At 44.9% G+C, this 72,089-nt stretch overlaps 11 non-coding genes across 11 annotated transcripts; all 11 read right to left on the minus strand.

Annotated features, from left to right (window-relative positions):
• Positions 1 to 2,544: 2,544 nt before the first annotated feature.
• On the minus strand, positions 2,545 to 2,617 carry TRNAA-AGC (transfer RNA alanine (anticodon AGC)). The gene has a single exon. It is a non-coding gene; the product is annotated as a tRNA-Ala (tRNA).
• Positions 2,618 to 6,266: 3,649 nt separating this feature from the next.
• Positions 6,267 to 6,339, minus strand: TRNAA-AGC (transfer RNA alanine (anticodon AGC)). Its single transcript has one exon. It is a non-coding gene; the product is annotated as a tRNA-Ala (tRNA).
• Positions 6,340 to 19,660: 13,321 nt separating this feature from the next.
• TRNAA-UGC (transfer RNA alanine (anticodon UGC)) lies at positions 19,661 to 19,733 on the minus strand. The gene has a single exon. It is a non-coding gene; the product is annotated as a tRNA-Ala (tRNA).
• A 14,634-nt stretch (positions 19,734 to 34,367) lies between these two features.
• TRNAA-AGC (transfer RNA alanine (anticodon AGC)) lies at positions 34,368 to 34,440 on the minus strand. Its single transcript has one exon. It is a non-coding gene; the product is annotated as a tRNA-Ala (tRNA).
• Positions 34,441 to 37,142: 2,702 nt separating this feature from the next.
• On the minus strand, positions 37,143 to 37,215 carry TRNAA-AGC (transfer RNA alanine (anticodon AGC)). The gene has a single exon. It is a non-coding gene; the product is annotated as a tRNA-Ala (tRNA).
• A 2,700-nt stretch (positions 37,216 to 39,915) lies between these two features.
• Positions 39,916 to 39,988, minus strand: TRNAA-CGC (transfer RNA alanine (anticodon CGC)). Its single transcript has one exon. It is a non-coding gene; the product is annotated as a tRNA-Ala (tRNA).
• A 6,358-nt stretch (positions 39,989 to 46,346) lies between these two features.
• On the minus strand, positions 46,347 to 46,419 carry TRNAA-AGC (transfer RNA alanine (anticodon AGC)). The gene has a single exon. It is a non-coding gene; the product is annotated as a tRNA-Ala (tRNA).
• A 3,604-nt stretch (positions 46,420 to 50,023) lies between these two features.
• Positions 50,024 to 50,096, minus strand: TRNAA-AGC (transfer RNA alanine (anticodon AGC)). The gene has a single exon. It is a non-coding gene; the product is annotated as a tRNA-Ala (tRNA).
• Positions 50,097 to 52,803: 2,707 nt separating this feature from the next.
• TRNAA-AGC (transfer RNA alanine (anticodon AGC)) lies at positions 52,804 to 52,876 on the minus strand. The gene has a single exon. It is a non-coding gene; the product is annotated as a tRNA-Ala (tRNA).
• A 16,106-nt stretch (positions 52,877 to 68,982) lies between these two features.
• On the minus strand, positions 68,983 to 69,055 carry TRNAA-AGC (transfer RNA alanine (anticodon AGC)). The gene has a single exon. It is a non-coding gene; the product is annotated as a tRNA-Ala (tRNA).
• Positions 69,056 to 71,751: 2,696 nt separating this feature from the next.
• TRNAA-AGC (transfer RNA alanine (anticodon AGC)) lies at positions 71,752 to 71,824 on the minus strand. Its single transcript has one exon. It is a non-coding gene; the product is annotated as a tRNA-Ala (tRNA).
• Between the last annotated feature and the right edge of the window lie 265 nt (positions 71,825 to 72,089).

The following is a 72,089-nucleotide window of genomic DNA, read 5'->3' on the forward strand; positions in this document are numbered from 1 at the left end:
TACGTTATGGATCCGACCAACACGTTATGAAGACGACCAAAACTTAAAAAAAAAAAACTCAAAACTTCAGCGTACGCCAACGTTTTACGTGCGTTTTTATACGTTGCCATTCCTGGCTAAAACGTCAAGGTGTGAGTGGGCCTTAAGTAATGAAGACTCTGACAAGAGCATCCGCTTCAGGATCGCCGCCCGATGTTTCTCATGCGGCGAGTCCGGAGCGACCTTCGATTTCAACCACGAGTGTGGTTCTGCCTCGACCACTTCAACACTGACTTCGGCTGCAGGAGGTGCGGTCGGGACAAGGGGGGCCCAGAGGGAAGCTGTGGAGGTGGTGTTGCGAAGCTTCAGCAAACACACCCACGGCTACAGACGTGGTGAGCCACACCGACCTGTGGGCATGCCCTTTCAACAAACTGACCAAGGGTCATGGAGGCCGTTATGAATGCAGTAGTGGTGTCAATAATCCTCTTGATCGTGTCGGGGTGTGATGATCGTTCTCGTGATGGTTTCTGTCATGCTTTGAGAAGGCCAAGGTGATTGTACTCATGGTCTCGTCTTCAAGATGTTGGTTGTCATTGATCTCATGATATTTGTGATATCTTGATAATGATGGTATCATTCGTTGGTGTCAGAGAATTCATTGTTGTCAGACAGTGAGATTCGGACCTGCAGCGAAAACAAAGCGGTTTTTTTTTTAACGCAAATTGTTCGAAAAAAATTTCAGTGAGAATATTTTAATCTGCCATGGAGAACGAACTGCTCTTGTTTTGAAAGAATGGAATTATGACTGTTTTTATGTGACAGAGCAGGACCCACATGTTGAGGGAACCGATGGAGCAGAACAACACTCGTTGCGTGACAGAGCCGATGGGGCAGAGCAGGAATGGCAGGAAAACACCAAGAAGGAAAAGAAAGAGAGTCTGAGAGCGAAAGAAGAGAGGCAGGGATGAAGATCGCAATGGAGACTGGAACGGCAGAGTGGAAAGCCGAAGAGGATAAAAAGAAGGCTGAGAAGCAGAAAAGGGTGGCGGAAGGAACAAGATGAGGGTGGAGCAGATGATATTGGAAACACACAGCAACAGGTAGCATCCAGCAAAAGTCGGGAACGAGCCGGCAATTGTCACGGATGATGTGTTCCCTCTGGTCAATGGTGCGAAGGAGGAGCTCACCCAAATAACAGAGGGCTGAGTCAGGATTCTTCCTGTTGGAGATTACACATTTGGATGTGTGCGTTGTGAAATGGATTCCGCGATCCGACCAACTGAACCCGAAATTGAATTCTCTTCAGAATAGACAAGGTGCAAAGAGAATGATGAGTGTCACATATTGGGTACTGATGGGGAACTGCAACCACATTGGGAGCCAGAGAGGGTTCAGGAGGATTCGCAATTTGAATGTCATGGAACAAACCTCTCTTTGGAGAACTCAGAGGACTCGCACCATAGAGTTGGCATTGGTTGTGAATCCTGATGAGGGGGCCACACTGCCCATCCACGAGATTTTGCAGGAGCACAGGTTAAGGAAAATTGGAGTGCCAGGCCCAAAATCAAAGAGAGCAATTGCATGTGGAGCAGCAGGTGAATCGGTTGAAAGAATCACCTTGAATGGGTTTATGTGTAAGCAGGGGGACAACTTGTTTTTGGAATATTCAGTTGGAGTCCGAGCGTTTATGCTTCGCACCATTGATGTGGGTAACTGCCTTTAAACAGCAGATAATTGGTGTGTGCGTTGAAACCCCTTACATCCCCAAAATGATCGGGAGAAGAGAGAGTCGTCCCTCGTGCTGCTTTGCGGTGAGTCCCTTGGGACACCTTTGTCGACTGCCAGAGTGTGAAAATGTACCCAGACCCTGCCTGGGTTTTTAGCTCACCTGGACTTTATTCAGGTGAGCTTATGCGATTGATCACTGTCCGTCGCTGAGTGAGTAAATCAGTCAGTCGTCAGTCTATCTGTATCACTTCAGACATCATCGCCTGAACCAAACACACGATTTTTATGGAAGTTGGCCACAAACATCATGACCCATAATGTCCCAAAATGAATCCATCGCATCAAAATCTGCGATTACTGAAGGGTTCGATGGGGACGGGAGATCTTGTACCCCCCAAAAGAGGTATTTGCTCTCTTCTCCAAAACGACACAATTTTGATGAAACTTGATGACAGCCTTCATTACCCATGATGTACCAAAGTTTGTTCACAGCAGAAAAAAATCAGGGCCTTCGAGGCTCTGCGGCGGGTTTGAGCCACAACATTTCTTGAGCATCAGAGATAAAAACAACCAAAGATTAATTCATGCCAAATATGGGGGATTGAACCCACTACCCTCGCTTGAAGAGTCCCGTGTTTTTCGAAATGATGAAGCCAAGGAGATTTTATCTCTTTCTCTTATGACAGGTTTTAACAAGATGTCTATTGAATTTCATTTGGAAAACGTTAAGTTTCCACGTTGAAGAATTTAATTCATTTTGTCATGTTCACGTTTTCATCTTGATTCCAATTCAAAAACATTAATTACCTGGTGAGATGTGAGAACGTAAAATAATGGAGGATGCGGGCATCGATCCCGCTACCTCTCGCATGCTAAGCGAGCGCTCTACCATTTGAGCTAATCCCCCTGATGTGTCTGTTTGTTTTTCACACCATCTATGAAGGCAATCTTTATTATTGTGATTATTAATGCAAAGTTGTGCACGAAAATATTTTAAGTCAACTGTGTGTTGAATGATTGTTTGGCGGTGCACAATCTCAACCCGTGTGTTTGTGTAAAATTATCCTCATTTCACATTCTTTACATCACTCGAGCACAGATAATAGACTCTTCTGCACTCGTGTCGACTGTGAGGAAAGATTTCTTGCTCAATCTCAAAATTTAACCAGAATCAGAGTAAAATGCCCTCGCTGAGCAATGAAGACTCTGACAAGAGCATCCGCTTCCGGATCTCCGGCCAATGTTTCTCAGGCGGCGAGTCCGGAGCGACCTTCGATTTCAACCACAACGAGCGGTTCTGCCTCGACCACTTCGACACTGACTTCGGCTCCATGAGGTGCGGTCGGGACAAGGGGGGCCCTGAGGGAAGCTGTGGAGGTGGTGATGCGAAGCTTCAGCAAACACACCCAGGTCGACGGACGTGGTGAGACACACCGACCTGTGGGCATGCCCTTTCAACAAAGTGACCAGGGCTCATGGCATACCTGCCAACATTTTTGAAGGAAAAGCGGTAGGCTGGCGTCGCACGCGTCCCTCGGGGGATCCGGGGGCATGCAACCCCGGAAATTTTTCAAAAACATGAAGCAAAATGGTGCAATATCCTGCATTTTCAGACCATAGTTAGCTGAAATATTTCAACATATTTTTAGAGTGAAAAAGAGAAAACTTAACATGGTTAAGTTGTTACATGGAACTCATTGTTACATGTATGTTACATGGTACTCACTGATCTTTATTTTTCTAAGACATCATGATCATCAGTCACGTTTCCATAAATTACTGACTCTCCAAGCTCCACATGTACAGTATGCGCCCATATGTGGACACAAGAGTTTACATAAACTCACTGATACATCTTTATGAATGAAATGACTGGCCACTCTGATTTCATAACATATTTACAGTTTACCTTACGCGAAGACTTGATATACTTGAACTCTGTTGTCCAACTTGGTTTAAACTCGTTGACCCAGCGTGGGAGTGGTTTTTTCTTTTCTGGTGTTTGCATTGTTGTCGTGCACTGAAGCGATGAGTACTCTCTGTTAACTGCAGTCTTTGATCATGAATGGAAAATGGCGCGTTGTCTTGAAATGAATGCCCACTGTTTCCTGTCGTCCCATTTGATTGGTCATGCTTAGTTTGGAAGCAATAACCAATCGCTAACGAGATAAGAAATCAAGGTCAGGCACAAGTTTTGTCGAATGTCGAAGCAGCCGCGTGTAATACGATCTTGGCAGTGAGAAACGAACACAAAACTGAAAAAAAACAACTATTTATTTTTTTCCAATAATAATTTCCAAATGCGGTATGTCTGACTTATAAAATCGGTATGGGTTGGGAGCTATAGAAAATCAGTTTGGGTTGGGAGCTATAGAAAATCGGTAGGGTACCGCGCAAATCGGTAGGGTTGGCAGGTATGTCATGGAGGCCATCATGATCACAATCGTAGTGTTAATAATCCTCTTGATCGTGACGGGGTGTGATGATCGTTCTCGTGATGGTTTGTGTCATGCTTTGTGATGGCCAAGGTGATGGTACTCATGGTCTCGTGTTGAAGATGTTGGTTGTCATTGATCTCATGATATTTGTGATATCTTGATAATGATGGCCTCATTCGTTGGTGTCAGAGAATTCATTGTTGTCAGAGAGTGAGATTCCAACCTGCAGCGAAAACAAAGCAGTGTTTTTTTGACGGAAATTCTTCAAAAAAAATTTCAGTGAGAATATTTTAATCTGCCATGGAGAACGAACTGCTCTTGTATAGAAAGAATGGGAATTATGAATGTTTTAATGTGACAGAGCAGGACCCACAGGTTGAGGGAACCGATGGAGCAGAACAACACTCGTTGCGCGACAGAGCCGATGGGGCAGAGCAGGAATGGCAGGAAAACACCAAGAAGGAAAAGAAAGAGAGGATGAGAGGGAAAGAAGAGAGGCAGGGATGAAGATCGAAATAGAGACTGGAACGGCAGAGTGGAAAGTCGAAGAGGATAAAAAGAAGGCTGAGAAGCAGAAAAGGGTGGCGGAAGGAACAAGATGAGGGTGGAGCAGATGAAATTGGAAACACACAGCAACAGGTAGCATCCAGCAAATTTTGGGAACGGGCCGGCGATTGTCACGGTTGATGTGTTCCCTCTGCTCAATGGTGCAAAGGAGGAGCTCACCCAAATAACAGAGGGCTGGGTCAGGATTCTTCCTGTTGGAGGTTACACATTTGGATGTGTGCGTTGTGAAATGGATTCCGCGATCCGACCACCTGAACCCGAAATGGAATACTCTTCAGAATAGACACGGTGCAAAGAGAATGATGAGTGTGACATATTGGGTAATGACGGGTTACTGCAACCACAGTGGGAGTCAGAGAGGGTTCAGGAGGATTTGCAATAGGAATGACGTGGCACAAAAGACTCCCACAAGAACTCCGAAGACTCGCACCATGGAGTTGGCATTGGTTGGGAATCATGAGGAGGGGGCCACACTGGCCATCCACGAGATGTTGCAGGAGCACAGGTTGAGTAAAATTGGAGTGCCAGGCCCAAAATCAAAGAGAGCACTTGCATGTGGAGCAGCAGGTAAATCGGTTGAAAGAATCACCTTGAGTGGGTTTATGTGTAAGCAGGGGGACAACTTTGTTTTTGGAATATTCAGTTGGAATCCGAGTGCTTCTGCTTCGCACCATTGACGTGGGCAACTGACTTTAAACAGTAGATATTTCGTGTATGCATTAAGACCCCTTACAACCCAAAATGATTGGAAGAAGAGAGAGAGAGTCCTCCCTTCCTCTGCTTTGCGGTGAGACCGTTGGGACACCTTTGTCAACCCCCAGAGTCGCAACATGTACCCACACCCTCCCTGGGTTTTTAGCTCACCTGGACTTTATTCAGGTGAACTTATGTGATTCAGCACTGTCCGTCGGTGATTGAGTGAACCAGTCATTCGGTCAGTCAGTCTGTCATTATCACTTCAGACATCATCGCTTGAACCAAACACACGATTTTAATGAAAGTTGGCCACAACCATCATGACCCATAATGTACCAAAATGAATCGACCACATCAAAATGTACGCTCATTAAAGGGTTCTTTGAGGACGGCAGATGTTGTACCACCCCAAAATAGGTATTTGCTCTCTTCTCCAAAAGGAAACACACAATTTTGATGAAACTTGATGACAGCCTTCATTACCCATGATGCACCAAAGTTTGTTCACAGAAAAAAAAAATATCACGGTCTTCGGGGCTTTGCGGGGGTTCGAGCCCCAAAATTTCTCGAGCATCAGAGAAAAATAAACAACCAAAAATTAATTTACTCCATATGTGGGGATCAAACCCACGATCTGAGGATTAAGAGTCCCATGCTCTACAAATGAGGAAGCCAGCAAGATATTGCTTTGTTCTATTGTGACAGCTTTTCAAAAGATGTATATTGAATTTCATTGGGAAAACGAAAAGTTTACACGTTGAAGTATTTCATTCATTTTGTCATGTTCACACGTTTTCATCTTGATTCCATTTCAGAACGATTAATTCACTGGTGAAATGTGAGAACATAAAATGATGGAGGATGCGGGCATCGATCCCACTACCTCTCGCATGCTAAGCGAGCGCTCTACCATTTGAGCTAATCCCCCTGATGTGTCTGTATTGTTTTTCACACCATTGATGAAGGCAATCTTTATTATTCTGGTTATCAATGCAAAGTTGTGCACGAAAATATTTTTGGTCAATTGTGTGTCGAATGATTGTTTGGCGGTGCACAATCTTAACCCGTGTGTTTGTGTAAAATTATCCTCATTTCACATTCTTTACATCAGTCGAGCACAGACAATAGACTCTTCTGCACTTCTGTCCACTATGAGGAAAGATTCCTTGCTCAGTCTCAAAATTTAACCAGAATCACAGGAAAATACCCTCGCTGAGCAATGAAGACTCTGACAAGACCATCCGCTTCACGATCCCCTGACGATATTTCTCAGGTGGCTAGTCCGGAGCGACCTTCGATATCAACCAGAATGAGTGGGTCTGCCTCGACCACTTCGACACTGACTTCTGCTGCAGGAGGTGCGGTCGGGACAAGGGGGGCCCTGAGGGAAGCTGTGGAGGTGGTGGTGCGAATCTTCGGCAAACACAACCAGGGCGACGGACGTGGTGAGACACACCGACCTGTGGGCATGCCCTTTCAACAAAGTGACCAAGGGTCATGGAGGCTGTCATGATCACAATGTTAGTGTTCATCATCGTCTTGATCGTGACGGGGTGTGATGATCGTTCTCGTGATGGTTTGTGTCATGCTTTGTGATGGCCAAGGTGATGGTACTCATGGTCTCGTGTTGAAGATGTTGGTTGTCATTGATCTCATGATATTTGTGATATCTTGATAATGATGGCCTCATTCGTTGGTGTCAGACAATTCATTGTTGTCAGAGAGTGAGATTCCAACCTGCAGCGAAAACAAAGCAGTGTTTTTTTGACGCAAATTCTTCAAAAAAAAATTTCAGTGAGAATATTTTAATCTGCCATGGAGAACGGACTGCTCTTGTATAGAAAGAATGGGAATTATGACTGTTTTAATGTGACAGAGCAGTACCCACAGGTTGAGGGAACCGATGGCGCAGAACAACACTCGTTGCACGACAGAGCCGATGGGGCAGAGCAGGAATGGCAGGAAAACACCAAGAAGGAAAAGAAAGAGAGGATGAGAGGGAAAGAAGAGAGGCAGGGATGAAGATCGAAATAGAGACTGGAACGGCAGAGTCGAAAGCCGAAGAGGATAAAAAAGAAGGTTGAGAAGCAGAAATGGGTGGCGGAAGGAACAAGATGACTGTGGAGCACATGATATTGGAAACACACAGCAACAGGGAGCATCCAGCAAAAGTCGGGAACGAGCCGGCAATTGTCACGGATGATGTGTTCCCTCTGGTCAATGGTGCGAAGGAGGAGCTCACCCAAATAACAGAGGGCTGAGTCAGGATTCTTCCTGTTGGAGATTACACATTTGGATGTGTGCGTTGTGAAATGGATTCCGCGATCCGACCAACTGAACCCGAAATTGAATTCTCTTCAGAATAGACAAGGTGCAAAGAGAATGATGAATGTCACATATTGGGTACTGATGGGGAACTGCAACCACATTGGGAGCCAGAGAGGGTTCAGGAGGATTTGCAATTGGAATGTCATGGAACAAAACTCTCTTTCGAGAACTCAGAGGACTCGCACCATGGAGTTGGCATTGGTTGGGAATCCTGATGAGGGGGCCACACTGCCCATCCACGAGATTTTGCAGGAGCACATGTTGAGGAAAATTGGAGTGCCAGGCACAAAATCAAAGAGAGCAATTGCATGTGGAGCAGCAGGTGAATCGGTTGAAAGAATCACCTTGAATGGGTTTATGTGTAAGCAGGGGGACAACTTGTTTTTGGAATATTTAGTTGGAGTCCGAGCGTTTATGCTTCGCACCATTGACGTGGGTAACTGCCTTTAAACAGCAGATAATTGGTGTGTGCGTCGAAACTCCTTACATCCCCAAAATGATCGGGAGAAGAGAGAGAGTCGTCCCTCGTGCTGCAATGCGGTGAGTCCCTTGGGACACCTTTGTCGACTGCCAGAGTGTGAAAATGTACCCAGACCCTGCCTGGGTTTTTAGCTCACCTGGACTTTATTCAGGTGAGCTTATGCGATTGATCACTGTTCCTCGCTGAGTGAGTAAATCAGTCAGTCGTCAGTCTATCTGTATCACTTCAGACATCATCGCCTGAACCAAACACGATTTTTATGAAAGTTGGCCACAACCATCATGACCCGTAATGTACCAAAATGAATCGATCGCATCAAAATCTGCGATTATTAAAGGGTTCAATGGGGACGGGAGATGTTGTGCCACCCCAAAATAGGTATTTGCTCTCTTCTCCAAAACGACACGCACAATTTTGATGAAACATGACGACAGCCTTCATTACCCATGATGTGCCAAAGTTTGTTCTCAGCAGAAAAAAAAATCAGGGCCTTCGAGGCTCTGCGGGGGGTTTGAGCCACAACATTTCTCGAGCATCAGAGAAAAAAAAAAAAAAAATATTAATTCATGCCAAACATGGTGGATCGAACCCACTACCTCAGTTGAAGAGTCCCATGCTTTTCCAAATGAGGAAGCCAAGGAGATATCATCTCATTCTATTATGACAGGTTTTCACAAGATGTATATTGAATTTCATTTGGAAAACGTTAAGTTTACACGTTGAAGAATTTAATTCATTTTGTCCTGTTCACGTTTTCATCTTGATTCCAATTCAAAAACATTAATTACCTGGTGAGATGTGAGAACATAAAATAATGGAGAATGCGGGCATCGATCCCGCTACCTCTCGCATGCTAAGCAAGCGCTCTACCATTAGAGCTAATCCCCCTGATGTGTCTGTTTGTTTTTCACACGATCTATGAAGGTAATCTTTTTTATTATGATTATGAATACAAAGTTGTGCACGAAAATATTTTAAGTCAACTGTGTGTCGAATGATTGTTTGGCGGTGCACAATCTCAACCCGTGTGTTTGTGTAAAATTATCCTCATTTCACATTCTTTGCATCACTCGAGCACAGATAATAGACTCTTCTGCACTCGTGTCGACTGTGAGGAAAGATTTCTTGCTCAGTCTCAAAATTTCAGCAGAATCAGAGTAAAATACCCTCGCTGAGCAATGAAGACTCTGACAAGAGCATCCGCTTCAGGATCTCCGGCTGATGTTTCTCAGGCGGCAAGTCCGGAGCGACCTTCGATTTCAACCACAACGAGCGGTTCTGCCTCGAACACTTCGACACTGACTTCGGCTGCAGGAGGTGCGGTCGGGACAAGGGGGGCCCTGAGGGAAGCTGTGGAGGTGGTGATGCGAAGCTTCAGCAAACACACCCAGGGCGACGGACGTGGTGAGACACACCGACCTGTGGGCATGCCCTTTCAACGAAGTGACCAGGGCTCATGGCATACTTGCCAACATTTTTTGAAGGAAAAGAAGTAGGCTGGCGTCCGGGGCATGCACCCCCGGAAATTTTTCAAAAAAATGAAGCAAAATGGTGCAATATCCTGCATTCTGAGACCATAGTTAGCTGAAATATTTCAACATATTTTTAGAGTGAAAAAGAGAAAACTTAACATGGTTAAGTTGTTACATGGAACTCATTGTTACATGTATGTTACATGGTACTCACTGATCTTTATTTTTCTAAGACATCATGATCATCAGTCACGTTTCCATAAATTACTGACTCTCCAAGCTCCACATGTACAGTATGCGCCCATATGTGGACACAAGAGTTTACATTAACTCACTGATACATCTTTATGAATGAAATGACTGGCCACTCTGATTTCATAACATATTTACAGTTTACCTTACGCGAAGACTTGATATACTTGAAATCTGTTGTCCAACTTGGTTTAAACTCTTGACCCAGCGTGGGAGTGGTTTTTTCTTTTCTGGTGTTTGCATTGTTGTCGTGCACTGAAGCGATGAGTACTCTCTGTTAACTGCAGTCTTTGATCATGAATGGAAAATGGCGCGTTGTCTTGAAATGAATGCCCGCTGTTTCCTGTCGTCCCATTTGATTGGTCATGCTTAGTTTGGAAGCAATAACCAATCGCTAACGAGATAAGAAATCAAGGTCAGGCACGAGTTTTGTCGAATGTCGAAGCAGCCGCGTGTAATACGATCTTGGCAGTGAGAAACGAACGCAAAACTGAAAAAAAACAACTATTTATTTATTTCCAATAATAATTTCCAAATGCGGTATGTCTGACTTATAAAATCGGGATGCGTTGGGAGCGATAGAAAATCGGTAGGGTACCGCGCAAATCGGTAGGATTGGCAGGTATGTCATGGAGGCCGTCATGATCACAATCGTAGTGTTAATAATCCTCTTGATCGTGACGGGGTGTGATGATCGTTCTCGTGATGTTTTGTGTCATGCTTTGTGATGGTCAAGGTGATTGTACTCATCGTCTCGTGTTGAAGATGTTGGTTGTCATTGATCTCATGATATTTGTGATATCTTGATAATGATGGCATCATTCGTTGGTGTCAGAGAATTCATTGTTGTCAGAGAGTGAGATTCGGACCTGCAGCGAAAACAAAGCGGTTTATTTTTTCACGCAAATTGTTGGAAAAAAATTTCAGTGAGAATATTTTAATCTGCCATGGAGAACGGACTGCTCTTGTGGAGAAAGAATGGGAATTATTACTGTTTTAATGTGACAGAGCAGTACCCACAGGATGAGAGAACCGATGGAGCAGAACAACACTTGTGGTGTGACAGAGCCGAAGGGGCAGAGCAGGAATGGCAGGAAAACACCAAGAAGGAAAAGAAAGAGAGGCGGAGAGGGAAAGAAGAGAGGCAGGGATGAATATCGCAATGGAGACTGGAACGGCAGAGTGGAAAGCTGAAGAGGATCAAAAGAAGGCTGAGAAGTTGTTTCATTCTATTCTGAGAGCTTTTCAAAATATGTATATTGAATTTCATTGGGAAAACGAAAAGTTGACATGTTGAAGTATTTCATTCATTTTGTCATGTTCACACGTTTTCATCTTGATTCCATTTCAGAACGATGAATTCACTGGTGAGATGTGTGAAGATAAAATAATGGAGGATGCGGGTATCGATCCCACTACCTCTCGCATGCTGAGCGAGCGCTCTACCATTTGAGCTAATCCCCCTGATGTGTCTGTTTGGCTTTTCACACAATCTATGAAGGCAACCTTTATTATTATGATGATTAATGCAAAGTTGTGGACGAAAATATTTGAAGTCAACTGTGTGTCAATTGATTGTTTGGCGGTGCACAATCTTCACCCGTGTGTTTGTGTGAAATTATCCTTATTTTATATTCTTTACATCACTCGAGCACAGACAATAGGCTCTTCTGCACTCGTGTCGACTGTGAGGAAAGATTCCTTGCTCAGTCTTAAGATTTAACCAAAATCACAGAAAAATACCCTCGCGAAAGGCCCAGTCACACCTTGACGTTTTTGTCAGCTTATGCCGATTTTTGCAAAAATTTGTGTAAAACGCTGGTACACGTCAAATACGTTATGGGTACGTTTTGTATATGTTGAGACCCCGCAGAAAAACACTGCCATAAGTGGTAGTACGCTGGCTTTAAACGTTGAACTTTTGGGTTTTCCTCAAATTTTTTCATGCTTGAAATTTTACGACGTATGCCGGCGTATGACTCACGTTCTGCTGCGCTGGCCATAAGTTGTAGGCACGTTATGCAATCGTTAACACACGTTGAAACACGTTACTTGTAAGTTACTCATCAGTCGAAACATGTGGAGGTAATGGTTAGCTTACCCGAAACTTATTTCTAACCTATGAGTAACGTTTTGTGAGCACGCAACACGAACGTTGTTCACACTTTGCAACACGTTACTTGAAAGTACTACGACAACTACCACTACTACCACTACTACTACTACTACTACCAACATCGACATCACTAGATTCTCTCGAACTACTACTACGACTACTACTACTAATAACATCGACATCATTAAATTCTCTCGAACTACTTCTACTACCACTACTACTACCAACATCGACATGACTAAATTCTCTCGAACTACTACTACTACGACCATCGACATCACTAAATTGTCTCGAACTACTACTACTACCAACATCAGGTCAGGTCAGGTATGGGAGCATGTGCCAGAACAGCACGTCGCTGCGTTCACTTTCCGCCGGTACTCCAGGGGCCTCCGTCTGGCCATCCCCCAGGCAGATGCCAGGCCCATCCCCATCTCCTTGAGATGATGGTCAACCTGTTGCAACCATTAGGCACGTGGTCGACCCACTGGCCTCCTCCACTCATGAGACTCCCTCACTGAGAGAATCTGGTGAGCAGGATCAGAGTCAGGAAAATGAGCCACATGTCCATACAGCCGCAACTGACGCTCACGGACTATGCAGGTAACAAATCTCATCCGAGTCTCTCTCAGCAACCGCTCGTTGGACACAAAATCCGACCAGCGATAGCCAAGGATTCTCCGAAGAGACCTGGTACCAAAGGAATTAAGTCTCCGTCTCAGATCCTTGGTCAGAGTCCAAGTCTCGCACCCATAGAGCAAGACTGGAAGTACCAAGGACCTGAAGACTCGGACTTTCGTCCTCCCGCACAGGTACCGGCAGCGCCACACCCCATGATCCAGTGAATTCATGACTCCCCAGGCCCGACCCAGACGTCTATTGACCTCTGACTCGCAGCCAGTAGAGACATGAATATCACTGCCAAGGTAAGTGAATCTCTCCACGACCTCAACATCCTCACCACAAACAGACACAGACAGGACAGCAGCATCCAAGATGTCACCGAAAGCCTGGATCTTAGTTTTGACCCAAGAAACCCGTAATCCCAACGGCTCCGACTCCTCATTCAGCACCTCGAGGGCCCCCAAGAGGATGTCTAAAGTCTCCGCAAAGATGACTGCATCATCTGCAAAGTCAAGGTCCGAGATCTTGACATTCCCAAATGACGCACCGCAACTTGATCTCTCCGACATCCTCCCTAGAATCCAGTCCATACAAGTGCTGAAAAGTGTGGGGGCAAGTACACATCCCTGACGAACTCCAGTAACAACTGGAAATAAGTCAGAGATGGTACCACCACACTTCACAGCACTCTCAGTACCAGAGTAGAGTTCAGACATCAGATCGATCAGTTTTGGTGGCACCCCACGAAGACCAAGAATCCTCCAGAGGACATCCCGATTCACTGAATCGAACGCTTTACAGAGATCAACATAGGCTGCAAGCAGCCCCTGCCGAAACTCTCGTCTGCGTTCGGTGAGGACACGAAGTGCAAGGATACGGTCAATCGTTGACCTCTTTGGTGTAAAGCCTGACTGCTCTGGACGCTGGTGCTCAAGCAGATGGTGGCGAACCCTATCGAGAATTATCCGAACAAAGACCTTGCCCGGCACTGAGAGCAGCGTCACCCCTCGGCAGTTGTTGCAGTCTTGGCGATCACCCTTCCCTTTCCAGAGAGGGACAACAAGGCCCCTCTTCCAGTCAGTTGGGATGATGCCTGTGTTCCAGGCAGAGCACAAAACTGCATGCAACGACACGAGTGCAGCATTTCCACCAGCCTTGAGAACTTCGGCATGGATGCCACAGATCCCTGGAGCTTTGCCCCGTTTCAACTGGTTCACCGCAGCCCGTGTTTCCACAAGCGTAGGTGGACCACAGTTGATTCGAGGGTCAGCAACAGGGATTGTAATACCCTTGACGTCCAACTCGACAGTTGGGGGATCAGCCTGGTACAACCGCTCAAAGTAACCGGCCCAGCGGGCCTTCACTTCAGACTCCTCTGTGAAGAGCCTACCACTCTCTGCTCGAACTGTAGTGCTCCGAGGGATGGGCTTGGATGAACGTAATGCGCGAATTCCCCTGTAAGCGGGACCAGAATCACCTGTTCACAGGTGATGCTCTACCCCCTCACAGATTCCTCGCACATAGGCCTCCTTGTCCACCCTCAGTGCACGTACAGTTTTACGCCTCAGCTCCCTGAACAGCTCAGCTCTGCCATTCAGCCTGGCCCTGCGACTCTGGTCAATGGTATCCAGTGTCCCTTGAGAGACAAAATTCTTCTTTGCCCTGCGGTGAGCTCCAAGGCATCCACCGGCAAAATCAAGGACGGTGGTCTTGAAGGCGCTCCACAACTCTTCAGGACCCCCCAAAGCACCCAGACCCCCCAAGTGTCCACTCAGCCTGTTCGCAAACTCCTCAGCTACTCTCTCATCCCTGAGCTTGGCAACATCCAGCCTCGGCTGGGATGGTACCATTCTCCAGGATTTAAGGTGCAGCTTTAGAGTTGCTACAACAAGCCTGTGGTCAGTATTGAGGAACTGAGCACTCCGGTAGACCCTGCAGTTCTGGATCATCCTCCAACAACCGTCAATGAGGACATGGTCAATCTCCTTTGCCACACCGCCAGCGTTGGAATACCAAGTCCAGAGATGAGCTTGTGGGCGCTGAAACCATGAACCAGCCACCCTAAGTCCATGACTTCTTGCAAAGTCAAGGAACTTAGTGCTATTCTAGTTCATAGTTCCTGACCCATGGGGACCAACACACACCTCATAACCATCCCTATCAGTTCCAGTTGATGCATTGAAATCCCCCAAGACTAGAAGTGTATCTCGTCTGGGGCACTGATCAACCACAGACTCGAGTGTGCCGTAGAATGCATCCTTCACGGTGAGATCACTCGCCTCAGTCGGAGCATAAACAGAGACCAGGGAAATGACACCTAAGGAGTGACGAATCCTTAATCTCATAATACGCTCGTTGACCGGTGTTACCTCAATTATCATTGGGGCCAGCTTATTGGACACAGCTACAGCAACTCCTTGGGTATGGTAACCATCAGAGCGACCAGACCAATAGTAGGTGTAACCACCCACCATTATCTCGCCGCAATCCGGTCTCCGAACCTCAGAGAGAGCTGCAATCCCGATGTCCAAACGCTTGAGCTCAGATGATAACAGAGACAGGTGATCATCCTCTCTTAGGGATAGGACATTCCAGACACCCACCCGAAGGGACCGCCTCAGGTTAACCCAAGGAGACCGCCGTCTGGTGGACGACACCTCAGCACCACTCCGACACACTCTCCCGCAATCTGACCCAGGGATGTTAGCCAGTGGTTTCCCTCCTATCAAAGATTGGGGGCCCCGAAGGCTTTGCCCCAATCCCGTCATCCGGTGAGCTGCCCTGCGAAGGGAAGCTGCACAGGAGGTACTCCTACGAAGTGGGTTTTCAGATTTTTTTGCGTTTTTGCGTTTTGCGGAATGAAGGGTTTTACGGTGGCCGGAGTGCAAATCCGGCCACCAACCTCCTAATAAGAAGTGACCCAACTGCAGGAGGACGTCCGCAGACACAGTTGGGCACGAGATATGGATGGCCGTTGGCTCACAAGGAGCTCCTCCACCCTTTGACAGGTTTTGTTTTTAATCCTGCTGGGTGTCCATATCCAAACACCCTCCTCACCAGAAAACCTGGTGGGGGAGACGGTTTAGTCGCCGACAACCCGACCATGGAACAGGTTAGTACAGGTTTACATGGTACCTGTAGCAGGTCACAGATCGAACCTGACCTGACATACGACATCGACCAACATCGACATCACTAAATTCTCTCGAACTACTACTACTACCAACATCGACATCACTATATTCTCTCAAACTACTCCCACTGCAACTAGTACTTCTACTACTACTGCTAACATCGACATCACTAAATTCTCTCGAACTACTACTACTACCTACATCGACATCACTAAATTCTCTCGAACTACTACTACTACCAACATGGACATCACTTAATTCTCTCGAACTACTACTACTGCTACTCGTACTACTACTACTACTACTGCTAAGATCAACATCACTAAATTCCCTCGAACTACTACTACTACTACTACTACTACTACTAATAACATCGACATCACTAAATTCTCTCGAAATACGACTACTACTACTACTTCTACTACTGCCACTGCCAGTGACATTGACATCTACTCAACGTGGAGTCAGGAACACTGGCGGGTTCCTCTTGTGAAGCCCATTTGTATATACCAATTCCCCTAAACGCTGCCAATACGCCAATATACGGTAGCTGTAAGTTAGAAACACCTTCAGTAAGTTCTGTGGTCATCCGGAAGACATCAATCAAATTCGTCTGCATCCGCCAATGTGCGTTTGAGATACGTCACACATAGGTTCAAAGCACGCTACTCAAAGGTTCAAAGCACACTACTAATATGTTCAAAGCACGTTACTCATAGGTTAAAAATTAAGTTTCAGGTATGCTAAACATTACCTCGACGTGTTTTGACTTATGAGTAACTTACAAGTAACGTGTGGCCGACGTGTGTAAACGATTGCAGAGCGTGCCGAGAACTTACGCCAGCGTATGCGGAACTTGTGAGCCATACGTCGAGTACGTCGTAAGATTTTCAGCATGCTTGAAATTTCATGACGTAGTAGACGCACCACGTAATATGACAGCGTACTTCATTGTTTTTCTTTGTGCTGCTAACGTATACTCAACTTACCCATCCCGTATTTGACGTATCCCAGCGTTTTAGACACATTTTTCATAGGTCGGCATACGCTGGCTAAATCGTCAAGGTGTGACTGCGATGTCGACACTTCCAATTTTCAGGCGGTTATGATTTAAATCGGCGAGTGGCAGGTTTTTAACAGAGAACGCCAAGACTTCGTCGGCGATACGTGCAGCACACTATGACGAAGTTAAACTAATCGTTGGGCATAGTTTGTGAACACCGACAACAGGCGAAGCATTCGTTGGTGTAAGTTATCTTTAACACAAAGAAACGTTCTGTGCCCGTTACTAATACGTTATGCATCCGACCAACACGTTATGAAGACGACCAAAACTTAAAAAAAAGTCAAAACTTCAGCGTACGCCAACGTTTTACGTGCGTTTTTATACGTTGCCATTCCTGGCTAAAATGTCAAGGTGTGACTGGGCCTTAAGTAATGAAGACTCTGACAAGAGCATCCGCTTCAGGATCGCCGCCCGATGTTTCTCAGGCGGCGAGTCCAGAGCGACCTTCGATTTCAACCACAACGAGTGTGGTTCTGCCTCGACCACTTCGACACTGACTTCGGCTGCAGGAGGTGCGGTCGGGACAAGGGGGGCCCTGAGGGAAGCTGTGGAGGTGGTGGTGCGAAGCTTCAGCAAACACACCCAGGGCGACGGACGTAGTGAGACGCACCAGCCTGCGGGCATGCCCTTTCAACAAACTGACCAAGGGTCATGGAGGCCGTTATGAATGCAGTGGTGGAGTCAATAATCCTCTTGATCGTGTCGGGGTGTGATGATCGTTCTCGTGATGGTTTCTGTCATGCTTTGAGAAGGCCAAGGTGATTGTACTCATGGTCTCGTCTTCAAGATGTTGGTTGTCATTGATCTCATGATATTTGTGATATCTCGATGATGATGGTATCATTCGTTGGTGTCAGAGAATTCATTGTTGTCAGAGAGTGAGATTCGGACCTGCAGCGAAAACAAAGCGGTTTAATTTTTTGACGCATAATTGTTGGAAAAAAATTTCAGTGAGAGAATTTTAAACCGCCATGGAGAATGAACTGCTCTTGTGGAGAAAGAATGGGAATTATTATTGTTTTAATGTGTCAGAGCAGGACCCACAGGATGAGAGAACCGAAGGAGCAGAACAACACTCGTGGCGTGACAGAGCCGAAGGGGCAGAGCAGGAATGGCAGGAAAACACCAAGAAGGAAAATAAAGAGAGGCTGAGAGGGAAAGAAGAGAGGCAGGGATGAAGATCGAAATAGAGACTGGAACGGCAGAGTGGAAAGCCGAAGAGGATAAAAAAGAAGGTTGAGAAGCAGAAAAGGGTGGCGGAAGGAATAAGATGAGTGTGGAGCAGATGATATTGGAAACACACAGCAACAGGTAGCATCCAGCAAAAGTCGGGAACGAGCCGGCAATTGTCACGGATGATGTGTTCCCTCTGGTCAATGGTGCGAAGGAGGAGCTCACCCAAATAACAGAGGGCTGAGTCAGGATTCTTCCTGTTGGAGATTACACATTTGGATGTGTGCGTTGTGAAATGGATTCCGCGATCCGACCAACTGAACCCGAAATTGAATTCTCTTCAGAATAGACAAGGTGCAAAGAGAATGATGAGTGTCACATATTGGGTACTGATGGGGAACTGCAACCACATTGGGAGCCAGAGAGGGTTCAGGAGGATTTGCAATTGGAATGTCATGGAACAAAACTCTTTCGAGAACTCAGCGGACTCACACCATGGAGTTGGCATTGGTTGGGAATCCTGATGAGGGGGCCACACTGCCCATCCACGAGATTTTGCAGGTGCACAGGTTGAGGAAAATTGGAGTGCCAGGCACAAAATCAAAGAGAGCACTTGCATGTGGAGCAGCAGGTGAATCGGTTGAAAGAATCACCTTGAATGGGTTTATGTGTAAGCAGGGGGACAACTTGTTTTTGGAATATTCAGTTGGAGTCCGAGCGTTTATGCTTCGCACCATTGACGTGGGTAACTGCCTTTAAACAGCAGATAATTGGTGTGTGCGTTGAAACCCCTTACATCCCCAAAATGATCAGGAGAAGAGAGAGTCGTCCCTCGTGCTGCTTTGCGGTGAGTCCTTTGGGACACCTTTGTCGACTGCCAGAGTGTGAAAATGTACCCAGACCCTCCCTGGGTTTTTAGCTCACCTGGACTTTATTCAGGTTATCTTATGCGATTGATCACTGTCCGTCGCTGAGTGAGCAAATCAGTCAGTCGTCAGTCTATCTGTATCACTTCAGACATCATCGCTTGAACCAAACACACGATTTTTATGAAAGTTGGCCACAAACATCATGACCCATAATGTCCCAAAATGAATCCATCGCATCAAAATCTGCGATTAGTAAAGGGTTCGATGGGGACGGGAGATCTTGTACACCCCAAAAGAGGTATTTGCTCTCTTCTCCAAAACGACACACACAATTTTGATGAAACTTGACGACAACCTTCATTACCCACGTTGTTCCAAAGTTTGTTCACAGCAGAAAAAAAATCAGGGTCTTAGGGGCTCTGCGGGGGGTTTGAGCCACAACATTTCTTGAGCATCAGAGAAAAAAACAACCAAAGATTAATTCATGCCAAACATGGGGGAATGAACCCACAACCCTCGGTTGAAGAGTCCCGTGTTTTTCCAAATGAGGAAGCGAAGGAGATTTTATCTCTTTCTCTTATGACAGGTTTTAACAAGATGTCTATTGAATTTCATTTGGAAAACGTTAAGTTTCCACGTTGAAGAATTTAATTCATTTTGTCATGTTCACGTTTTCATCTTGATTCCAATTCAAAAACATTAATTACCTGATGAGATGTGAGAACATAAAATAATGGAGGATGCGGGCATCGATCCCGCTACCTCTCGCATGCAAAGCGAGCGCTCTACCATTTGAGCTAATCCCCCTGATGTGTCTGTTTGTTTTTCACACGATCTATGAAGGCAATCTTTTTTATTATGATTTTTAATGCAAAGTTGTGCACGAAAATATTTTAAGTCAACTGTGTGTTGAATGATTGTTTGGCGGTGCACAATCTCAACCCGTGTGTTTGTGTAAAATTATCCTCATTTCACATTCTTTACATCACTCGAGCACAGACAATGGACTCTTCTGCACTCGTGTCGACTGTGAAGAAAGATTTCTTGCTCATTCTCCAAATTTAATTAGAATCAGAGTAAAATGCCCTCGCTGAGCAATGAAGACTCTGACAAGAGCATCCGCTTCAGGATCACCGGCCAATGTTTCTCAGGCGGCGAGTCCAGAGCGACCTTCCATTTGAACCACAACGAGCAGTTCTGCCTCGACCACTTCGACACTGACTTCGGCTGCAGGAGGTGCGGTCGGGACAACGGGGGCCCTGAGGGAAGCTGTGGAGGTGGCGGTGCGAAGCTTCAGCAAACACACCCAGGGCGACGGATGTGGTGAGACACACCGACCTCTGGGCATGCCCTTTCAACAAAGTGACCAGGGCTCATGGCATACCTGCCAACCTTTTTTGAAGGAAAAGAGGTAGGCTGGCGTCGCATGCGTCCCTCGGGGGTCCGGGGCATGCACCCCTGGAAATTTTTCAAAAACATGAAACAAAATAGTGCAATATCCTGCATTTTGAGACCATAGTTAGCTGAAATATTTCAACATATTTTTTGAGTGAAAAATAGAAAACTTAACATGGTTAAGTTGTTACATGGAACTCATTGTTACATGTATGTTACATGGAACTCACTGATCTTTATTTTTCGAAGACATCATGATCATCAGTCACGTTTCCATAAATTACTGACTCTCCAAGCTCCACATGTACAGTATGTGCCCATATGTGGACACAAGAGTTTACATAAACTCACTGATACATCTTTATGAATGAAATGACTGGCCACTCTGATTTCATAACATATTTACAGTTTACCTTACGCGAAGACTTGATATACTTGAACACTGTTGTCCAACTTGGCTTCAACTCGTTGACCCAGCGTGGGAGTGGTTTTTTCTTTTCTGGTGTTTGCATTGTTGTCATGCACTGAAGCGATGAGTACTCTCTGTTAACTGCATTCTTTGATCATGAATGGAAAATGGCGCGTTGTCTTGAAATGAATGCCCGCTGTTTCCTGTCGTCCCATTTGATTGGTCATGCTTAGTTTGGAAGCAATAACCAATCGCTAAAGAGATAAGAAATCAAGGTCAGGCACGAGTTTTGTCGAATGTCGAAGCAGCAGCGTGTAATACGATCTTGGCAGTGAGAAACGAACACAAAACTGAAAATAAACAACTATTTATTTATTTCCAATAATAATTTCCAAATGCGGTATATCTGACTTATAAAATCGGGATGCGTTGGGAGCTATAGAAAATCGGTAGGGTTGGCAGGTATGTCATGGAGGCCGTCATGATCACAATCGTAGTGTTAATAATCCTCTTGATCGTGACGGGGTGTGATGATCGTTCTCGTGATGGTTTCTGTCATGCTTTATGATGGCCAAGGTGATTGTACTCATGGTCTCGTGTTGAAGATGTTGGTTGTCATTGATCTCATGATATTTGTGATATATTGATAATGATGGCATCATTCGTTGGTATCAGAGAATTCATTGTTGTCAGAGAGTGAGATTCGGACCTGCAGCGAAAACAAATCGTTTTTGTTTTGACACAAATTGTTCAAAAAATATTTCGGTGAGAATATTTTAATCTGCCATGGAGAATGAACTGCTCTTGTGGAGAAATAATGGGAATGATGACTGTTGTAATGTGACAGAGCAGTACCCACAGGATGAGAGAACCGATGGAGCAGAACAACACTCGTGGCGTGACAGAGCCCATGGGGCAGAGCAGGAATGGCAGGACAACACCAAGAAGGAAAAGAAAGAGAGTCTGAGAGGGAAAGAAGAGAGGCAGGGATGAAGATCAAAATGGAGACTGGAGCGGCAGAGTGGAAAGCCGAAGAGGATGAAAAGAAGGCTGAGAAGCAGAAAAGGGTGGTGGAAGCAACAAGATGAGGGTGGAGCAAATGATATTGGAAACACACAGCAACAGGAAGCATCCAGCAAAAGTCAGGAACGAGCCGGCGATTGTCACAGTCGATGTGTTCCCTCGGCTCAATGGTGCGAAGGAGGAGCTCACCCAAATAACAGAGGGCTGGGTCAGGATTCTTCCTGTTGGAGGTTACACATTTGGATGTGTGCTTTCTGAAATGGATACTGCAATCTGACCATTTGAATCCCAAATGGAATACTCTTCAGAATAGACACCGTGCAAAGAGAATGAGTGTCACATATTGGGTACTGACGGGTCACAGCAACCACAGTGGGAATCAGAGAGGGTTCAGGAGGATTCGCAAAAGGAATGTCGTGGCACAAAAGCCTCCTTCAAGAACTCCGAGGACTCGCACCATGGAGTTGGCATTGGTTGGGAATCCTGCTGAGGAGGCCACACTTCCCATCCACGAGATTTTGCAGGAGCACAGGTTTTGGAAAATTGGAGTGCCATCTCAAAATCAAAGGGAGCACTTGCATGTGGAGCAGCAGGTAAATCGGTTGAAAAATCACCTTGAATGGTTTTATGTTTAAGCAGGGGGACAACTTTGTTTTGGGAATATTCAGCTGGAGTCCGAGCGATTCTGCTTCAGACCATTGACGTGGGCAACTGCCTTTAAACAGCAGATATTTGGTGTGTGCGTTGATACCACTCACATCCACAAAATGATTGGGAGAAGAGAGAGTCCTCCCTTCCTCTGCTTTGCGGTGAGTCCCTTGGGACAGCTTAGCAAATCCCCAGAGTCTCAACATGTACCCAGACCCTCCCTGGGTTTTTAGCCCACCTGGACTTTATTCAATGCTATGGAGCACTTTTCGCCGGTGAGTGAGTGAATCAGTCAGTCGGTCAGTCAGTCTGTCTGAATCACTTCAGACATCATCGCTTGAACATAACACGATTTTAATGAAAGTTGGTCACAACCATCATGACCCATAATGTCCGAAAAGGAATCGACCGCATCAAAATCTATGCTCATTCAAGGATTCGATGGGGACGGCAGATGTTGTACTACCCCAAAATAGGTATTTGCTCTCTTCTCCAAAACGACACGAACTATTTTGATGAAACTTGACGACAGCCTTCATTACCCATGATGTACCAAAGTTTGTTCACAGCAGAAAAAAAATCAGGGTCTTTGGGGCTCTGTGAGGGGATTGAGCCCCAAAATTTCTCGAGCATCAGAGACAAATAAACAACCAAAAATTAATTCACACCAAATTTGGGGGTCAAACCCACAACCTGAAGATTTCGAGTCCCATGCTTTTCCAATTGAAGTTGCCAGGAAGATATTGTTTCATTCTATTATGACAGCTTTTCAAAATATGTATATTGAATTTCATTCTGAAAAAGATAAGTTTACACGTTGAAGTATTTAATTCATTTTGTCATGTTCACACGTTTTGATCCAAATTCCATTTCATAACTCTGAATTCGCTGGTGAGATGTGAGAAAATAAAATAATGGAGGATGTGGGCATCGATCCCACTCCCTCTCACATGCAAAGCAATCGCTCTACCATTTGAGCTCATGCCCCTGATTTATGTGTTGGGCTTTTCACACCTTATATGAAGGCAATCTTTATTATTCTGGTTATTAATGCAAAGTTTGCACGAAAATATTTTTGGTCAACTGTGTGTCGATTGATTGTTTTGCGGTGCACAATCTTAACCCGTGTGTTTGTATAAAACTATCCTCATTTCACATTCTTTACATCACTCGAGCAGAGACAATAGGCTCTTCTGCACTCGTGTTGACTATGAGGAAAGATTTCTTGCTCAGTCTCAAAATTTAACCAGAATCACAGGAAAATACCCTCGCTGAGCAATGAAGACTGACAAGAGCATCCGCTTCATGATCTCCGGACAATATTTCTCAGGCGGCGAGTCCGGAGCGACCTTCGATTTCAACCACAACGAGTAGTTCTGCCTCGACCACTTCGACACTGACTTCGGCTGCAGGAGGTGCGGTCAGGACAAGGGAGGCCCTGAGGGAAGCTGTGGAGGTTGTGGTGCGAAGCTTCGGCAAACACACCCAGGGCTACGGACGTGGTGGGACACACCGACCTGAGGGCATGTCCTTTCAACAAACTGACCAAGGGTCATGGAGGCCATCATGATCACAGTAGTGGTGGCAATAATCCTTTTGATCGTGACGGGGTGTGATGATCGTTCTCGTGATGTTTTGTGTCATGCTTTGTGATGGTCAAGGTGATTGTACTCATGGTCTCGTGTTGAAGATGTTGGTTGTCATTGATCTCCTGATATTTGTGATATCTTGATAATGATGGCGTCATTCGTTGGTGTCAGAGAATTCATTGTTGTCAGAGAGTGAGATTCGGACCTGCAGCGAAAACGAAGCGGTTTATTTTTTCATGCAAATTGTTGGAAAAAAATTTCAGTGAGAATATTTTAATCTGCCATGGAGAACGGACTGCTCTTGTGGAGAAAGAATGGGAATTATTACTGTTTTAATGTGACAGAGCAGTACCCACAGGATGAGAGAACCGATGGAGCAGAACAGCACTTGTGGTGTGACAGAGCCGAAGGGGCAGAGCAGGAATGGCAGGAAAACACTAAGAAGGAAAAGAAAGAGAGGCAGAGAGGGAAAGAAGAGAGGCAGGGATGAATATCGCAATGGAGACTGGAACGGCAGAGTGGAAAGCTGAAGAGGATCAAAAAAGGCTGAGAAGCAGAAAAGGGTGGCGGAAGGAACAAGATGAGGGTGGAGCAGATGATGTTGGAAACACACAGCAACAGGTAGCATCCAGCAAAAGTCGGGAACGAGCCGGCGATTGTCACGGTCGATGTGTTCCCTCTGCTCAATGGTGCGAAGGAGGAGCTCACCCAAATAACAGAGGGCTGGGACAGGATTCTTCCTGTTAGAGGTTGCATGTTTGGATGTGTGTGTTGTGAAATGGATTCCGCAATCCGACCACCTGAACCCGAAATGGAATACTCTTCAGAATAGACATGGTGCAAAGAGAATGATGAGTGTCACATATTGGGTGTTGACGGGTTACTGCAATCACAGTGGGACTCAGAGAGGGTTCAGGAGGATTCGCAATTGGAATGTCGTGGCACAAAAGCCTCCTTCAAGAACTCCGAGGACTGGCACCATGGAGTTGGCATTGGTTGGGAATGCTGAGGAGGAGGCCACACTGCCCATCCATGAGATTTTGCAGGAGCACAAGTTCTGGAAAATTGGAGTGTCAGGCCCAAAATCAAAGAGAGCACTTGCATGTGGAGCAGCAGGTAAATCGCTTGAAAGAATCACCTTGAATGGGTTTATGTGTAAGCAGGGGGACAACTTTGTTTTTGGAATATTCACCTGGAGTCCAAGCACTGCTGCTTCACACCATTGACATGGGCAACTGCCTTTAAACAGCAGATATTTGGTGTGTGCGATGATACCACTCACATCCACAAAAAGATTGGGAGAAGAGAGAGTCCTCTCTTCCTCTGCTTTGCGGTGAGTCCCTTGGGACACCTTTGCAAGCCCCCAGAGTCGAAACATGTACCCAGACCCTCCCTGGGTTTTTACCCACCTGGACTTAATTCAGGTGAGCTGATGCGATGGAGCACTCTCTGTCGGTGAGTGAGTGAATCAGTCAGTTGGTCAGTCAGTGTGTCATTATCACTTCAGACATCATCGCTTGAACCAAACACACAATTTTAATGAAAGTTGGTCACAACCATCATGACCCATAATGTACCAAAATGAATCGACCACATCAGAATGTACTCTCATTAAAGGGTTCTATGAGGACGGCAGATGTTGTACCACCCCAAAATCGGTATTTGCTCTCTTCTCCAAAAGGAAACACCCAATTTTGATGAAACTTCATGACAGCCTTCATTACCCATGATGTACCAAAGTTTGTTCACAGCAGAAAAAAAATATCAGGGTCTTCGGGGCTTTGAGGGGTGTTCGAGCCCCAAAATTTCTCGAGCATCAGAGAAAAATAAACAACCAAAAATTAATTTACTCCATATGTGGGGGTCAAACCCACGATCTGAGGATTAAGAGTCCCATGCTCGACAAATGAGGAAGCCAGGAAGATATTGCTTTGTTCTATTGTGACAGCTTTTCAAAAGATGTACATTGAATTTCATTGGGAAAACGAAAAGTTTACATGTTGAAGTATTTCATTCAATTTGTCATGTTCACACGTTTTCATCTTGATTACATTTCAAAACGATGAATTCACTGGTGAAATGTGAGAACATAAAATAATGGAGGATGTGGGCATCGATCCAACGACCTCTCACATGCTCAGCGAGCGCTCTACCATTTGACCTCATCCCCCTGATGTGTCTGTATTGTTTTTCACACCATTGATGAAGGCAATCTTTATTATTCTGGTTATCAATGCAAAGTTGTGCACGAAAATATTTTTGGTCAACTGTGTGTTGAATGATTGTTTTGCAGTGCACAATCTTAACCCGTTTGTTTGTGTAAAATTATCCTCATTTCACATTCTTTACATCACTCGAGCACAAACAATAGGCTCTTCTGCACTCGTCTCGACTATGAGGAAAGATTTCTTGCTCAGTCTCAAAATTTAACCAGAATCACAGGAAACTACCCTCGCTGAGCTATGAAGACTCCAACAAGACCATCCGCTTCACGATCCCCGGACGATATTTCTCAGGCGGCGAGTCCGGAGCGACCTTCGATTTCAACAGCAACGAGTGGTTGTGCCTCGACCACTTCGACACTGACTTCTGCTGCAGGAGGTGCAGTCGGGACAAGGGGGGTCCTGAGGGAAGCTGTGGAGGTGGTGGTGCGAATCTTCGGTAAAAACGCACCCAGGGCTACGGACGTTGTGAGACACACCAACCTGGGGGCTTGCCCTTTCAACAAAGTGACCAAGGGTCATGGAGGCCATCATGATGACCATCTTAGTGTTAATATTCATCTTGATCGTGCCAGGGTGTGATGATCGTTCTCGTGATGGTTTGTGTCATGCTTTGTGATGGCCAAGGTGATTGTACTCATTGTCTTGTGTTGAAGATGTTGGTTGTCATTGATCTCATGATATTTGTGATATCTTGATAATGATGGCCTCATTCGTTGGTGTCAGAGAATTCATTGTTGTCAGAGAGTGAGATTCCGACCTGCAGCGAAAACAAAGCAGTGTTTTTTTTGACGCAAATTCTTCAAAAAAAATTTCAGTGAGAATATTTTAATCTGCCATGGAGAACGAACTGCTCTTGTGGAGAAAGAATGGGAATTATTATTGTTTTAATGTGTCAGAGCAGGACCCACAGGATGAGAGAACCGAAGGAGCAGAACAACACTCGTGGCGTGACAGAGCCAAAGGGGCAGAGCAGGAATGGCAGGAAAACACCAAGAAGGAAAATAAAGAGAGGCTGAGAGCGAAAGAAGAGAGGCAGGGATGAAGATCGAAATAGAGACTGGAACGGCAGAGTGGAAAGCCGAAGAGGATAAAAAAGAAGGTTGAGAAGCAGAAAAGGGTGATGGAAGGAACAAGATGAGGGTGGAGCACATGATATTGGAAACACACAGCAACAGGTAGCATCCAGCAAAAGTCGGGAACGAGCCGGCGATTGTCACGGATGATGTGTTCCCTCTGGTCAATGGTGCGAAGGAGGAGCTCACCCAAATAACAGAGGGCTGAGTCAGGATTCTTCCTGTTGGAGGTTACATGTTTGGATGTGTGCGTTGTGAAATGGATTCCGCGATCCGACCAACTGAACCCGAAATTGAATTCTCTTCAGAATAGACAAGGTGCAAAGAGAATGATGAGTGTCACATATTGGGTACTGATGGGGAACTGCAACCACATTGGGAGCCAGAGAGGGTTCAGGAGGATTTGCAATTGGAATGTCATGGAACAAAACTCTCTTTTGAGAACTCAGAGGACTCGCACCATGGAGTTGGCATTGGTTGGGAATCCTGATGAGGGGGCCACACTGCCCATCCACGAGATTTTGCAGGTGCACAGGTTGAGGAAAATTGTAGTGCCAGGCACAAAATCAAAGAGAGCACTTGCATGTGGAGCAGCAGGTGAATCGGTTGAAAGAGTCACCTTGAATGGGTTTATGTGTAAGCAGGGGGACAACTTGTTTTTGGAATATTCAGTTGGAGTCCGAGCGTTTATGCTTCGCACCATTGACGTGGGTAACTGCCTTTTAACAGCAGATAATTGGTGTGTGCGTTGAAACCCCTAACATCCCCAAAATGATCGGGAGAAGAGAGAGTCGTCCCTCGTGCTGCTTTGCGCTGAGTCCCTTGGGACACCTTTGTCGACTGCCAGAGTGTGAAAATGTACCCAGACCCTCCCTGGTTTTTAGCTCACCTGGACTTTATTCAGGTGAGCTTATGCGATTGATCACTGTCCGTCGCTGAGTGAGTAAATCAGTCAGTCTATCTGTATCACTTCAGACATCATCGCTTGAACCAAACACACGATTTTTATGAAAGTTGGCCACAAACATCATGACCCATAATGTCCCAAAATGAATCCATTGCATCAAAATCTGCGATTAGTAAAGGGTTCAATGGGGACGGGAGATCGTGTACCCCCCAAAAGAGGTATTTGCTCTCTTCTCCAAAACGACACACACAATTTTGATGAAACTTGACGACAGCCTTCATCACCCATGATGTACCAAAGTTTGTTCACAGCAGAAAAAAAAATCAGGGTCTTAGGGGCTCTGTGGGGGGTTTGAGCCACAACATTTCTTGAGCATCAGAGAAAAAAACAACCAAAGATTAATTCATGCCAAACATGGGGGATCGAACCCACTACCCTCGGTTGAAGAGTCCCGTGTTTTTCCAAATGAGGAAGCCAAGGAGATTTTATCTCTTTCTCTTATGACAGGTTTTAACAAGATGTCTATTGAATTTCATTTGGAAAACGTTAAGTTTCCACGTTGAAGAATTTAATTCATTTTGTCATGATCACACTTTTTGATCCAAATTCCATTTCAGAACTCTGAATTCGCTGGTGAGATGTGAGAAAATAAAATAATGGAGGATGTGGGCATTGATCCCGCTCCCTCTCGCATGCAAAGCAATTGCTCTACCATTTGAGCTCATCCCCCTGATTTATATGTTGGGCTTTTCACACCTTTTTGAAGGCAATCTTTATTATTCTGGTTATTAATGCAAAGTTTGCACGAAAATATTTTTGGTCAACTATGTGTCGAATGATTGTTTTGCGGTGCACAATCTTAACCCGTGTGTTTGTATAAAACTATCCTCATTTCACATTCTTTACATCACTCGAGCAGAGACTCGTGTTGACTATGAGGAAAGATTTCTTGCTCAGTCTCAAAATTTAACCAGAATCACAGGAAAATACCCTCGCTGAGCAATGAAGACTGACAAGAGCATCCGCTTCACGATCTCCGGACAATATTTCTCCGGCGGCGAGTCCGGAGCGACCTTCGATTTCAACCACAACGAGTGGTTCTGCCTCGACCACTTCGACACTGACTTCGGCTGCAGGAGGTGCGGTCAGGACAAGGGAGGCCCTGAGGGAAGCTGTGGAGGTGGTGGTGCGAAGCTTCGGCAAACACTCCGAGGGCTACGGACGTGGTGAGACACACCGACCTGTGGGCATGCCCTTTCAACAAACTGACCAAGGGTCATGGAGGCCGTTATGATCACAGTAGTGGTGGCAATAATCCTTTTGATCGTGACGGGGTGTGATGATCGTTCTCGTGGTGGTTTGTGTCATGCTTTGTGATGGCCAAGGTGATGTACTCATTGTCTCGTGTGGAAGATGTTGGTTGTCATTGATCTCATGATATTTGTGATATCTTGATAATGATGGCATCATTCGTTGATGTCAGAGAATTCATTGTTGTCAGAGAGTGAGATTCGGACCTGCAGCGAAAACAGAGCGGTTTTTTTTTGGACGCAATTTGTTCGAAAAAATTTCAGTGAGAATATTTTAATCTGCCATGGAGAACGAACTGCTCTTGTGGAGAAAGAATGGGAATTATTCCTGTTTTAATGTGACAGAGAGTACCCACAGGATGAGAGAACCGATGGAGCAGAAGAACACTCGTGGCGCAACAGAGCTGATGGGGCAGAGCAGGAATGGCATGAAAACAACAAGTAGGAAAAGAAAGAGGCTGAGAGGGAAAGAAGAGAGGCAGGGATGAAGATCGAAATGGAGACTGGAACGGCAGAGTGGAAAGCCGAAGAGGGTAAAAAGAAGGCTGAGAAGCAGAAAAGGGTGGCGGAAGGGACAAGATGAGGGTGGAGCAGATGATGTTGGAAACACACAGCAACAGGTAGCATCGAGCAAAAGTCGGGAACAAGCCGGCGATTGTCACGGTCGATGTGGTCCCTCGGCTCAATGGTGCGAAGGAGGAGCTCACCCAAATAACAGAGGGGTGAGTCAGGATTCTTCCTGTTGGAGGTTACATGTTTGGATGTGTGCGTTGTGAAATGGATTCCGCGATCCGACCAACTGAACCCGAAATTGAATTATCTTCAGAATAGACAAGGTGCAAATAGAATGATGAGTGTCACATATTGGGTACTGATGGGGAACTGCAACCACAGTGGGAGCCAGAGAGGGTTCAGGAGGATTCGCAATAGGAATGTCATGGAACAAAACCCTCTTTCAAAAACGCCGAGGACTCGCACCATGGAGTTGGCATTGGTTGGGAATCCTGATCAGGAGGCCACACTGCCCATCCACCAGATTTTGCAGGTGCACAGGTTGAGGAAAATTGGAGTGCCAGGCCCAAAATCAAAGAGAGCACTTGCATGTGGAGCAGCAGGTAAATCACATGAAAGAATCACCTTGAATGGGTTTATGTGTAAGCAGGGGGACAACTTTGTTTTTGGAATATTCACCTGGAGTCCAAGCATTGCTGCTTCACACCATTGACGTGGGCAACTGCCTTTAAACAGCAGATATTTGGTGTGTGCGATGATACCACTCACATCCACAAAATGATTGGGAGAAGAGAGAGTCGTCCCTCGTGCTGCTTTGCGGTGAGTCCCTTGGGACACCTTTGCAAGCCCCCAGAGTCTAAACATGTACCCAGACCCTCCCTGGGTTTTTACCCACCTGGACTTAATTCAGGTGAGCTAATGCGATGGAGCACTCTCTGTCGGTGAGTGAGTGAATCAGTCAGTTGGTCAGTCAGTGTGTCATTATCACTTCAGACATCATCGCTTGAACCAAACACACGATTTTTATGAAAGTTGGTCACAACCATCATGACCCATAATGTACCAAAATGAATCGACCACATCAAAATGTACACTCATTAAAGGGTTCTATGAGGACGGCAGATGTTGTACCACCCCAAAATCGGTATTTGCTCTCTTCTCCAAAAGGAAACACAATTTTGATGAAACTTGATGACAGCCTTCATTACCCATGATGTACCAAAGTTTGTTCACAGCAGAAAAAAAATATCAGGGTCTTTGGGGCTTTGCGGGGTGTTCGAGCCCCAAAATTTCTCGAGCATCAGAGAAAAATAAACAACCAAAAATTAATTTACTCCATATGTGGGGGTCAAACCCACAATCTGAGGTTTAAGAGTCCCATGCTCTACACATGAGGAAGCCAGGAAGATATTGCTTTGTTCTATTGTGACAGCTTTTCAAAAGATGTATATTGAATTTCATTGGGAAACGGAAAAGTTGACACGTTTCAGTGTTTCATTCATTTTGTCATGTTCACACGTTTTCATCTTGATTCCCTTTCAGAATGATGAATTCACTGGTGAAATGTGAGAACATAAAATAATGGAGGATGCGGGCATCGATCCAGTGACCTCTCGCATGCTAAGCGAGCGCTCTACCATTTGAGCTAATCCCCCTGATGTGTCTGTATTGTTTTTCACACCATTGATGAAGGCAATCTTTATTATTCTGGTTATCAATGAAAAGTTGTGCACGAAAATATTTTTGGTCAACTGTGTGTCGAATGATTGTTTGGCGGTGCACAATCTTAACCCGTGTTTGTGTAAAATTATCCTCATTTCACATTCTTTACATCACTCGAGCACAGACAATAGGCTCTTCTGCACTCGTGTTGACTATGAGGAAAGATTTCTTGCTCAGTCTCCAAATTTAACCAGAATCACAGGAAAATACCCTCGCTGAGCTATGAAGACTCCAACAAAACCATCCGCTTCACGATCCCCGGACGATATTTCTCAGGCGGCGAGTCCGGAGCGACCTTCAAGATCAACCATAATGAGTGGGTCTGCCTCGACCACTTCGACACTGACTTCTGCTGCAGGAGGTGCGGTCGGGACAAGGGGGGTGAGGGAAGCTGTGGAGGTGGTGGTGCGAATCTTCGGTAAAAACGCACCCAGGGCTACGGACGTTGTGAGACACACCAACCTGGGGGCTTGCCCTTTCATCAAAGTGACCAAGGGTCATGGAAGCCATCTTGATGACCATCTTAGTGTTAATATTCATCTTGATCGTGCCAGGGTGTGATGATCGTTCTCGTGATGGTTTGTGTCATGCTTTGTGATGGCCAAGGTGATTGTACTCATTGTCTTGAGTTGAAGATGTTGGTTGTCATTGATCTCATGATATTTGTGATATCTTGATAATGATGGCATCATTCGTTGGTGTCAGAGAATTCATTGTTGTCAGAGAGTGAGATTCGGACCTGCATCGAAAACAAAGCGGTTTTTTTTTGACGCAAATTGTTCAAAAAAAAAATTCAGTGAGAATATTTTAATCTGCCATGGAGAACGAACTGCTCTTGTGGAGAAAGAATGGGAATTATTACTGGTGTAATATGTCAGAGCAGGACCCACAGGATGAGAGAACCGATGGAGCAGAAAAACACTCGTGGCGTGACAGAGCCGATGGGGCAGAGAAGGAATGGCAGGAAAACACCAAGAAGGAAAAGAAAGAGAGGATGAGATTGAAAGAAGAGAGGCAGGGATGAAGATCGAAATGGAGACTGGAACAGCAGAGTGGAAACTCGAAGAGGATAAAAGAAGGCTGAGAAGCAGAAAAGGGTGGCGGAAGGGACAAGATGAGGGTGGATCAGATTATATTGGAAACACACAGCAACAGGTAGCATCCAGCAAAAGTGGGGAACGAGCCCGCGATTGTCACGGTCGATGTGTTCCCTCGGCTCAATGTTGCGAAGGAGGAGCTCACCCAAATAACAGAGGGGTGAGTCAGGATTCTTCCTGTTTGAGGTTACATGTTTGGATGTGTGCGTTGTGAAATGGATTCTGCAATCCCACCACCTGAAACCAAAATGCAATACTCTTCAGAATAGACACGGTGCAAAGAGAATGATGAGTGTCACATATTGGGTAATGACGGGTTACTGCAACCACAGTGGGAGTCAGAGAGGGTTCAGGAGGATTTGCAAAAGGAATGTCGTGGCACAAAAGCCTCCTTCAAGAACTCCGAGCACTCGCACCATGGAGTTGGCATTGGTTGGGAATCCTGAGGAGGGGGCCACACTGGCCATCCACGAGATGTTGCAGGAGCACAGGTTGAGGAAAATTGGAGTGCCAGGCCCAAAATCAAAGAGAGCACTTGCATGTGGAACCGCAGGTAAATCGGTTGAAAGAATCACCTTGAGTGGGTTTATGTGTAAGCAGGGGGACAACTTTGTTTTTGGAATATTCAGTTGGAGTCCGAGCGCTTCTACTTCGCACCATTGACGTGAGCAACTGCCTTTAAACAGCAGATAATTGGTGTGTGCATTAAGACCCCTTACAACCCCAAAATGATTTGCAGAGGGAGAGAGACTCCTCCCTTCCTCTGCTTTGCGGTGAGTTTCTTGGGACACCTTTATCAACCTCCAGAGTCTCAACATGTACCCAGACCCTCCCTGGGTTTTTAGCTCATCTGGACTTTATTCAAGTGAACTTATGCGATTCAGCACTGTCCGTCGGTGAGTGAGTGAACCTGTCAGTCGGTCAGTCAGTCTGTCTGTCACTTCAGACATCATCGCTTGAACCAAACACACGATTTTTATGAAAGTTGGCCACAAACATCATGACCCATAATGTCCCAAAATGAATCCATCGCATCAAAATCTGCGATTAGTAAAGGGTTCGATGGGGACGGGAGATCTTGTACCCCCCAAAAGAGGTGTTTGCTCTCTTCTCCAAAACGACACACAATTTTGATGAAACTTGATGACAGCCTGCATTACCCATGATGTACCAAAGTTTGTTCAGAGCAGAAAAAAAATCAGGGCCTTCAAGGCTCTGCGGCGGGTTTGAGCCACAACATTTCTTGAGCATCAGAGAAAAAAACAACCAAAGATTAATTCATGCCAAACATGGGGGATTGAACACACTACCCTCGGTTGAAGAGTCCCGTGTTTTTCGAAATGATGAAGCCAAGGAGATTTTATCTCTTTCTCTTATGACAGGTTTTAACAAGATGTCTGTTGAATTTCATTTGGAAAACGTTAAGTTTCCACGTTGAAGAATTTAATTCATTTTGTCATGTTCACGTTTTCATCTTGATTCCAATTCAAAAACATTAATTGCCTGGTGAGATGTGAGAACATAAAATAATGGAGGATGCGGGCATCGATCCCGCTACCTCTCGCATGCTAAGCGAGCGCTCTACCATTTGAGCTAATCCCCCTGATGTGTATGTATTGTTTTTCACACCATTGATGAAGGCAATCTTTATTATTCTGGTTATCAATGCAAAGTTGTGCACGAAAATATTTTAAGTCAACTGTGTGTTGAATGATTGTTTGGCGGTGCACAATCTCAACCCGTGTGTTTGTGTAAAATTATCCTCATTTCACATTCTTTACATCACTCGAGCACAAATAATAGGCTCTTCTGCACTCGTGTCGACTATGAGGAAAGATTTCTCGCTCAGTCTCAAAATTTAACCAGAATCACAGGAAAATACCCTCGCTGAGCTATGAAGACTCCAACAAGACCATCCGCTTCACGATCCCCGGACGATATTTCTCAGGCGGCGAGTCCGGAGCGACCTTCGATATCAACCATAATGAGTGGGTCTGCCTCGACCACTTCGACACTGACTTCTGCTGCAGGAGGTGCGGTCGGGACAAGTGGGGCCCTGAGAGAAGCCGTGGAGGTGGTGGTGCGAAGCTTGGGCAAACACAACCAGGGCGACGGACGTGGTGAGACACACCGACCTGTGGGCATGCCCTTTCAACAAAGTGACCAACGGTCATGGAGGCCGTCATGATCACAATGTTAGTGTTCATCATCCTCTTGATCGTGACGGGGTGTGATGATCGTTCTCGTGATGGTTTGTGTCATGCTTTGTGATGGCCAAGGTGATGGTACTCATGGTCTCGTGTTGAAGATGTTGGTTGTCATTGATCTCATGATATTTGTGATATCTTGATAATGATGGCCTCGTTCGTTGGTGTCAGATAATTCATTGTTGTCAGAGAGTGATATTCCGACCTGCAGCGAAAACAAAGCAGTGTTTTTTTTGACGCAAATTCTTCAAAAAAAATTTCAGTGAGAATATTTTAATCTGCCATGGAGAACGAACTGCTCTTGAAAAGACAGAATGGGAATTATTGCTATTTTAATGTGACAGAGCAGGATCCACAGGTTGAGGGAACCGATGGAGCAGAACAACACTCGTGGCGTGACAGAGCCGATGGGGCAGAGCAGGAATGGCAGGAAAACACCAAGAAGGAAAAGAAAGAGAGGATGAGAGGGAAAGAAGAGAGGCAGGGATGAAGATCGAAATAGAGACTGGAACGGCAGAGTGGAAAGTCGAAGAGGATAAAAAGAAGGCTGAGAAGCAGAAAAGGGTGGCGGAAGGAACAAGATGAGGGTGGAGCAGATGAAATTGGAAACACACAGCAACAGGTAGCATCCAGCAAATGTTGGGAACGAGCCGGCGATTGTCACGGTTGATGTGTTCCCTCTGCTCAATGGTGCAAAGGAGGAGCTCACCCAAATAACAGAGGGCTGGGTCAGGATTCTTCCTGTTGGAGGTTACATGTTTGGATGTGTGCGTTGTGAAATGGATTCCGCAATCCGACCACCTGAACCCGAAATGGAATACTCTTCAGAATAGACAAGGTGCAAAGAGAATGATGAGTGTGACATATTGGGGAATGACGGGTTACTGCAACCACAGTGGGAGTCAGAGAGGGTTCAGGAGGATTTGCAATAGGAATGACGTGGCACAAAAGACTCCCACAAGAACTCCGAAGACTCGCACCATGGAGTTGGCATTGGTTGGGAATCCTGAGGAGGGGGCCACACTGGCCATCCACGAGATGTTGCAGGAGCACAGGTTGAGGAAAATTGGAGTGCCAGGCCCAAAATCAAAGAGAGCACTTGCATGTGGAGCAGCAGGTAAATCGGTTGAAAGAATCACCTTGAGTGGGTTTATGTGTAAGCAGGGGGACAACTTTGTTTTTGGAATATTCAGTTGGAATCCGAGTGCTTCTGCTTCGCACCATTGACGTGGGTAACTGACTTTAAACAGCAGATAATTGGTGTGTGCATTAAGACCCCTTACAACCCAAAATGATTGGAAGAAGAGAGAGAGTCCTCCCTTCCTCTGCTTTGCGGTGAGACCGTTGGGACACCTTTGTCAACCCCCAGAGTGGCAACATGTACCCACACCCTCCCTGGGTTTTTAGCTCACCTGGACTTTATTCAGGAGAACTTATGTGATTCAGCAGTGTCCGTCGGTGATTGAGTGAACCAGTCATTCGGTCAGTCAGTCTGTCAATATCACTTCAGACATCATCGCTTGAACCAAACACGATTTTAATGAAAGTTGGCCACAACCATCATGACCCATAATGTACCAGAATGAATCGACAGCCTCAAAATCTATGCTCATTAAAGGGGTCGATGGGGAAGGCAGATGTTGTACCACCCCAAAATAGGTATTTGCTCTCTTCTCCAAAACGACACGCACTATTTTGATGAAACTTGACGACAGCCTTCATTACCCATGATGTACCAAAGTTTGTTCACAGCAGAAAAAAAAATCAGGGACGTAGGGGCTCTGCGGGGGTTTGAGCCCCAAACTATCTCGAGCTTCAGGGAAAAAAAAACAACCAAAAATTGGTTCACAACAAATTTGGGGGTCAAACCCACAACCTGAGGATGAAGAGTCCCATGCTTTTCCAAACGAGGTCACCTGGAAGATGTTGTTTCATTCTATTGTGACAGCTTTTCAAAAGATGTATATTGAATTTCATTGGGAAAACGAAAAGTTGACATGTTGAAGTATTTCATTCATTTTGGCATGTTCACACGTTTTCATCTTGATTCCATTTCAGAACTATGAATTCACTGGTGAAATGTGACAACATAAAATAATGGAGGATGCGGGTATCGATCCCGCTACCTCTCGCATGCTAAGCAAGCGCTCTACCATTTGAGCTAATCCCCCTGTTGTGTCTGTTTGGCTTTTCACACGATCTATGAAGGCAATCTTTATTGTTATGATTATTAATGCAAAGTGCACGAAAATATTTTCATTCAACTGTGTGTCGAATGATTGTTTGGAGGTGCACAATCTTAACCCGTGTGTTTGTGTGAAATTATCCTTATTTTATATTCTTTACATCACTCGAGCACAAACAATCGACTCTTCTGCACTTGTGTCGACTCTGAGGAAGGATTCCTTTCTCAGTCTCAAAATTTAACCAGAACCACAGTAAAATACCCTCGCTGAGCAATGAAGACTGACACGATCATCCGCTTCACGATCTCCCGACAATATTTCTGAGGTGGCGAGTCCGGAGCGACCTTCGATTTCAACAGCAACGAGTGGTTGTGCCTCGACCACTTCGACACTGACTTCTGCTGCAGGAGGTGCGGTCGGGACAAGGGGGGTCCTGAGGGAAGCTGTGGAGGTGGTGGTGCGAATCTTCGGTAAAAACGCACCCAGGGCTACGGACGTTGTGAGACACACCAACCTGGGGGCTTGCCCTTTCAACAAAGTGACCAAGGGTCATGGAGGCCGTCATGATCACAATCTTAGTGTTAATATTCATCTTGATCGTGCCAGGGTGTGATGATCGTTCTCGTGATGGTTTGTGTCATGCTTTGTGATGGCCAAGGTGATTGTACTCATTGTCTTGAGTTGAAGATGTTGGTTGTCATTGATCTCATGATATTTGTGATATCTTGATAATGATGGCCTCATTCGTTGGTGTCAGAGAATTCCTTGTTGTCAGAGAGTGAGATTCGGACCTGCAGCGAAAACAAAGCGGTTTTTTTTTGACGCACATTGTTCAAAAAAAAATTTCAGTGAGAATATTTTAATCTGCCATGGAGAACGAACTGCTCTTGTGGAGAAAGAATGGGAATTATTACTGGTGTAATATGTTAGAGCAGTACCCACAGGATGAGAGAACCGATGGAGCAGAAAAACACTCGTGGCGTGACAGAGCCGATGGGGCAGAGAAGGAATGGCAGGAATGCACCAAGAAGGAAAAGAAAGAGAGGATGAGATTGAAAGAAGAGAGGCAGGGATGAAAATCGAAATGGAGATTGGAACAGCAGAGTGGAAACTCGAAGAGGATAAAAAGAAGGCTGAGAAGCAGAAAAGGGTGGCGGAAGGGACAAGATGAGGGTGGATCAGATTATATTGGAAACACACAGCAACAGGTAGCATCCAGCAAAAGTGGGGAACGAGCCCACGATTGTCACGGTCGATGTGTTCCCTCGGCTCAATGTTGCGAAGGAGGAGCTCACCCAAATAACAGAGGGGTGAGTCAGGATTCTTCCTGTTTGAGGTTACATGTTTGGATGTCTGCGTTGTGAAATGGATTCTGCAATCCCACCACCTGAAACCAAAATGGAATACTCTTCAGAATAGACATGGTGCAAAGAGAATGATGAGTGTCACATATTGGGTAATGACGGGTTACTGCAACCACAGTGGGAGTCAGAGAGGGTTCAGGAGGATTTGCAATAGGAATGTCGTGGCACAAAAGCCTCCTTCAAGAACTCTGAGCACTCGCACCATGGAGTTGGCATTGGTTGGGAATCCTGAGGAGGGGGCCACACTGGCCATCCACGAGATGTTGCAGGAGCACAGGTTGAGGAAAATTTGAGTGCCAGGCCCAAAATCAAAGAGAGCACTTGCATGTGGAACCGCAGGTAAATCGGTTGAAAGAGTCACCTTGAAAGGGTTTATGTTTCAGCAGGGGGACAACTTTGTTTTTGGAATATTCAGTTGGAGTCCGAGCGCTTCTACTTCGCAGAATTGACGTGAGCAACTGCCTTTAAACAGCAGATAATTGGTGTGTGCATTAAGACCCCTTACAACCCCAAAATGATTTGCAGAGGGAGAGAGACTCCTCCCTTCCTCTGCTTTGCGGTGAGTTTCTTGGGACACCTTTATCAACCTCCAGAGTCTCAACATGTACCCAGACCCTCCCTGGGTTTTTAGCTCATCTGGACTTTATTCAAGTGAACTTATGCGATTCAGCACTGTCCGTCGGTGAGTGAGTGAACCAGTCATTCGGTCAGTCAGTCTGTCTGAGTCACTTCAGACATCATCGCTTGAACCAAACACACGATTTTTATGAAAGTTGGCCACAAACATCATGACCCATAATGTCCCAAAATGAATCGATCGCATCAAAATCTATGCTCATTAAAGGGTTCGATGGGGACGGGAGATCTTGTACCCCCCAAAAGAGGTATTTGCTCTCTTCTCCAAAACGACACACACAATTTTGATGAAACATGACGACAGCCTTCATTACCCATGATGTACCAAAGTTTGTTCAGAGCAGAAAAAAAAATCAGGGCCTTCAAGGCTCTGCGGCGGGTTTGAGCCACAACATTTCTTGAGCATCAGAGAAAAAAACAACCAAAGATTAATTCATGCCAAACATGGGGGATTGAACACACTACCCTCGGTTGAAGAGTCCCGTGTTTTTCGAAATGATGAAGCCAAGGAGATTTTATCTCTTTCTCTTAAGACAGGTTTTAACAAGATGTCTATTGAATTTCATTTGGAAAACGTTAAGTTTCCACGTTGAAGAATTTAATTCATTTTGTCATGTTCACGTTTTCATCTTGATTCCAATTCAAAAACATTAATTACCTGGTGAGATGTGAGAACATAAAATAATGGAGGATGCGGGCATCGATCCCGCTACCTCTCGCATGCGAAGCGAGCGCTCTACCATTTGAGCTAATCCCCCTGATGTGTATGTTTGTTTTTCACACCATCTATGAAGGCAATCTTTATTATTGTGATTATTAATGCAAAGTTGTGCATGAAAATATTTTAAGTCAACTGTGTGTTGAATGATTGTTTGGCGGTGCACAATCTCAACCCGTGTGTTTGTGTAAAATTATCCTCATTTCACATTCTTTACATCACTCGAGCACAGATAATAGACTCTTCTGCACTCGTGTCGACTGTGAGGAAAGATTTCTTGCTCATTCTCAAAATTTAACCAGAATCAGAGTAAAATACCCTCGCTGAGCAATGAAGACTCTGACAAGAGCATCCGCTTCCGGATCTCCGGCCAATGTTTCTCAGGCGGCAAGTCCGGAGCGACCTTCCATTTCAACCACAATGAGCGGTTCTGCCTCGACCACGTCGACACTGACTTCGGCTGCAGGGGGTGCGGTCGGGACAAGGGGGGCCCTGAGGGAAGCTGTGGAGGTGGTGGTGCGAAGCTTCAGCAAACACACCCAGGGCGATGGACGTGGTGAGACACACCGACCTGTGGGCATGCCCTCTCAACAAAGTGACCAAGGGTCATGGCATACCTGCCAACCTTTTTTGAAGGAAAAGAAGTAGGCTGGCGTCGCACGCGTCCGTGGGGGGGGGGTCCGGGGGCATGCACCCCCGGAAATTTTTCAAAAACATGAAGCAAAATGGTGCAATATCCTGCATTTTGAGACCATAGTTAGCTGAAATATTTCAACATATTTTTAGAGTGAAAAAGAGAAAACTTAACATGGTTAAGTTGTTACATGGAACTCATTGTTACATGTATGTTACATGGAACTCACTGATCTTTATTTTTCTAAGACATCATGATCATCAGTCACGTTTACATAAATTACTGACTCTCCAAGCTCCACATGTACAGTATGTGCCCATATGTGGACACAAGAGTTTACATAAACTCACTGATACTTCTTTATGAATGAAATGACTGGCCACTCTGATTTCATAACATATTTACAGTTTACCTTACGCGAAGACTTGATATACTTGAACTCTGTTGTCCAACTTGGCTTAATCTCGTTGACCCAGCGTGGGAGTGGTTTTTTCTTTTCTGGTGTTTGCATTGTTGTCATGCACTGAAGCGATGAGTACTCTTTGTTAACTCCATTCTTTGATCATGAATGGAAAATGGCGCGTTGTCTTGAAATGAATGCCCGCTGTTTCATGTCGTCCCATTTGATTGGTCATGCTTAGTTTGGAAGCAATAACCAATCGCTAACGAGATAAGAAATCAAGGTCAGGCACGAGTTTTGTCGAATGTCGAAGCAGCCGCGTGTAATACGATCTTGGCAGTGAGAAACGAACGCAAAACTGAAAAAAACAACTATTTATTTTTTTCCAATAATAATTTCCAAATGCGGTATGTCTGACTTATAAAATCGGTCTGCGTTGGGAGCTATAGAAAATCGGTAGGGTTGGCATTTATGTCATGGAGGCCGTCATGATCACAATCGTAGTGTTAATAATCCTCTTGATCGTGACGGGGTGTGATGATCGTTCTTGTGATGTTTTGTGTCATGCTTTGTGATGGTCAAGATGATTGTACTCATTGTCTCGTGTTGAAGATGTTGGTTGTCATTGATCTCATGATATTTGTGATATCTTGATAATGATGGCATCATTCGTTGGTGTCAGAGAATTCATTGTTGTCAGAGAGTGAGATTCGGACCTGCAGCGAAAACAAAGCGGTTTATTTTTTCACGCAAATTGTTGGAAAAAAATTTCAGTGAGAATATTTTAATCTGCGATGGAGAACGAACTGCTCTTGTGGAGAAAGAATGGGAATTATTACTGTTTTAATGTGACAGAGCAGTACCCACAGGATGAGAGAACCGATGGAGCAGAACAACACTTGTGGTGTGACAGAGCCGAAGGGGCAGAGCAGGAATGGCAGGAAAACACCAAGAAGGAAAAGAAAGAGAGGCTGAGAGGGAAAGAAGAGAGGCAGGGATGAAAATCGCAATGGAGACTGGAGCGGCAGAGTGGAAAGTCGAAGAGGATAAAAAGAAGGCTGAGAAGCAGAAAAGGGTGGCGGAAGGAACAAGATGAGGGTGGAGCAGATGATGTTGGAAACACACAGCAACAGGTAGCATCCAGCAAATGTTGGGAACGAGCCGGCGATTGTCACGGTCGATGTGTTCCCTCGGCTCAATGGTGCGAAGGAGGAGCTCACCCAAATAACAGAGGGCTGGGTCAGGATTCTTCCTGTTGGAGGTTACACATTTGGATGTGTGTGTTGTGAAATTGATACTGCAATTTGACCATCTGAATCCCAAATGGAATACTCTTCAGAATAGCAAGGTGCAAACAGAATGAGTGTCACATATTGGGTACTGACGGGTCACAGCAACCACAGTGGGAATCAGAGAGGGTTCAGGAGTATTCGCAAAAGGAATGTCGTGGCACAAAAGCCTCCTTCAAGAACTCCGAGGACTCGCACCATGGAGTAGGCATTGGTTGGGAATCCTGCTGTGGAGGCCACACTTCCCTTCCACGAGATTTTTTAGGAGCACAGGTTTTGGAAAATTGGAGTGCCATCCCAAAATCAAAGGGAGCACTTGCATTTGGAGCAGCAGGTAAATCGGTTGAAAAATCACCTTGAATGGTTTTATGTTTAAGCAGGGGGACAACTTTGTTTTGGGAATATTCAGCTGGAGTCCGAGCGATTCTGCTTCGCACCATTGAGGTGGGCAACTGCCTTTAAACAGCAGATATTTGGTGTGTGCGATGATACCACTCACATCCACAAAATGATTGGGAGAAGAGAGAGTCCTCTCTTCCTCTGCTTTGCGGTGAGTCCTTTGGGACAGCTTAGCAAATCCCCAGAGTCTCAACATGCACCCAGACCCTCCCTGGGTTTTTAGCCCACCTGGACTTTATTCAGGTGAGCTAATGCTATGGAGCACTTTTCGCCGGTGAGTGAGTGAATCAGTCAGTCGGTTAGTCAGTCTGTCTGAATCACTTCGGACATCATCGCTTGAACCAAACACACGATTTTAATGAAAGTTGGTCACAACCATCATGACCCATAATGTACCAGAATGAATCGACCACATCAAAATCTATGCTCATTCAAGGGTTTGATAGGGATGGCAGATGTTGTACCCCCCAAAATAGGTATTTGCTCTCTTCTCCAAAACGACACACACAATTTTGATGAAACTTGACGACAGCCTTCATTACCCATGATGTACCAAAGTTTGTTCACAGCAGAAAAAAAAATCAGGGTCTTAGGGGCTATGTGGGGGGGTTTGAGCCCCAAAATTTCTCGAGCATCAGAGAAAAATGAACAACCAAAAATTAATTTACTCCAAATGTGGGAGTCAAACTCACAATCTGAGGATTAAGAGTCCCATGCTCTTCAAATGAGGTAGCCAGGAACATATTTTTTGTTCTGTTATGACAGCTTTTCAAAAGATGTTTATTGAATTTCATTCGGAAAAAGATAAGTTTACACGTTGAAGTATTTAATTCATTTTGTCATGTTCACACGTTTTGATCCAAATTCCATTTCAGAACTCTGAATTCGCTGGTGAGATGTGAGAAAATAAAATAATGGAGGATGTGGGCATCGATCCCGCTCCCTCTCGCATGCAAAGCAATCGCTCGACCATTTGAGCTCATCCCCCTGATTTATGTGTTGGGCTTTTCACACCTTATATGAAGGCAATCTTTATTATTCTGGTTATTAATGCAAAGTTTGCACGAAAATATTTTTGGTCAACTTTGTGTCGAATGATTGTTTTGCGGTGCACAATCTTAACCCGTGTTTTTGTATAAAACTATCCTCATTTCACATTCTTTACATCACTCGAGCACAGACAATAGGCTCTTCTGCACTCGTGTTGACTATGAGGAAAGATTTCTTGCTCAGTCTCAAAATTTAACCAGAATCACAGGAAAATACCCTCGCTGAGCAATGAAGACTGATAAGAGCATCCGCTTCACGATCTCCGGACAATATTTCTCAGGCGGCGAGTCCGGAGCGACCTTCGATTTCAACCACAACGAGTGGTTGTGCCTCGACCACTTCGATACTGACTTCGGCTGCAGGAGGTGCGGTCAGGACAAGGGAGGCCCTGAGGGAAGCTGTGGAGGTTGTGGTGCGAAGCTTCGGCAAACACTCCGAGGGCTACGGACGTGGTGAGACACACCGACCTGAGGGCATGTCCTTTCAACCATCTGACCAAGGGTCATGGAGGCCGTTATGATCACAGTAGTGGTGGCAATAATCCTTTTGATCGTGACGGGGTGTGATGATCGTTCTCGTGGTGGTTTGTGTCATGCTTTGTGATGGCCAAGGTGATGTACTCATTGTCTCATGTGGAAGATGTTGGTTGTCATTGATCTCATGATATTTGTGATATCTTGATAATGATGGCATTATTCGTTGATGTCAGAGAAATCATTGTTGTCAGAGAGTGAGATTTGGACCTGCAGCGAAAACAAAGCGGTTTTTTTTTGGACGCAATTTGTTCGAAAAAAATTTCAGTGGGAATATTTTAATCTGCCATGGAGAACGAACTGCTCTTGTGGAGAAAGAATGGGAATTATTCCTGTTTTAATGTGACAGAGAGTACCCACAGGATGAGAGAACCGATGGAGCAGAACAACACTCGTGGCGCAACAGAGCTGATGGGGCAGAGCAGGAATGGCAGGAAAACAACAAGTAGGAAAAGAAAGAGAGGATGAGAGGGAAAGAAGAGAGGCAGGGATGAAGATCGAAATGGAGACTGGAACGGCAGAGTGGAAAGCCGAAGAGGGTCAAAAGAAGGCTGAGAAGCAGAAAAGGGTGGCGGAAGGGACAAGATGAGGGTGGAGCAGATGATGCTGGAAACACACAGCAACAGGTAGCATCCAGCAAAAGTCGGGAACGAGCCGGCAATTGTCACGGTCGATGTGGTCCCTCGGCTCAATGGTGCGAAGGAGGAGCTCACCAAAATAACAGAGGGGTGAGTCAGGATTCTTCCTGTTGGAGGTTACATGTTTGGATGTGTGCGTTGTGAAATGGATTCCGCAATCCGACCAACTGAACCCGAAATGGAATTCTCTTCAGAATAGACATGGTGCAAAGAGAATGATGAGTGTCACATATTGGGTACTGATGGGGAACTGCAACCACAGTGGGAGCCAGAGAGGGTTCAGGAGGATTCGCAATAGGAATGTCATTGAACAAAACCCTCTTTCAAAAACGCTGAGGACTCGCACCATGGAGTTGGCATTGGTTGGGAATCCTGATCAGGAGGCCACACTGCCCATCCACGAGATTTTGCAGGTGCACAGGTTGAGGAAAATTGGAGTGCCAGGCCCAAAATCAAAGAGAGCACTTGCATGTGGAGCAGCAGGTGAATCACATGAAAGAATCACCTTGAATGGGTTTATGTGTAAGCAGGGGGACAACTTTGTTTTGGGAATATTCAGTTGGAGTCCGAGCGTTTATGCTTCGCACCATTGACGTGGGTAACCACCATTAAACAGCAGATAATTGGTGTGTGCGTTGAAACCCCTTACATCCCCAAAATGATCGGGAGAAGAGAAAGTCCTCCCTCGTGCTGCTTTGCAGTGAGTCCATTGGGACACCTTTGTCGACTGCCAGAGTGTGAAAATGTACCCAGACCCTCCCTGGGTTTTTAGCTCACCTGGACTATATTCAGGTGAGCTTATGCGATTGATCACTGTCCGTTGCTGAGTGAGTTCATCAGTCAGTCGTCAGTCTATCTGTATCACTTCAGACATCATCGCCTGAACCAAACACGATTTTTATAAAAGTTGGCCACAACCATCATGACCCGTAATGTACCAAAATGAATCGATCGCATCAAAATCTGCGATTATTAAAGGGTTCAATGGGGACGGGAGATGTTGTGCCACTCCAAAATAGGTATTTGCTCTCTTCTCCAAAACGACACACACAATTTTGATGAAACATGACGACAGCCTTCATTACCCATGATGTGCCAAAGTTTGTTCACAGCAGAAAAAAAAAATCAGGGCCTTCGAGGCTCTGCGGGGGGTTTGAGCCACAACATTTCTCGAGCATCAGAGAAAAAAAACAACCAAATATTAATTCATGCCAAACATGGTGGATCGAACCCACTACCTCAGTTGAAGAGTCCCATGCTTTTCCAAATGAGGAAGCCAATGAAATATCATCTCATTCTATTATGACAGCTTTTCACAAGATGTATATTGAATTTCATTTGGAAAACGTTGTTTCCACGTTGAAGTATTTAATTCATTTTGTCCTGTTCACGTTTTCATCTTGATTCCAATTCAAAAACATTAATTCCCTGGTGAGATGTGAGAACATAAAATAATGGAGGATGCGGGCATCGATCCCACTACCTCTCGCATGCTAAGCGAGCGCTCTACCATTTGAGCTAATCCCCCTGATGTGTCTGTTTGTTTTTCACACAATCTATGAAGGCAATCTTTATTATTGTGATTATTAATGCAAAGTTGTGCACGAAAATATTTTAAGTCAACTGTGTGTTGAATGATTGTTTGGCGGTGCACAATCTCAACCCGTGTGTTTGTGTAAAATTATCCTCATTTCACATTCTTTACATCACTCGAGCACAGACAATAGAGTCTTCTTCACTCGTGTCGACTGTGAGGAAAGATTTCTTGCTCAGTCTCAAAATTTCACCAGAATCACAGTAAAATACCCTCGCTGAGCAATGAAGTCTCTGACAAGAGGATCCGCTTCACAATATCCGGCCGATGTTTCTCACGCGGCGATTCCCGAGCGACCTTCGATTCCAACCACAATGAGTGGTTCTGCCTCGACCACTTTGACACTGACTTCGGCTGCAGGAGGTGCGGTCGGGACAAGGGGGGCCCTGAGGGAAGCTGTGGAGGTGGTGGTGCGAAGCTTCAGCAAACACACCCAGGGTTACGGACGTGGTGAGACACACCGACCTGTGGGCATGCCCTCTCAACAAAGTGACCAAGGGTCATGGCATACCTGCCAACCTTTTTTGAAGGAAAAGAAGTAGGCTGGCGTCGCACGCGTCCGTGGGGGGGGGGGGTCCGGGGGCATGCACCCCCGGAAATTTTTCAAAAACATGAAGCAAAATGGTGCAATATCCTGCATTTTGAGACCATAGTTAGCTGAAATATTTCAACATATTTTTAGAGTGAAAAAGAGAAAACTTAACATGGTTAAGTTGTTACATGGAACTCATTGTTACATGTATGTTACATGGAACTCACTGATCTTTATTTTTCTAAGACATCATGATCATCAGTCACGTTTACATAAATTACTGACTCTCCAAGCTCCACATGTACAGTATGTGCCCATATGTGGACACAAGAGTTTACATAAACTCACTGATACATCTTTATGAATGAAATGACTGGCCACTCTGATTTCATAACATATTTACAGTTTACCTTACGCGAAGACTTGATATACTTGAACTCTGTTGTCCAACTTGGTTTAAACTCGTTGACCCAGCGTGGTCGTGGTTTTTTCTTTTCTGGTGTTTGCATTGTTGTCGTGCACTGAAGCGATGAGTACTCTCTGTTAACTGCAGTCTTTGATCATGAATGGAAAATGGCGCGTTGTCTTGAAATGAATGCCCGCTGTTTCCTGTCGTCCCATTTGATTGGTCATGCTTAGTTTGGAAGCAATAACCAATCGCTAACGAGAGAAGAAATCAAGGTCAGGCACGAGTTTTGTCGAATGTCGAAGCAGCCGCGTGTAATACGATCTTGGCAGTGAGAAATGAACGCAAAACTGAAAAAAAACAACTATTTATCTTTTTCCAATAATAATTTCCAAATGCGGTATGTCTGACTAATAAAATCGGGATGCGTTGGGAGCTATAGAAAATCGGTAGGGTTGGCATTTATGTCATGTAGGCCATCATGATCACAATCATAGTGTTAATAATCCTCTTGATCGTGACGGGGTGTGATGATCGTTCTCGTGATGGTTTGTGTCATGCTTTGTGATGGTCAAGATGATTGTACTCATTGTCTCGTGTTGAAGATGTTGGTTGTCATTGATCTCATGATATTTGTGATATCTTGATAATGATGGCATCATTCGTTGGTGTCAGAGAATTCATTGTTGTCAGAGAGTGAGATTCGGACCTGCAGCGAAAACAAAGCGGTTTATTTTTTCACGCAAATTGTTGGAAAAAAATTTCAGTGAGAATATTTTAATCTGCCATGGAGAACGAACTGCTCTTGTGGAGAAAGAATGGGAATTATTACTGTTTTAATGTGACAGAGCAGTACCCACAGGTTGAGAGAACCGATGGAGCAGAACAACACTTGTGGTGTGACAGAGCCGAAGGGGCAGAGCAGGAATGGCAGGAAAACACCAAGAAGGAAAAGAAAGAGAGGCAGAGAGGGAAAGAAGAGAGGCAGGGATGAATATCGCAATGGAGACTGGAACGGCAGAGTGGAAAGCTGAAGAGGATCAAAAGAAGGCTGAGAAGCAGAAAAGGGTGGCGGAAGGAACAAGATGAGGGTGGAGCAGATGATGTTGGAAACACACAGCAACAGGTAGCATCCAGCAAAAGTCGGGAACGAGCCGGCGATTGTCACGGTCAATGTGTTCCCTCTGCTCAATGGTGCGAAGGAGGAGCTCACCCAAATAACAGAGGGCTGGGTCAGGATTCTTCCTGTTGGAGGTTACACATTTGGATGTGTGTGTTGTGAAATGGATTCCGCAATCCGACCACCTGAACCCGAAATGGAATACTCTTCAGAATAGACAAGGTGCAAAGAGAATGATTAGTGTCACATATTGGGTGTTGACGGGTTACTGCAATCACAGTGGGACTCAGAGAGGGTTCAGGAGGATTCGCAATAGGAATGTCGTGGCACAAAAGCCTCCTTCAAGAACTCCGAGGACTGGCACCATGGAGTTGGCATTGGTTGGGAATCCTGAGGAGGAGGCCACACTGCCCATCCATGAGATTTTGCAGGAGCACAAGTTTTGGAAAATTGGAGTATCAGGCCCAAAATCAAAGAGAGCACTTGCATGTGGAGCAGCAGGTAAATCGGTTGAAAGAATCACCTTGAATGGGTTTATGTGTAAGCAGGGGGACAACTTTGTTTTTGGAATATTCACCTGGAGTCCAAGCACTGCTGCTTCACACCATTGACGTGGGCAACTGCCTTTAAACAGCAGATATTTGGTGTGTGCGATGATACCACTCACATCCACAAAATGATTGGGAGAAGAGAGAGTCTTCTCTTCCTCTGCTTTGCGGTGAGTCCCTTGGGACACCTTTGCAAGCCCCCAGAGTCTAAACATGTACCCAGACCCTCCCTGGGTTTTTACCCACCTGGACTTTATTCAGGTGAGCTAATGCGATGGAGCACTCTCTGTTGGTGAGTGAGTGAATCAGTCAGTTGGTCAGTCAGTGTGTCATTATCACTTCAGACATCATCGCTTGAACCAAACACACAATTTTAAGAAAAGTTGGTCACAACCATCATGACCCATAATGTACCAAAATGAATCGACCACATCAAAATGTACGCTCATTAAAGGGTTCTATGAGGACGGCAGATGTTGTACCACCCCAAAGAGGTATTTGCTCTCTTCTCCAAAAGGAAACACACAATTTTGATGAAACTTGATGACAGCCTTCATTACCCATGATGTACCAAAGTTTGTTCACAGCAGAAAAAAAATATCAGGGTCTTCGGGGCTTTGCGGTGTTCGAGCCCCAAAATTTCTCGAGCATCAGAGAAAAATAAACAACCAAAAATTAATTTACTCCATATGTGGGGATCAAATCCACGATCTGAGGATTAATAGTCCCATGCTCTACAAACGAGGAAGCCAGGAAGATATTGCTTTGTTCCATTGTGACAGCTTTTCAAAAGATGTATATTGAATTTCATTGGGAAAACGAAAAGTTGACATGTTGAAGTATTTAATTCATTTTGTCATGTTCACGCGTTTTCATCTTGATTACATTTCAGAACTATGAATTACCTGGTGAAATGTGAGAACATAAAATAATGGAGGATGCGGGCATCGATCCCGCTTCCTCTCGCATGCTAAGCGAGCGCTCTACCATTTGAGCTAATCCCCCTGCTGTGGCTGCTTGGCTTTTCACACGATCTATGAAGGCAATCTTTATTGTTATGATTATTAATGCAAAGTTGTGCACCAAAAATATTTTCAGTCAACTGTGTGTCGAATGATTGTTTGGAGGTGCACAATCTTAACCCGTGTGTTTGTGTAAAATTATCCTTATTTTATATTCTTTACATCACTCGAGCACAGACAATAGACTCTTCTGCACATGTGTCGACTCTGAGGAAGGATTCCATTCTCAGTCTCAAAATTTAACCAGAACCACAGTAAAATACCCTCGCTGAGCAATGAAGACTGACACGATCATCCGCTTCACAATCTCCGGACAATATTTCTCAGGTGGCGAGTCCGGAGCGACCTTCGATTTCAACAGCAACGAGTGGTTGTGCCTCGACCACTTCGACACTGACTTCTGCTGCAGGAGGTGCGGTCGGGACAAGGGGGGTCCTGAGGGAAGCTGTGGAGGTGGTGGTGCGAATCTTCGGTAAAAACGCACCCAGGGCTACGGACGTTGTGAGACACACCTACCTGAGGGCTTGCCCTTTCAACAAAGTGACCAAGGGTCATGGAGGCCGTCATGATCACAATCTTAGTGTTAATATTCATCTTGATCGTGTCGGGGTGTGATGATCGTTCTCGTGATGGTTTGTGTCATGCTTTGTGATGGCCAAGGTGATTGTACTCATTGTCTTGTGTTGAAGATGTTGGTTGTCATTGATCTCATGATATTTGTGATATCTTGATAATGATGGCCTCATTCGTTGGTGTCAGACAATTCATTGTTGTCAGAGAGTGAGATTCGGACCTGCAGCGAAAACAAAGCGTTTTTTTTTTGATGCAAATTGTTCAAAAAAAATTTCAGTGAGAATATTTTAATCTGCCATGGAGAACGAACTGCTCTTCTGGAGAAAGAATGGGAATTATTACTGGTGTAATATGTCAGAGCAGGACCCACAGGATGAGAGAACCGATGGAGCAGAAAAACACTCGTGGCGTGACAGAGCCGATGGGGCAGAGAAGGAATGGCAGGAATGCACCAAGAAGGAAAAGAAAGAGAGGATGAGATTGAAAGAAGAGAGGCAGGGATGAAGATCGAAATGGAGACTGGAACAGCAGAGTGGAAACTCGAAGAGGATAAAAAGAAGGCTGAGAAGCAGAAAAGGGTGGCGGAAGGGACAAGATGAGGGTGGATCAGATTATATTGGAAACACACAGCAACAGGTAGCATCCAGCAAAAGTGGGGAACGAGCCCGCGATTGTCACGGTCGATGTGTTCCCTCGGCTCAATGTTGCGAAGGAGGAGCTCACCCAAATAACAGAGGGCTGGGTCAGGATTCTTCCTGTTTGAGGTTACATGTTTGGATGTGTGCGTTGTGAAATGGATTCTGCAATCCCACCACCTGAAACCAAAATGCAATACTCTTCAGAATAGACATGGTGCAAAGAGAATGATGAGTGTCACATATTGGGTAATGACGGATTACTGCAACCACAGTGGGAGTCAGAGAGGGTTCAGGAGGATTTGCAATAGGAATGTCGTGGCACAAAAGCCTCCTTCAAGAACTCCGAGCAGTCGCACCATGGAGTTGGCATTGGTTGGGAATCCTGAGGAGGGGGCCACACTGGCCATCCACGAGATGTTGCAGGAGCACAGGTTGAGGAAAATTGGAGTGCCAGGCCCAAAATCAAAGAGAGCACTTGCATGTGGAACAGCAGGTAAATCGGTTGAAAGAGTCACCTTTAAAGGGTTTATGTGTTAGCAGGGGGACAACTTTGTTTTTGGAATATTCAGTTGGAGTCCGAGCGCTTCTACTTCGCACCATTGACGTGAGCAACTGCCTTTAAACAGCAGATAATTGGTGTGTGCATTATGACCCCTTACAACCCCAAAATGATTGGGAGAGGGAGAGAGACTCCTCCCTTCCTCTGCTTTGCGGTGAGTTTATTGGGACACCTTTGTCAACCTCCAGAGGCTCAACATGTACCCAGACCCTCCCTGGGTTTTTAGCTCCTCTGGACTTTATTCAAGTGAACTTATGCGATTCAGCACTGTCCGTCGGTGAGTGAGTGAACCAGTCAGTCGGTCAGTCAGTCTGTCTGAATCACTTCAGACATCATCGCTTGAACCAAACACACGATTTTTATGAAAGTTGGCCACAACCATCATGACCCATAATGTACCAGAATGAATCGACCGCATCAAAATCTATGCTCATGAAAGGGTTCGATGGGGACGGGAGATGTTGTACCACCCCAAAATAGGTTTTTGCTCTCTTCTCCAAAACGACACACACAATTTTAATGAAACTTGACGACAGCCTTCATTATCCATGATGTACCAAAGTTTGTTCACAGTAGAAAAAAAAAATTAGGGACTTAGAGGCTCTGCGGAGGTTTGAGCCCCAAAATTTCTCGAGCATCAGAGACAAATAAACAACCAAAAATTAATTCACACCAAATTTGGGGGTCAAACCCACAACCTGAGGATTTCGAGTCCCATGCTTTTCCAATTGAAGTTGCCAGGAAGATATTGTTTCACTCTATTATGACAGCTTTTCAAAATATGTATATTGAATTTCATTCGGAAAACGAAAAGTTTACACGTTGAAGTATTTAATTCATTTTGTCATGTTCACACGTTTTCAACTTGATTCCATTTCAGAACTATTCATTCCCTGATGAGATATGAGAACATAAAATAATGGAGGATGCGGGCATCGATCCCGCTACCTCTCGCATGCTAAGCGAGTGCTCTACCATTTGAGCTAATCCCCCTGATGTGTCTGTTTGGCATTTCACACGATCTATGAAGGCAACCTTTATTATTATGATGATTAATGCAAAGTTGTGCACGAAAATATTTGAAGTCAACTGTGTGTCAATTGATTGTTTGGAGGTGCACAATCTTAACCCGTGTGTTTGTGTGAAATTATCCTCATATCACATTCTTTACATCACTCGAGCACAGACAATAGGCTCTTCTGCACTCGTGTCGACTGTGAGGAAAGATTCCTTGCTCAGTCTTAAGATTTAACCAAAATCACAGTAAAATACCCTCGCGAAAGGCCCAGTCACACCTTGACGTTTTTGTCAGCTTATGCCGATTTTTGCAAAAATTTGTGTAAAACGCTGGTACACGTCGAATACGTTATGGGTACGTTTTGTATATGTTGAGACCCCGCTGAAAAACACTGCCATAAGTGGTAGTACGCTGGCTTTAAACGTTGAACTTTTGGGTTTTCCTCAAATTTTTTCATGCTTGAAATTTTACGACGTATGCCGGCGTATGACTCACGTTCTGCTGCGCTGGCCATAAGTTGTAGGCACGTTATGCAATCGTTGACACACGTTGAAACACGTTACTTGTAAGTTACTCATCAGTCGAAACATGTGGAGGTAATGGTTAGCGTACCCGAAACTTATTTCTAACCTATGAGTAACGTTTTATGAGCACGCAACACGAACGTTGTTCACACTTTGCAACACGTTACTTGAAAGTACTACTACTACTACTACTACTACTACTACTACTACTAACACTACTACTACTACTACTACTACTACCAACATCGACATCACTAGATTCTCTCGAACTACTACTACTACTAATAACATCGACATCATTAAATTCTCTCGAACTACTTCTACTACTACTACTACCAACATCGACATGACTAAATTCTCTCGAACTACTACTACTACTACCATCGACATCACTAAATTGTCTCGAACTACTACTACTACCAACATCGACATCACTAAATTCCCTCGAACTACGACTACTACTACTACTAATAACATCGACATCACTAAATTCTCTCGAACTACTACTACTACTACTACTACTACTACCACTACTACTACTACTACTACTACTACTACTACTACTACTGCTACTGCCGATGCAAGTGACATTGACATCTACTCAACGTGGAGTCAGGAACACTGACGGGTTCCTCTTGTGAAGCCCATTTGTATATACCAATTCCCCTAAACGCTGCCAATACGCCAATATAGGGTAGCTGTAAGTTAGAAACACATTCAGTAAGTTCTGTGGTCATCCGGAAGACATAAATCAAATTCGTCTGCATACTCCAATGTGCGTTTGAGATACGTTACACATAGGTTCAAAGCACGCTACTCAAAGGTTCAAAGCACACTACTAATATGTTCAAAGCACGTTACTGATAGGTTAAAAATTAAGTTCCGGGTATGCTCAACATTACCTCGACGTGTTTCGACTTATGAGTAACTTACAAGTAACGTGTGGCCGACGTGTGTAAACGATTGCAGAGCGTGCCGAGAACTTACGCCAGCGTATGCGGAACTTGTGAGCCATACGTCGAGTACGTCGTAAGATTTTCAGCATGCTTGAAATTTCATGACGTACTAGACGCACCACGTAATATGACAGCGTACTTCATTGTTTTTCTTCGTGCTGCTAACGTATACTCAACTTACCCATACCGTATTCGACGTGTCCCAGCGTTTTAGACACATTTTTCATGGGTCGGCATACACTGGCTAAATCGTCAAGGTGTGACTGCGATGTCGACACTTCCAATTTTCAGGCGGTTATGATTTAAATCGGCGAGTGGCAGGTTTTTAACAGAGAACGCCAGGACTTCGTCGGCGATACGTGCAGCACACTATGACGAAGTTAAACTAATCGTTGGGCATAGTTTGTGAACACCGACAACAGGCGAAGCATTCGTTGGTGTAAGTTATCTTTAACACAACGAAACGTTCTGTGCCCGTTACTAATACGTTATGCATACGACCAACACGTGATGAAGACGACCAAAACTTAAAAAAAAAAACCTCAAAACTTCAGCGTATGCCAACGTTTTACGTGCGTTTTTATACGTTGCCATTCATGGCTAAAACGTCAAGGTGTGACTGGGCCTTAAGTAATGAAGACTCTGACAAGAGCATCCGCTTCAGGAGAGCCACCCGATGTTTCTCAGGCGGCGAGTCCGGAGCGACCTTCGATTTCAACCACAACGAGTGTGGTTCTGCCTCGAGCACTTCGACACTGACTTCGGCTGCAGGAGGTGCGGTCGGGACAAGGGGGGCCCTGAGGGAAGCTGTGGAGGTGGTGGTGCGAAGCTTCAGCAAACACACCCAGGGCGACGGACGTGGTGAGACACACTGACCTGTGGGCATGCCCTCTCAACAAAGTGACCAGGGCTCATGGCATACCTGCCAACCTTTTTTAAAGGAAAAGAGGTAGGCTGGCGTCGCATGCGTCCCTCGGGGGGTCCGGGGCATGCACCCCCGGAAATTTTTCAAAAACATGAAGCAAAATAGTGCAATATCCTGCATTTTGAGACCATAGTTAGCTGAAATATTTCAACATATTTTTTGAGTGAAAAATAGAAAACTTAACATGGTTAAGTTGTTACATGGAACTCATTGTTACATGTATGTTACATGGAACTCACTGATCTTTATTTTTCGAAGACATCATGATCATCAGTCACGTTTCCATAAATTACTGACTCTCCAAGCTCCACATGTACAGTATGTGCCCATATGTGGACACAAGAGTTTACATAAACTCACTGATACATCTTTATGAATGAAATGACTGGCCACTCTGATTTCATAACATATTTACAGTTTACCTTACGCGAAGACTTGATATACTTGAACTCTGTTGTCCAACTTGGCTTAAACTCGTTGACCCAGCGTGGGAGTGGTTTTTTCTTTTCTGGTGTTTGCATTGTTGTCGTGCACTGAAGCGATGAGTACTCTCTGTTAACTGCATTCTTTGATCATGAATGGAAAATGGCGCGTTGTCTTGAAATGAACGCCTGCTGTTTCCTGTCGTCCCATTTGATTGGTCATGCTTAAGGCCCGGTCACACCTTGACGTTTTAGCCAGCGATGGCAACGTGTTAAAATGTATGTAAAACGCTGGCTTACGTTGAACTTTTGATGTTTTTTTTAAAAGATTCGGACGTATTCATAGCGACTTGGTCTTATGTGTAACGCATTGGTAACTACACAGAACGTTTCGTTGTGTTATAGATAACTTATATCAACGAATGCTGAACCTGTTGTCGGCCTACACAACCGATGCCCAACGATAGTCTAACTTAGGCATAGCGCGTTGCACGCATCGCCGACGATGTCGTGACGTAGCCTATTAAAAGGCTGACGCACAACGATTCGAATCATAACTGCCGTAGAAATGGAAGGGTCAAAATCGCGGTCACACCTTGGCGATCTTGCCAGCGTATGCCGACGTAACAAAAAGTGTGTCTAAAACGTTGGGGCACGTCGAATACGGTATGGGTAAGTTTGGTATACGTGAGTACAACGCTAAATACGCTATCATAAGTCGTAGTAAGTAGAGTACGTCGTAAAATTTTGAACATGTTCAAAATTTTACGACGTACTCGGCGTATGACACACGTTCCGCATGCGATGGGGATAAGTTTTACACACGATATGTGGACGCTTACACACGTCCACAAAGGCTACTTATAAGCTACTCATAAGTCGAAACACGTCGCGGTAATGTCTTTTTTACGCGAAACTTATTTCTAACTTATGTTTGACGTGCTTTGAACCAATTCTTTACGTAGTCCCAACACACATCGACGTATGTAGACGTATTCCAATGACGTCTACCGGTCGACAAAAAAAAATAAATAAATGTGTTTCTAGCTTACAACTGCCATATAAAGACGTGTTCCCAGCGGTTTTGGGAATTGGTGTATAAAAATGGTGTTCATAAAAGGGGAACCCAACAGTGTTTTCGAGTCCTTTTTGAGTTGATGTCCATGTCAGCAGTAACAGTATCAGTATCAGTATCAGTGTTAGTATGAGTATTAGTAGTAGTTTGTTCATGTTGGCAGCAGTAGATGGGTGTGAGGGGGAGGGTGTGGGTTATGATGGATCGTCCTTGCGTCCGCGTGTCCACGGGTAGGTTCATAGGCTGCCACTCAACGATTTAAATGGCTGCATCTCCACGATTGAAAGTAGACGCTTGCGCTCAACAATTGGATTTTTTTTACACTCAACGACTTTGAAATGGTACCACTCAGCTCGTTTCATTGTTTACAATGAACGATTTAAATTGCTGTCACTCGCCTTTGTTTTTTTTTTTTTTTTTTTTTTTTGACGCTGGGGTTTGGAAATTTGAAGCGTTTCTTCTGAATGTGTTAAAACGCTCAAACTCGACTATTTTAAATAGACGCTGCCGATAGACAATTGGAATCATAGCCAAGCTCGACATTGAAGTGTGAACATCCTCGTCATGCCGAAGAAAAGTTTGAAGAATGCTGCAAATAAGTGTCCTGGCCGTGGCCGTGGACTCTGACGCAAGGACGATCCATTATACCGACGTCTTTCAGCCTATGAGTAACTTAAAAGTAACGTCTGTCGACGTGTGGCAACGATCGCGTCACGTGCCAACAACACATTTTCATAGGTTAGAAATAAGTTTCGGGTACGCTAAACATTACCTCGGCGTGTCTCAACTTATGATTAACTTACAAGTAGCATGTGTTGACGTCTGTCAACGATCGCAGACCGTGCCTACAACTTGTGGCCAGCGTAGCGGAACGTGTGAGTCATACGCCGCATACGTCGTGAAATTTCAAGCATGAAAAAATTTGAGGACAACCAAAAAGTACAACGTTTAAAGCCAACGTACAACGACTTATGGCAACGTACTACGACGTATGCCAGCGTGCTCTTAATGTTATCAAAACTTACCCATAACGTATTCAACGTTTGCCAGCGTTTTAGAAAAAAAATTCAAAAATCGGCATACGTTGGCTAAAACGTCAAGGTGTGACCGGGCCTTTAGTTTGGAAGCAATAACCAATCGCTAAAGAGATAAGAAATCAAGGTCAGGCACGAGTTTTGTCGAATGTCGAAGCAGCCGCGTGTAATACGATCTTGGCAGTGAGAAACGAACACAAAACTGAAAATAAACAACTATTTATTTTTTTCCAATAATAATTTCCAAATGCGGTATGTCTGACTTATAAAATCGGGATGCGTTGGGAGTTATAGAAAATCGGTAGGGTTGGCAGGTATGTCATGGAGGCCATCATGATCACAATCGTAGTGTTAATAATCCTCTTGACCGTGACGGGGTGTGATGATCGTTCTCGTGATGGTTTCTGTCATGCTTTGTGATGGCCAAGGTGATTGTACTCATGGTCTCGTGTTGAAGATGTTGGTTGTCATTGATCTCATGATATTTGTGATATATTGATAATGATGGCCTCATTCGTTGGTGTCAGAGAATTCATTGTTGTCAGAGAGTGAGATTCGGACCTGCAGCGAAAACAAATCGTTTTTTGTTTTGACACAAATTGTTCAAAAAATATTTCGGTGAGAATATTTTAATCTGCCATGGAGAATGAACTGCTCTTGTGGAGAAATAATGGGAATGATGACTGTTGTAATGTGACAGAGCAGTACCCACAGGATGAGAGAACCGATGGAGCAGAACAACACTAGTGGCGTGACAGAGCCCATGGGGCAGAGCAGGAATGGCAGGAAAACACCAAGAAGGAAAAGAAAGAGAGTCGGAGAGGGAAAGAAGAGAGGCAGGGATGAAGATCAAAATGGAGACTGGAGCGGCAGAGTGGAAAGCCGAAGAGGATGAAAAGAAGGCTGAGAAGCAGAAAAGGGTGGTGGAAGCAACAAGATGAGGGTGGAGCAAATGATATTGGAAACACACAGCAACAGGAAGCATCCAGCAAAAGTCAGGAACGAGCCGGCGATTGTCATGGTCGATGTGTTCCCTCGGCTCAATGGTGCGAAGGAGGAGCTCACCCAAATAACAGAGGGCTGGGTCAGGATTCTTCCTGTTGGAGGTTACACATTTGGATGTATGCTTTCTGAAATGGATACTGCAATCTGACCATCTGAATCCCAAATGGAATACTCTTCAGAATAGACACGGTGCAAAGAGAATGAGTGTCACATATTGGGTACTGACGGGTCACAGCAACCACAGTGGGAATCAGAGAGGGTTCAGGAGGATTCGCAAAAGGAATGTTGTGGCACAAAAGCCTCCTTCAAGAACGCCGAGGACTCGCACCATGGAGTTGGCATTGGTTGGGAATCATGGTGAGGAGGCCACACTTCCCATCCACGAGATTTTGCAGGAGCACAGGTTTTGGAAAATTGGAGTGCCATCTCAAAATCAAAGGGAGCACTTGCATGTGGAGCAGCAGGTAAATCGGTTGAAAAATCACCTTGAATGGTTTTATGTTTAAGCAGGGGGACAACTTTGTTTTGGGAATATTCAGCTGGAGTCCGAGCGATTCTGCTTCACACCTTTGACGTGGGCAACTGCCTTTAAACAGCAGATATTTGGTGTGTGCGATGATACCACTCACATCCACAAAATGATTGGGAGAAGAGAGAGTACTCTCTTCCTCTGCTTTGCGGTGAGTCCCTTGGGACAGCTTAGCAAATCCCCAGAGTCTCAACATGTACCCAGACCCTCCCTGGGTTTTTAGCCCACCTGGACTTTATTCAGGTGAGCGAATGCTATGGAGCACTTTTCGCCGGTGAGTGAGTGAATCAGTCAGTCGGTCAGTCAGTCTGTCTGAATCACTTCAGACATCATCGCTTGAACCAAACACACGATTTTAATGAAAGTTGGTCACAACCATCATGACCCATAATGTCCCAAAAGGAATCGACCACATCAAAATCTATGCTCATTCAAGGGTTCGATGGGGACGGCAGATGTTGTACCACCCCAAAATAGGTATTTGCTCTCTTCTCCAAAACGACACGCACTATTTTGATGTAACTTGACGACAGCCTTCATTACCCATGATGTACCAAAGTTTGTTCACAGCAGAAAAAAAAAATCAGGGTCTTAGGGGCTCTGTGGGGGGTTTGAGCCCCAAAATTTCTCGAGCATCAGAGAAAAATATACAACCAAAAATTAATTTACTCCAAATGTGGGAGTCAAACTCACAATCTGAGGATTAAGAGTCCCATGCTCTTCAAATGAGGTAGCCAAGAACATATTTTTTGTTCTGTTATGACAGCTTTTCAAAAGATGTATCTTGAATTTCATTCGGAAAAAGATAAGTTTACACGTTGAAGTATTTAATTCATTTTGTCATGTTCACACGTTTTGATCCAAATTCCATTTCAGAACGATGAATTCGCTGGTGAGATGTGAGAAAATAAAATAATGGAGGATGTGGGCATCGATCCCACTCCCTCTCGCATGCAAAGTGAGCGCTCTACCATTTGAGCTCATCCCCCTGATTTATGTGTTGGGCTTTTCACACCTTATATGAAGGCAATCTTTATTATTCTGGTTATTAATGCAAAGTTTGCACGAAAATATTTTTGGTCAACTTTGTGTCGAATGATTGTTTTGCGGTGCACAATCTTAACCCGTGTTTTTGTATAAAACTATCCTCATTTCACATTCTTTACATCACTCGAGCACAGACAATAGGCTCTTCTGCACTCGTGTTGACTATGAGGAAAGATTTCTTGCTCAGTCTCAAAATTTAACCAGAATCACAGGAAAATACCCTCGCTGAGCAATGAAGACTGATAAGGGCATCCGCTTCACGATCTCCGGACAATATTTCTCAGGCGGCGAGTCCGGAGCGACCTTCGATTTCAACCACAACGAGTGGTTGTGCCTCGATTTCCCTTCGACACTGACTTCGGCTGCAGGAGGTGAGGTCAGGACAAGGGGGGCCCTGAGGGAAGCTGTGGAGGTGGTGGTGCGAAGCTTCGGCAAACACAACCAGGGCGACGGACGTGGTGAGACACACCGACCTGTGGGCATGCCCTTTCAACAAAGTGACCAAGGGTCATGGAGGCCGTTATGAATGTAGTAGTGGTGTCAATAATCCTCTTGATCGTGTCGGGGTGTGATGATCGTTCTCGTGATGGTTTCTGTCATGCTTTGAGAAGGCCAAGGTGATTGTACTCATGGTCTCGTCTTCAAGATGTTGGTTGTCATTGATCTCATGATAATTGTGATATCTTGATAATGATGGCCTCATTCGTTGGTGTCAGACAATTCATTGTTGTCAGAGAGTGAGATTCGGACCTGCAGCGAAAACAAAGCGGTTTTTTTTTTAACGCAAATTGTTGGAAAAAAATTTCAGTGAGAATATTTTAATCTGCCATGGAGAACGAACTGCTCTTGTGGAGAAAGAATGGGAATTATTATTGTTTTAATGTGTCAGAGCAGCACCCACAGGATGAGAGAACCGAAGGAGCAGAACAACACTCGTGGCGTGACAGAGCCGAAGGGGCAGAGCAGGAATGGCAGGAAAACACCAAGAAGGAAAAGAAAGAGAGGCTGAGAGGGAAAGAAGAGAGGCAGGGATGAAGATCGAAATAGAGACTGGAACGGCAGAGTGGAAAGCCGAAGAGGATAAAAAAGAAGGTTGAGAAGCAGAAAAGGGTGATGGAAGGAACAAGATGAGGGTGGAGCAGATGATATTGGAAACACACAGCAACAGGTAGCATCCAGCAAAAGTCGGGAACGAGCCGGCAATTGTCACGGATGATGTGTTCCCTCTGGTCAATGGTGCGAAGGAGGAGCTCACCCAAATAACAGAGGGCTGAGTCAGGATTCTTCCTGTTGGAGGTTACATGTTTGGATGTGTGCGTTGTGAAATGGATTCCGCGATCCGACCAACTGAACCCGAAATTGAATTCTCTTCAGAATAGACAAGGTGCAAAGAGAATGATGAGTGTCACATATTGGGTACTGATGGGGAACTGCAACCACATTGGGAGCCAGAGAGGGTTCAGGAGGATTTGCAATTGGAATGTCATGGAACAAAACTCTCTTTCGAGAACTCAGAGGACTCGCACCATGGAGTTGGCATTGGTTGGGAATCCTGATGAGGGGGCCACACTGCCCATCCACGAGATTTTGCAGGTGCACAGGTTGAGGAAAATTGGAGTGCCAGGCACAAAATCAAAGAGAGCACTTGCATGTGGAGCAGCAGGTGAATCGGTTGAAAGAATCACCTTGAATGGGTTTATGTGTAAGCAGGGGGACAACTTGTTTTTGGAATATTCAGTTGGAGTCCGAGCATTTATGCTTCGCACCATTGACGTGGGTAATTGCCTTTAAACAGCAGATAATTGGTGTGTGCGTTGAAACCCCTTACATCCCCAAAATGATCGGGAGAAGAGAGAGTCGTCCCTCGTGATGCTTTGCGTTGAGTCCCTTGGGACACCTTTGTCGACTGCCAGAGTGTGAAAATGTACCCAGACCCTCCCTGGGTTTTTAGCTCACCTGGACTTTATTCAGATGAGCCTATGCGATTGATCACTGTCCGTCGCTGAGTGAGTAAATCAGTCAGTCTGTCTGAATCACTTCAGACATCATCGCTTGAACCAAACACACGATTTTTATGAAAGTTGGCCACAAACATCATGACCCATAATGTCCCAAAATGAATCCATCGCATCAAAATCTGCGATTAGTAAAGGGTTCGATGGGGACGGGAGATCTTGTACCCCCCAAAAGAGGTATTTGCTCTCTTCTCCAAAACGACACACAATTTTGAGGAAACATGACGACAGCCTTCATTACCCATGATGTACCAAAGTTTGTTCACAGCAGAAAAAAAATCAGGGTCTTAGGGGCTCTGTGGGGGGTTTGAGCCACAACATTTCTTGAGCATCAGAGAAAAAAGCAACCAAAGATTAATTCATACCAAACATGGGGGATCGAACCCACTACCCTCGGTTGAAGAGTCCCGTGTTTTTCCAAATGAGGAAGCCAAGGAGATTTTATCGCTTTCTCTTATGACAGGTTTTAACAAGATGTCTGCTGAATTTCATTTGGAAAACGTTAAGTTTACACCTTGAAGAATTTAATTCATTTTGTCATGTTCACGTTTTCATATTGATTCCAATTCAAAAACATTAATTACCTGGTTAGATGTGAGAACATAAAATAATGGAGGATGCGGGAATCGATCCCACTACCTCTCGCATGCTAACCAAGCGCTCTACCATTTGAGCTAATCCCCCTGATGTATCTGTTTGTTTTTCACACGATCTATGAAGGCAATCTTTATTATTATGATTATTAATGCAAAGTTGTGCACGAAAATATTTCAAGTCAACTGTGTGTCGAATGATTGTTTGGCGGTGCACAATCTCAACCCGTGTGTTTGTGTAAAATTATCCTCATTTCACATTCTTTACATCACTCGAGCACAGATAATCGACTCTTCTGCACTCGTGTCGACTGTGAGGAAAGATTTTTGCTCATTTTCAAAATTTAACCAGAATCAGAGTAAAATGCCCTCGCTGAGCAATGAAGACTCTGACAAGAGCATCCGCTTCAGGATCTCCGGCCAATGTTTCTCAGGCGGCGAGTCCGGAGCGACCTTCCATTTGAACCACAACGAGCAGTTCTGCCTCGACCACTTCGACACTGACTTCGGCTGCAGGAGGTGCGGTCGGGACAAGGGGGGCCCTGAGGGAAGCTGTGGAGGTGGTGGTGCGAAGCTTCAGCAAACACACCCAGGGCGACGGACGTGGTGAGACACACCGACCTGTGGGCATGCCCTTTCAACAAAGTGACCAGGGCTCATGGCATACCTGCCAACCTTTTTTGAAGGAAAAGCGGTAGGCTGGCGTCGCACGCGTCCCTCGGGAGGTCCGGGGGCATGCACCCCCGGAAATTTTTCAAAAACATGAAGCAAAATGGTGCAATATCCTGCATTTTGAGACCATAGTTAGCTGAAATATTTCAACATAATTTTTGAGTGAAAAATAGAAAACTTAACATGGTTAAGTTGTTACATGGAACTCATTGGTACATGTATGTTTCATGGAACTCACTGATCTTTATTTTTCTAAGACATCATGATCATCAGTCACGTTTACGAAAATTACTGACTCTCCAAGCTCCACATGTACAGTATGTGCCCATATGTGGACACAAGAGTTTACATAAACTCACTGATACATCTTTATGAATGAAATGACTGGCCACTCTGATTTCATAACATATTTACAGTTTACCTTACGCGAAGACTTGATATACTTGAACTCTGTTGTCCAACTTGGCTTAAACTCGTTGACCCAGCGTGGGAGTGGTTTTTTCTTTTCTGGTGTTTGCATTGTTGTCGTGCACTGAAGCGATGAGTACTCTCTGTTGACTGCAGTCTTTTATCATGAATGGAAAATGGCGTGTTGTCTTGAAATGAATGCCCGCTGTTTCATGTCGTCCCATTTGATTGGTCATGCTTAGTTTGGAAGCAATAACCAATCGCTAACGAGATAAGAAATCAAGGTCAGGCTCGAGTTTTGTCGAATGTCGAAGCAGCCGCGTGTAATACGATCTTGGCAGTGAGAAACGAACACAAAACTGAAAAAAATAACTATTTATTTTTTTCCAATAATAATTTCCAAATGTGATATATCTGACTAATAATATCGGGATGCGTTGGGAGCTATAGAAAATCAGTTTGGGTTGGGAGCTATAGAAAATCGGTAGGGTACCGCGCAAATCGGTAGGTTTGGCAGGTATGTCATGGAGGCCATCATGATCACAGTGGTGGTGGCAATAATCCTCTTGATCGTGCCAGGGTGTGATGATCGTTCTCGTGATGGGTTGTGTCATGCTTTGTGATTGCCAAGGTGATTGTACTCATCGTCTCGTGTTGAAGATGTTGGTTGTCATTGATCTCATGATATTTGTGATATCTTGATAATGATGGCATTATTCGTTGGTATCAGAGAATTCATTGTTGTCAGAGAGTGAGATTCGGACCTGCAGCGAAAACAAATCGTTTTTTGTTTTGACACAAATTGTTGAAAAAATATTTCGGTGAGAATATTTTAATCTGCCATGAAGAACGAACTGTGCTTGTGGAGAAATAATGGGAATGATGACTGTTGTAATGTGACAGAGCAGTACCCACAGGATGAGAGAACCGATGGAGCAGAAAAACACTCGTGGCGTGACAGAGCCGATGGGGCAGAGCAGGAATGGCAGGACAACACCAAGAAGGAAAAGAAAGAGAGTCTGAGAGGGAAAGAAGAGAGGCAGGGATGAAGATCAAAATGGAGACTGGAACAGCAGAGTGGAAACTCGAAGAGGATAAAAAAAAGGCTGAGAAGCAGAAAAGGGTGGCGGAAGGGACAAGATTAGGGTGGATCAGATTATATTGGAAACACACAGCAACAGGTAGCATCCAGCAAAAGTGGGGAACGAGCCCGCGATTGTCACGGTCGATGTGGTCCCTCGGCTCAATGTTGCGAAGGAGGAGCTCACCCAAATAACAGAGGGCTGGGTCAGGATTCTTCCTGTTTGAGGTTACATGTTTGTATGTGTGCGTTGTGAAATGGATTCTGCAATCCCACCACCTGAAACCAAAATGGAATACTCTTCAGAATAGACATGGTGCAAAGAGAATGATGAGTGTCACATATTGGGTAATGACGGGTTACTGCAACCACAGTGGGAGTCAGAGAGGGTTCAGGAGGATTTGCAATAGGAATGTCGTGGCACAAAAGCTTCCTTCAAGAACTCCGAGCACTCGCACCATGGAGTTGGCATTGGTTGGGAATCCTGAGGAGGGGGCCACACTGGCCATCCACGAGATGTTGCAGGAGCACAGGTTGAGGAAAATTGGAGTGCCATGCCCAAAATCAAAGAGAGCACTTGCATGTGGAACAGCAGGTAAATCGGTTGAAAGAGTCACCTTGAAAGGGTTTATGTGTAAGCAGGGGGACAACTTTGTTTTTGGAATATTCAGTTGGAGTCCGAGCGCTTCTACTTCGCACCATTGACGTGAGCAACTGCCTTTAAACAGCAGATAATTGGTGTGTGCATTAAGACCCCTTACAACCCCAAAACGATTGGGAGAGGGAGAGAGACTCCTCCCTTCCTCTGCTTTGCGGTGAGTTTCTTGGGACACCTTTGTCAACCTCCAGAGTCTCAACATGTACGCAGACCCTCCCTGGGTTTTTAGCTCATCTGGACTTTATTCAAGTGAACTTATGCGATTCAGCACTGTCCGTCGGTGAGTGAGTGAACCAGTCAGTCGGTCAGTCAGTCTGTCTGAATCACTTCAGACATCATCGCTTGAACCAAACACACGATTTTTGTGAAAGTTGGCCACAACCATCATGACCCATAATGTACCAGAATGAATCGACCGCATCAAAATCTATGCTCATGAAAGGGTTCGAAGGGGACGGGAGATGTTGTACCACCCCAAAATAGGTTTTTGCTCTCTTCTCCAAAACGACACCCACAATTTTGATGAAACTTGACGACAGCCTTCATTATCCATGATGTACCAAAGTTTGTTCACAGTAGAAAAAAAAATCAGGGACTTAGGGGCTCTGCGGGGGTTTGAGCCCCAAAATTTCTCGAGCATCAGAGACAAATAAACAACCAAAAATTAATTCACACCAAATTTGGGGGTCAAACCCACAACCTGAGGATTTCGAGTCCCATGCTTTTCCAATTGAGGTTGCCAGGAAGATATTGTTTCACTCTATTATGACAGCTTTTCAAAATATGTATATTGAATTTCATTCGGAAAACGAAAAGTTTACACGTTGAAGTATTTAATTCATTTTGTCATGTTCACACGTTTTCATCTTGATTCCATTTCAGAACTATTCATTCCCTGATGAGATTTGAGAACATAAAATAATGGAGGATGCGGGCATCGATCCCGCTACCGCTCGCATGCTAAGCAAGTGCTCTACCATGTGAGCTAATCCCCCTGATGTGTCTGTTTGGCATTTCACACGATCTATGAAGGCAACCTTTATTATTATGATGATTAAAGCAAAGTTGTGCACGAAAATATTTGAAGTCAACTGTGTGTCAATTGATTGTTTGGCGGTGCACAATCTTCACCCGTGTGTTTGTGTGAAATTATCCTTATTTTATATTCTTTACATCACTCGAGCACAGACAATAGGCTTTTCTGCACTCGTGTCAACTGTGAGGAAAGATTCCTTGCTCAGTCTTAAGATTTAACAGTCTTAGTCTTAAGTCTTAACAACCTGTGGGCATGCCCTTTCAACAAACTGACCAAGGGTCATGGAGGCCGTTATGAATGCAGTGGTGGTGTCAATAATCCTCTTGATCGTGTCGGGGTGTGATGATCGTTCTCGTGATGGTTTCTGTCATGCTTTGAGAAGGCCAAGGTGATTGTACTCATGGTCTCGTCTTCAAGATGTTGGTTGTCATTGATCTCATGATATTTGTGATATCTCGATGATGATGGTATCATTCGTTGGTGTCAGAGAATTCATTGTTGTCAGAGAGTGAGATACGGACCTGCAGCGAAAACAAAGCGGTTTAATTTTTTGACGCATAATTGTTGGAAAAAAATTTCAGTGAGAGCATTTTAAACCGCCATGGAGAATGAACTGCTCTTGTGGAGAAAGAATGGGAATTATTACTGTTTTAGTGTGACAGAGCAGTACCCACAGGATGAGAGAACTGATGGAGCAGAACAACACTCGTGGCGTGACAGAGCCCATGGGGCAGAGCAGGAATGGCAAGAAAACACCAAGAAGGAAAAGAAAGAGAGGCTGAGAGGGAAAGAAGAGAGGCAGGGATGAAGATCGAAATGGAGACTGGAGCGGCAGAGTGGAAAGCCGAAGAGGATGATGAGTGTCACATATTGGGTACTGACGGGTCACTGCAACCATAGTGGGAGACAGAGAGGGTTCAGGAGGATTCGCAAAAGGAATGTCGTGGCACAAAAGCCTCCTTCAAGAACTCCGAGGACTCGCACAATTGAGTTGGCATTGGTTGGGAATCCTGATGAGGAAGCCACACATCCCATCCACGAGATTTTGCAGGAGCACAGGTTTTGGAAAATTGGAGTGCCAGGCCCAAATTCAAAGGGAGCACTTGCATGTGGAGCAGCAGGTAAATCGGTTGAAAGAATCACCTTGAATGGGTTTATGTGTAAGCAGGGGAACGACTTTGTTTTTGGAATATTCACCTGGAGTCCAAGCGCTTCTGCTTCACACCATTGACGTGGGCAACTACCTTTAAACAGCAGATATTTGGTGTGTGCGATGATACCACTCACATCCACAAAATGATTGGGAGAAGAGAGAGTCCTCTCTTCCTCTGCTTTGCGATGAGTCCCTTGGGACACCTTTGCAAGCCCCCAGAGTCTCAACATGTACCCAGACCCTCCCTGGGTTTTTACCCACCTGGACTTAATTCAGGTGAGCTAATGCGATGGAGCACTCTCTGTCGGTGAGTGAGTGAATCAATCAGTCGGTCAGTCAGTGTGTCATTATCACTTCAGACATCATCGCTTGAACCAAACACACAATTTTAATGAAAGTTGGTCACAACCATCATGACCCATAATGTACCAAAATGAATCGACCACATCAAAATGTACGCTCATTAAAGGGTTCTATGAGGACGGCAGATGTTGTACCACCCCAAAATAGGTATTTGCTCTCTTCTCCAAAAGGAAACACAATTTTGATGAAACTTGATGACAGCCTTCATTACCCATGATGTACCAAAGTTTGTTCACAGCAGAAAAAAAATATCAGGGTCTTCGGGGCTTTGCGGGGTGTTCGAGCCCCAAAATTTCTCGAGCATCAGAGAAAAATAAACAACCAAAAATTAATTTACTCCATATGTGGGGGTCAAACCCACGATCTGAGGATTAAGAGTCCCATGCTCCACAAACGAGGAAGCCAGGAAGATATTGCTTTGTTCTATTGTGACAGCTTTTCAAAAGATGTATATTGAATTTCATTGGGAAAACGAAAAGTTGACATGTTGAAGTATTTCATTCATTTTGTCATGTTCACACGTTTTCATCTTGATTCCATTTCAGAACGATGAATTCACTGGTGAAATGTGAGAACATAAAATAATGGAGGATGCGGGCATCGATCCCGCTACCTCTCGCATGCTAAGCGAGCGCTCTACCATTTGAGCTAATCCCCCTGATGTGTCTGTATTGTTTTTCACACCATTGATGAAGGCAATCTTTATTATTCTGGTTATCAATGCAAAGTTGTGCACGAAAATATTTTTGGTCAACTGTGTGTCGAATGATTGTTTGGCGGTGCACAATCTTAACCCGTGTGTTTGTGTAAAATTATCCTCATTTCACATTCTTTACATCACTCGAGCACAGACAATAGGCTCTTCTGCACTCGTGTCGACTATGAGGAAAGATTTCTTGCTCAGTCTCAAAATTTAACCAGAATCACAGGAAAATACCCTCGCTGAGCTATGAAGACTCCAACAAGACCATCCGCTTCACGATCCCCGGACGATATTTCTCAGGCGGCGAGTCCGGAGCGACCTTCAAGATCAACCACAGTGAGTGGATCTGCCTCGACCACTTCGACACTGACTTCGGCTGCAGGAGGTGAGGTCAGGACAAGGGGGGCCCTGAGGGAAGCTGTGGAGGTGGTGGTGCGAATCTTCGGTAAAAACGCACCCAGGGCGACGGATGTGGTGAGACACACCGACCTGTGGGCATGCCCTTTCATCAAAGTGACCAAGGGTCATGGAAGCCATCTTGATGACCATCTTAGTGTTAATATTCATCTTGATCGTGCCAGGGTGTGATGATCGTTCTCGTGATGGTTTGTGTCATGCTTTGTGATGGCCAAGGTGATTGTACTCATTGTCTTGAGTTGAAGATGTTGGTTGTCATTGATCTCATGATATTTGTGATATCTTGATAATGATGGCATCATTCGTTGGTGTCAGAGAATTCATTGTTGTCAGAGAGTGAGATTCGGACCTGCATCGAAAACAAAGCGGTTTTTTTTTGACGCAAATTGTTCAAAAAAAAAATTCAGTGAGAATATTTTAATCTGCCATGGAGAACGAACTGCTCTTGTGGAGAAAGAATGGGAATTATTACTGGTGTAATATGTCAGAGCAGTACCCACAGGATGAGAGAACCGATGGAGCAGAAAAACACTCGTGGCGTGACAGAGCCGATGGGGCAGAGAAGGAATGGCAGGAAAACACCAAGAAGGAAAAGAAAGAGAGGATGAGATTGAAAGAAGAGAGGCAGGGATGAAGATCGAAATGGAGACTGGAACAGCAGAGTGGAAACTCGAAGAGGATAAAAAGAAGGCTGAGAAGCAGAAAAGGGTGGCGGAAGGGACAAGATGAGGGTGGATCAGATTATATTGGAAACACACAGCAACAGGTAGCATCCAGCAAAAGTGGGGAACGAGCCCGCGATTGTCACGGTCGATGTGTTCCCTCGGCTCAATGTTGCGAAGGAGGAGCTCACCCAAATAACAGAGGGGTGAGTCAGGATTCTTCCTGTTTGAGGTTACATGTTTGGATGTGTGCGTTGTGAAATGGATTCTGCAATCCCACCACCTGAAACCAAAATGCAATACTCTTCAGAATAGACATGGTGCAAAGAGAATGATGAGTGTCACATATTGGGTAATGACGGGTTACTGCAACCACAGTGGGAGTCAGAGAGGGTTCAGGAGGATTTGCAAAAGGAATGTCGTGGCACAAAAGCCTCCTTCAAGAACTCCGAGCACTCGCACCATGGAGTTGGCATTGGTTGGGAATCCTGAGGAGGGGGCCACACTGGCCATCCACGAGATGTTGCAGGAGCACAGGTTGAGGAAAATTGGAGTGCCAGGCCCAAAATCAAAGAGAGCACTTGCATGTGGAACCGCAGGTAAATCGGTTGAAAGAATCACCTTGAGTGGGTTTATGTGTAAGCAGGGGGACAACTTTGTTTTTGGAATATTCAGTTGGAGTCCGAGCGCTTCTACTTCGCACCATTGACGTGAGCAACTGCCTTTAAACAGCAGATAATTGGTGTGTGCATTAAGACCCCTTACAACCCCAAAATGATTTGCAGAGGGAGAGAGACTCCTCCCTTCCTCTGCTTTGCGGTGAGTTTCTTGGGACACCTTTATCAACCTCCAGAGTCTCAACATGTACCCAGACCCTCCCTGGGTTTTTAGCTCATCTGGACTTTATTCAAGTGAACTTATGCGATTCAGCACTGTCCGTCGGTGAGTGCGTGAACCAGTCATTCGGTCAGTCAGTCTGTCTGAGTCACTTCAGACATCATCGCTTGAACCAAACACACGATTTTTATGAAAGTTGGCCACAAACATCATGACCCATAATGTCCCAAAATGAATCGATCGCATCAAAATCTATGCTCATTAAAGGGTTCGATGGGGACGGGAGATCTTGTACCCCCCAAAAGAGGTATTTGCTCTCTTCTCCAAAACGACACACACAATAACATGACGACAGCCTTCATTACCCATGATGTACCAAAGTTTGTTCAGAGCAGAAAAAAAATCAGGGCCTTCAAGGCTCTGCGGCGGGTTTGAGCCACAACATTTCTTGAGCATCAGAGAAAAAAACAACCAAAGATTAATTCATGCCAAACATGGGGGATTGAACACACTACCCTCGGTTGAAGAGTCCCGTGTTTTTCGAAATGATGAAGCCAAGGAGATTTTATCTCTTTCTCTTAAGACAGGTTTTAACAAGATGTCTATTGAATTTCATTTGGAAAACGTTAAGTTTCCACGTTGAAGAATTTAATTCATTTTGTCATGTTCACGTTTTCATCTTGATTCCAATTCAAAAACATTAATTACCTGGTGAGATGTGAGAACATAAAATAATGGAGGATGCGGGCATCGATCCCGCTACCTCTCGCATGCTAAGCGAGCGCTCTACCATTTGAGCTAATCCCCCTGATGTGTCTGTTTGTTTTTCACACCATCTATGAAGGCAATCTTTATTATTGTGATTATTAATGCAAAGTTGTGCACGAAAATATTTTAAGTCAACTGTGTGTTGAATGATTGTTTGGCGGTGCACAATCTCAACCCGTGTGTTTGTGTAAAATTATCCTCATTTCACATTCTTTACATCACTCGAGCACAGATAATAGACTCTTCTGCACTCGTGTCGACTGTGAGGAAAGATTTCTTGCTCATTCTCAAAATTTAACCAGAAT

This window comes from Eptatretus burgeri, chromosome 11, assembly GCF_056783735.1.
Source record: "Eptatretus burgeri isolate ZD-2024b chromosome 11, Ebu_testis_v1, whole genome shotgun sequence".
NCBI classification, from domain to species: domain Eukaryota; kingdom Metazoa; phylum Chordata; class Myxini; order Myxiniformes; family Myxinidae; genus Eptatretus; species Eptatretus burgeri.